General features: G+C 39.8%; 1 protein-coding gene across 1 annotated transcript; it reads right to left on the minus strand.

Moving 5' to 3' along the window:
• Window positions 1-28,095: 28,095 nt before the first annotated feature.
• LOC149161450 (uncharacterized) lies at window positions 28,096-28,878 on the minus strand. The gene has a single exon (XM_089434886.1). The coding sequence runs from the start codon at window positions 28,876-28,878 to the stop codon at window positions 28,096-28,098; it is 783 nt and encodes a 260-aa protein (XP_089291012.1).
• Window positions 28,879-72,089: the final 43,211 nt, after the last annotated feature.

The raw sequence follows: 72,089 nt of genomic DNA on the forward strand, positions 1-72,089 counted from the left end.
ACAATATGGTTATTGATGGAGCCATATTGACTGCAAATAGTCATGGTGACAAATTTTAGTTTAACAAAAGTAATGTTTCAGCATTCGACCATTCACTGGTCTTTGTTTTGTTTCTGTACTATTCAGGTTCTTCAGAAAGTAAGTATTGTTCCCTTGCAACGCATGGATGATAGATGGCCCTTTCCACAGGAAGTCAAACTTCTCATGTTTTCCTTTGTCTTCTCTCCTAGAATCCCACCTTAGAACTTTGCCTCCAACGTAGAAGTCTTATGCTTTGGTCCTTTTATCAAATATTTTCTTGAGTTTTTCTTGTAACACTTGGGATCTTTGGTGTACTTCTTCTCTGGTCTGCTGCAAATGGATGGTCTGATTTATTTTCCTTTGGATTTCATTGGGTTTCACCTGGGCTTCTTGCAGCAATTTCGTCACAGGAACTCCTAAAGAGGAAGGAAACACAGCTTCCATGCCATAAACTAACTCATAAGGGCTAGTTCCAATAGATCTCTTTGTAGTAAGTCTGTCTGCCCATAGTGCATTTGTAAGCTTCTTGTGCCAGTTTTTCTTGTTCTCTTTCAATAGTTTCTTAATAATATTGATCAGGCTTTTATTGGAAGACTCAACTAGACCATTACCTTGAGGGTAATAGGCTGTGGAATGGCTTAAAGTGATATGGTATTTGCTGCAAAAATTTATCAGTTTCTTGGATTTGAAGGTAGCGGCATTGTCAGTTATGATCTTTTCAGGACAGCCAAACCTGGACAAGGTATTGGTCTCTAAGAATCCTATGATCACGGTATCATTGGCTTGTCTAGAAGGAATGGCTTCTATCCATTTGGTGAAATAGTCTGTGGCAATAAGAATCCATTTGTGTTGGCTAGAAGAGGGAGGATGGATTTCTCCAATGAAGTCCAAACTCCATTCCTGAAAAGGCTTTTAAGTGGAAATTTGTCTCAAAGGTAAGGGTAACAGTTTCCTTTTGCCTTCAACAAATTTGGCATTTGTGGCAAGTAGTGACAAACTTCTTTACATCAACAAATAAGGTTGGCCAATAAAATCCAGTCCTTAGGATTTTGTCTGCAGTTGATTTCCAGTAAAGGTGTCCACCGCAATCCCCTGCATGAAATTCTTTGAGGACTTTGTTAGCTTCTTCTTTTATTAAACAATTCAATAAAATACATTCATGATTTTTCCAAAAAAGGGAACCATCTAAAATGCAGAATTTTGAAGCTTTCATATTTAAAAACCTTTTCTTTGTTCTGGATAACCCTGTAGGAGCCTGCAGGTTTAATAATACATGAATTATATCAACATACCAAGGTGATTCTAAGAAGGCCTGGCTGATTTGTGGAGTCACCATCTCCTGTTTATTATCTAGTTCGTTGATATCCAAGGCTTGAAAATTTGTTTCAGTCATGAGTTTAGCCAAACCCTGTCCTTTTATCAGCTTTATAGGTTTTATTTCAATGGTATACTCCAATATTTTAGCTATCCATTTATCTTGTTTGCCTTCAATTCCATCTTGAGTCAGGATATCTTTGACAACAGCATTTGGTACATAAGCTATTACGTGGGAGTACAGTATATAGACTCTGAATTCTTGAATGGCTTTCACAAGTGCATAAGCCTGTTTTTCCATGATTTGTATTTCAGAGGTGCATCTCTAAGTGCTTTACTGAAAAAGGCTATGGGTTTTTCACTTCCTTGATGATCTTTTTGCAGTAAGACAGCTGCTATAGTGTGTTCTGATGCAAATGAGAAAATTATGAAGTCTCTATCGAACCTTGGGCTTGTGAGGACTGGTGTTCTGGTTAAAGCCATTTTAATTTCTTCAAATGCTTGTTTGGCTTCTTCTGTCCATTTAACCTTTGAATCCTTTCTTAACATGTTGTTCAACAATCTAATTAATTCAGCCAACTTGGGTATGAACCTTCTCAAAAAATTAATCTTCCCTAGGAAAGCTTGAAGTTCTTTGACATTTCTGGGGTGGGGTATTTTCAGAATAGCTTCTATTTTAGCAGGATCAATTCTGATGCCATATTTGGAGATGATATGGCCTAAGAGTTTGCCTTCTTCCAGAACAAACAAAGACTTTTTAGGATTTAGTGAAATACCATATTCTCTGCATTTTAGGAACACTTATCTCAAATGATCTAAATGTTGCTGATCTGATTTAGAAAACACAGTGAGGTCATCTAGATATACAACCAGAAAATCGTGAATCTCTTTTGCAAAAGCTATGTCCATTGCCCGTTGAAAGGTTTCCCCTGCATTCTTAAGTCTGAACGACATTTTCACATATTTGAATGTACCCCATGGTGTTGTGAACGCAGTCTTGTCTTGGTCATGAGGATGAACTAGAATCTGATTAAAACTTGAAAATCCATCCAAAAGTGAAATCCTAGAAACACTTACTACCCTTTGTAAAATATGATCCATCTTAGGTAACGGGTAGTTGTCTTTCAAAGAAACCTTGTTTAAATTTCTTAAGTCAACACATAATCTGACTTCTCCTGTTTTCTTCCCAGTAGGCACTAAATTAGATACCCACTCTGAAAATCTGAATGGGGCGATTATCCCTACATCATGCATTCGTCTGATTTCTTTTTCAATTAAAGGAAGCAGTGCAGGGTTGATTCTTCTGAGCTTTTGTTTGAATGGTTTTTGATTTTCCTTGAGGGTTATTGTATGCTGGATTACAGAGGTGTCATAAGACATCAGGTCTTCATAGCTCCAGGCAAAAACATCTTGGAATTCTTTGATCAGTTCAATGTATTTAAGCTTTTGATTAGGGGGAAAAGATTTGGACAATTTTATCATTTTCGGATTTTCTTCAGTTCCTATGTTGTAGTCTTCAATGTCTACTTTTGGAGGTTCCATTTGAGGTTTTTTTTTGGAATATCGTTGAAATCAAAGAGATCTTCCAAAGGAGTTAATCCTTTGGGAAAATGATTGTCTTTTAAATTGATAATTTCAGATCCTTCTTCAATAATCTCATCAACATCTATTTTTTCAAGATCTTGGATTTCCTCTTTGGCAAATTTCGTTGGATGAAGTATTTGAGTCGTGTTTTCTGCTTAAATGTCTGTTTCTAACTGATTTGTTGGATCAAACTCACAGACTGTATCTCCATCAACGTTAGTGCTGGAAAATTCCTCTTCTAGTGCTAAGAAATTGTTGATCTGTTTATCACTTTCAAACACTTGCCAGTGCTTAACATTATCAGGTATGGCTGGCCTGTGTCGAATTTCTGCCGTGAATTGATGATTTGGTTCAAACGGCAATTTACAGGTGCTGGCAAACATTGCTAGGCTATGAGCTTGTAAGTTGCGTTTTCTCGGGATTTTGGCAAGCTGAGTTTCTAGAAATGTATTGAGGATCTCTATAGTTGTTCCTCTGTACTCTCTCAATCTAGGATCATTTGTTAAGAACTTCCCTTTTATCTGTTGAATGATTAAATCAAAATCTCCCAGGACTGACACTCTAGTTGCTCCCAATTTTTTGACCAGTTTAAGACCTAGCAACAGAGCTTCATATTCAGCCATATTATTAGTGCATCTAAAGTTTAACTTGTAGGCATGACCTTCAGCCTGATTGTTTTCAAGATTGTGCACCCAAACTCCTGCCCCTGCTCCTAATTTGTTCACCGAACCATCAAATTCTAAATACCACAGGATTTCATGTTCAAAATTAGTATGTGGAGTTTTAGGGATCTGTTCAATAGGGAGACCTGGTTTTTCAAAAAAAAATTCTGATTTCTCTGATGTTTCATGATTTTCAGCAATTTCTTGGATTCAGACACTAGACCTTTCACTTGCAATTTTTTCTGTCTCATCTGCAAGAACTTTTATTTCATATGGGGGATCAATTTCAGCATTGTAGAGGATAAAAGAATCCATGTCTGAATGTACTGAGTAGATAGGGAAATTTTGAGATTTCTCTTGACTACTTACTACATACTTCATTAAGGTTTCTTTGTATAGTCTCTTGGGTTGACCAAACACTGAAATAGTAGCATAAGACATGTCCAACTGTAGAGATCCTTGAAATTTTGCACCCCAAGATCTAGATAATAACATACCATACTTTGGTGGAATATCAGCTACTACTACGTCCATTAAGATGGTTTTGGCAGGATATTGGACTAGTGACACAAATAAATCTTTGATTAAACCCAAACATTTGACCTGACTTGAATCAAAAGAGAAAAGGTCTTTATATGGCCTGGTGATGTCAAGGTCAATTTTCTCCATCATAGATTTCGACATTAAGTTATGAGAAGCACTAGAATCAAACATGGTATTATGAAGTATTTTATCATGTATGTTTAAACCCACATAGAAAGGAGGAACTTCTCCCTCTGTTGTTTTTCCATTTACTTCAGGGTCAAATATCAGTTTCGGCTAGTCATCAAAAACGTTTACTGAATCTTCGTTCACAGAAATTTTGAGTGATGTGCTGATTTGACTTTTGTAGACATCATGTTTAGCTAACTCTGATAAGGAAACAACTATCTTTAGTTTGCCTAATTCTGTCTCAAGATTAAAAGATTTTTCGATCTGAGTTTTTGTATTCTAGACAGCTGAATTTTCTGCGTTTTTCTCTTCTTCAGGAGTGGGATTATGGGTTGAAGTTTTGTCCAAATCAAGTTCTAGAGGCTCTCCTACTTTTCCTTTAGCATGAGTAGCAGTGGAAGGTTGTCTGTTAGGTGGCTGATTGTATGACACATCTTCAACAATTGGATTATCAGGGATGGGATCTGTTTTAGAAAAAATATGTGCAAGGGGATTATTGTCCTTACCTTTGTTAGGCTGCTTGGTATTTTTCTGTTTATTGGCTTCAGGGACATCTATTCTTCTGCTCCTCAGATTGTATTGTTTGTGGATTTCATAAATGGCTGTATCATATCCCTCCCTAAAGTCAAATGATTCACCTGACTGAGTTTGGAATTGTTTAAGGATGTGAGCTTCTTGATCCTCTTGGGTCAAGAAAACTTGTTGTTCATTTTTGAGTCCCATCATATTAATTTGAGTGTTTTCGAGAGGTTCATCAGAAGTTGAGGCTTTAGCATAATTTTCTTGAAATGGGGGTCTAATATTTTGGTCAGGCGCTGTCTTTCGAGTATTAAGATTTTGGTTCTTCCTGAAATTTGGATTTCTCCCAGCATTGCTTGGTTGACCATCCCAAGGGGACTTTCTCTCGATTGTTTCTACTCTACCTCCAAGTTTGTCCATTCCTTTTATGATAGCATCTAATTATGTTCAAAGGCAGAAGGTTCTTCTTTGAAAGGTGTCCTCCTTTCAGCTCTGGCCCGAGACCGTTTAGATATCAGATTGGCGTCCACACTAACAACTATACTCTGCATCTCTTCTAAGTTTTGGGGAGCTCTTTCCCTAAGTTGGTATGCCATGTCAGAATCAAATGCATCAGGGAATTTGATCAAGGCCAAATATGGAGGAGGTCTGAGATTATGAGGAATAACATTGTAAATATTATTGAATTTGGTACAATAATCTTGGACAGTTTCTTGTGTGCCTCTTCTTAGGTTCTCATATTCTGATAGAATGTGCAAAGGATCTATCTTCTTTTCCCATCTGTTCAAGAAGGTCTGACAAAGAGCTTGCGGATCATTGATACTGTTTGCGGGGAGGGCCCTAAACCAGGTCCTAACATCTCCAGTTAAGCTTTGAACAAATACTTTCATTCTAACATCATCATCATCAATCTCATAGTTTTCAAAATAGTGGATCATTTTCTTGGTATGTTGTTGAGCTGTGTAAGTGCCAGTACCATCAAAATAGGTGATTTTACTTTAATAGTCCTGAGGCGTAGACCCTGGATTCGCAAGTAAGTTTAGGGGAGTATATCGGTTTGCCATTATTGCAGAGATAAATGTGACAGTTGGAAGAGCAAGGATAACAGTGGGAATGTGTGCTGTAGATGGAGGAGTGGAAAAGGTAGTTTGAGTTGCTGATGGTGAACTTGGAGAAGCTACAGTAATCACAGAAAGGTTTGGTGTTCTTCCAGAGGTAAGCTCATATTGAATGGAGTTCTGCAAATGTTTGTCAAGGTGTGAACTAGCAAAATTTTCTTGGCTCTCTTGTCTTCTAAGGATCCTAGGAATCAGATTAGGATTTTCAAACACCGGCGAGGGATTAGGGTCAGGATTTGATCTGGTGTAACGAGTCTTTTTTGAAGCCAGTTTCTAAGTATGTATTTGTTTTTTGTTTTTTTTTCTTGGAATAGTTTTGATGATACAACTTTAACAGTGTCTTCTAGGAAGTTTTTAGATGTGGGAGTTTTGAACTATCATGAAGATTTATTTTGAAAAAGGAACTGATCAAGTGTTTGAAAACAATTGTTCAATACATAAACTAGACCGAAGATAGACTGAAGTAACATTTATTTACTCCTGTAATTGCAAAGAAAAGGCAGTTTTAAAGGCTTCCTGGATAACTTCAGGCTCCATCTGTAGTTTATAGAGAAAACAGTAGTAACAAACAATTATTGAGGTCCCCAGCGGAGTCGCCAATGATGTTATAACTCAGGTTGTTCCAAAAAGTTGTAAGAAAGGGAATACGGCCGAGGTAACTACAAACCAATCTTTTAGATACAGATTCTAGCCAATCTGCATCCAGAGAGGGCTCTCTCTTTATGATTTAGCTTTGTTTTTAAAGGTATTAGGCTAGTTATGAAGTTCAAGGGTTTTGTTTTGATCTTAGGTGGTGAGATTCAATAGAACAATGAGATAAGACTGAAGAGTTCAGTCCATTGGGCATGATGGAGTCACAGAAACAGGCTTTCTAGTTTTGGTTTCTTAACAGAGGATGGCATCACAGAGCAAGGTAGTCAAACAGGGAACAAATAAAGGCTGGAATCAGATGGAATGGACTCAAATGGGTGAAGGGCAGTTAAGAATCCTTCAACATATTGAAAGAGAGAAAATGGATGATTACTGATAAGGAGCAGTTAAGAATTCTTTAACAAATACTCAATATGATAGAATCAGGAAACAAGAGAAATTAAGAATTCACTGTTTATGCTAATTCTGAAGAAAACACAGAGAATAATAAAGATTGAAAACATAGTGCAATCAAGCAAATTCTGAATTATTCTTTTTCTTTATCATTCAGATCATGAAACACAGATGATATAGTAAACAAAAAAACTGTAAAACACAAGATATAGGGGACTTATTGATCCGGAGGTTGATTCAAGAATTCTGTGACAAGTCCTCTGCTTCAATTCTTCATCTAGTAGGCCAGACAAAAGATGGTTCCAACAACTCTTTATTCCAAAGTTCAATATTACAATAGAGTCTAAGAAATCCATACACACCCAACCTCTTCAAAACTCTGATGAAGGGGGTATTTATACAACAAAATATGTACAACAGGTATCTCATCAAAGCTGTGAGATAATATCTGGATTTTAACCTAAAGTAATTTACAAGCAAAGTAGAAACAGCTAACTTATGTTGTGCTGGAGGCAGGCCTTTAGGGTTCGGCTTGCAGCTGTCCTGTAGTAGCTCTACGCATCTGCCTGTCTTAACTGCGCTCTTAAATTCTGATCTGCTTCTCTTTGTCAGCTCTGATACTCTTTAATTCTGACTTGATTTGCCTTTAATTCTGCACTGATACTCTTTAATGTTGATCTGATACACTTTAATGCTCAAACTGATACTCTTTGACTTGTTGCGTACCCTATTTTCTTTGTTCATATATGTCCGGTGTTTAGCCCAAAATATCTCTGTATATGTCGGTTTCTCTTTTCTGGAAGCTTTGGAAATCCCTTTGTTTGCTTTAAATTGTGTTAAACGAGGGAGAAAACTGCAAAATGGTGAGCCTGCAGAATCTGCGAGCTCGTTGCTGCATCCTTTCTCAGTCTGGAGGTGGTTGAATAACTGGAACTACGAATTTGGATGATTTTATTGTGCAAGAGAGTGTGGGGCGCTGTATGTGGAAAACATAACAAAAAGAACCTTTTCCCTTTTATTTTGACAAAAACGAAATTTTTGCGGGACATTTTGGTTCGAATGACGGATGACGTCAGGATGGAGTCAGCGGGAGTGCGGGACAGACGACGTGGAGGTGACGTGGCATGTGACATGGTGGTGACGTCAGCAGAAGGTGATGTGGCACGATGACCTCAGCGGGGGGGGGGGGGGGGGGGGTAAATGGTTTTCCTGCACCGCTTTTGGGCTTGGGCGGTTTCAGGTGGAGGGGCAGCAAACAACGCGGGAGAGTGACGCGTGCCCACGGTACAGGAGCAATATAGCCAATTCCCTGGGAGTTAACGTGCGGCAGATGGGGGGGGGGGGGGGGGGGTCGCGAAATGAATAATCGCCGTTGGATGCGAGGGTGCCGATCAGACGATGGGCGCTCAGCGGAGATGGCGAGAGGTTAAATGCGCGGGTCGGTGAATTGAAATATGTTTTTTTAATGGTGTCGGGACTATTACTATTGGTTCGTGGGGAATGGTTATAATTAACCCTGGTGGTTAATTATCCCACGATTTGCACACAGAGGTTATTAAAAGGTTTCAGATAAACCTTTAATCCCTGGCAAACATATTTATGGTTATAATTAACCGGGGGTGGGAATATTTAAAATATGGGGCTTTTTATTATATACATATAATACGGGATAAGGGTAATATTTACATGGGAGTTTATATAATAAAAGTTAAAAAAATTAATGTGATTTATGAAATGGGAAGCGCTAAGTGATAAACTTAGGCTAAAAGGGGCAAAACGTGTTTATACAAGAAATATGGCTAATCCCTAAGTAAAACAAATTCTTACTTAGGCAATGATTTTGAAATGGAATGAGTGGTTCTTGGATATTAAGCAGATCTTAATATCATTGGGGAAGTTAGTAAATGTTTTGGGGAAAAAACATGAAGGGGAGTTAGTCATGCCTCGCTTGAGCTGCTCCAAAATATCTGTCTTGGCACTTGTGATAGAAGTGTAAGTTAACACATTTTTAAGAGACAAAACCTATCACAAGTCTCATTCTGTAACATCATCTACCTACCCAGCCTACTTTGCCTAACATTTTTTCTTCTCTTTACTTGGGTGCATTTAGACTGGAAAACCCTTATCAACTTTTCTTTTTCTTTACATGGTAAGCCTACCTAAATCTGCACTTATTATATCCAAGGGCTCAGATTAAACTGTTGAGCTCCTTTACTTCTCTACCTATCTACTTATCTGCCAAGATTAAACATTTTGGACAGATTTTTATTCTCTATCTGTAAAACAGAAAATTCAAAACATGAACTAGCCAAGATTAAGCTGTTTGGCCATTCATCAATTGTGGCATAAAGTTCAACAAGCTGCACACAATGCATATTTACAGAAAATGAAATAGTAGTGGCATTTCGGCTTGCACACTTTCCTGGTCTTTCTTTGTTTGGGGTTCATTTCTTTTCATTTTTTCTTTTGATCATCTATTTTTTCACCTTTTGATTTTTCTTTTAGTGTATACCCTATTTACATTTTTTATTTTTATTTTTTTTTGATAATATGGAAACCTTTACAACAAGGAAAGGATGAACATATTACAGAGCTCAACCAGTCAATCATGAAATATGACACCTATTACTATAGGAGTATAACACCTTCAATGTCCACTGTCGTTCCCAAGAGCTATATCCTTCATGTTTTGTCTGTCATAGATTCCATCCTTCATGATTCCATGCTGATGTCACGAACTTTTGTTTCTAATGCTTCCATGATGCCACGATGCATCTTATCATCATTGTCATATCTTATAATAGAAGCTTATGATAGGACCGTTTTGTGAGGGATACTATCCAAATCATAGTTGAGATCTATTACTCCCTCCTTCCTTGGCCCTTTTCTTCAGCTTCCTCCATCTATTCGGTGACATGAGATTCCATAATTTTTAGCTATACCTATTCTGCTTAGTTTGAGGACTGTTGAAGCCTCGAAAATCGCTGCAACAACATAGGGGAAACCACCCGGTCCGGACCTTAGTACAACTCCTTTTCCGTTTGGAATAGTGGCTCCGACTGGGGATAATGGGACCAGTTTCCCAAAAATAGATAAAATGGGATGGATGAGCGACTTATAGATTATGCTAGTGATAAGCGAATAACTACAACTATCAGCAGGAATATAATAACTATAATCTACCCCGGGGTTTCATCGATTTCTAAAGTGTAGCGTTTGATGATCTGGGCTTTTAGACAAACATATAGATGGCTCTGTCTTCAAACATAGATATTAAATTGTTAAAGATTGCTGTGCATAAATAGTTATACAAAGCGATAACAGCGAAATTACTACACTTTATCATTTATATCATTGTTACATACATGATTAAAGGAAAATGCAAATCGCAAAACATCCAATAGTGGGCTGAGATAGAGATTTGCTGTTACAGCGCATGCATGTATTCAACAATAGCAAGAATATATAGCATAACAATTCATACAAAAAGAATGACTTCAGACGTAGATAAAAGTACCATATGAGCTGCAGCACATTCCCAAATATCAATCGCTATTAGCAGTTCTTCCTTCAACACAGAAATCGTCCTCAACAAAGGCAATAGTGCGCAATTGCATTAAAAATTTAATGTCGAATTCAGAACAACTGGTCCAATTTCATAAAAGAATAGTGACTGAAGCACAGTAGTGCAAACTTCAGCCTATTAAGTCTGTTACAAAATTTTACGACCCTTTCCAAAACAATGAAAGGGTCTATAAATACTAATCTAATTTAAATATCTACTAAACAGAAATCCTACTAAACTGGTATCAATAACTCTTGATCCTGTTTTGGCTGGTGATCTGGCAAGCGGGAGGGTGACTCATTAAGTCGGTTGCTTTCCTTTGAATCTGAGCTGATTAATTGCAAGCATTGGCTCAACTTCCGGAGGTTTGTTGAGGCGCGAACTGAGCTGTGCAGCGTAGGTGGCATCTTGGATATCGGGAATTATACACCCGATTGCGTCTGTAAGGCACTTTAGGGCAGATCTCTGTGTATGTGGCTTGATTAAAAAGAGCCAATATGCATCAAGGATAAGCTTTTAACTCCAGCGATTAATCTTCTTTTTTCTTCTAATTCAGGGTAGCATGTTTGCTCTAATGTATTTGGAGTTGTTATCTTTCCCGGTGTACATTGAGAAATCATATTGGCCAGGTAAAGAGTGTTATTGACTAGATCCACTAGATTGTTGGCGGTTGATTTACATCTTGAAGCCGCCCTTTCTGCTTTCATCACTTGAGTGTGCCATTCTGTGAAAAGTATATCTTTCTGTGTTTCATTAATCCTGGGCAATTTTGCTGCTTTTCCCAAATCAGTATCTTGCCAGTCAAGATATGCAGTAATGGCTTCGTCCGCTTGATCTAGTTCAGTTCTGGCCTTTTCTACCTGCTGATTTACTGTTGTAGTTAGCTCACATAGGGACTCAGCTTGAGCGATTTGTTGACATAAGAGTCTGACCTGAGATATCAATGCACTGTTTATCAATAATGCCTCTGATTTAAACTCTTTTACCTGCGATGCACCCTTCATCTTTTCCAGCTGCGATGACATTTGAGCAATTTGCTCATCTTTGGTCTTTATCATTTGCTCATTCGCCACTCTCAAATTTTCCAACGCCTCCGACAATTCTTTTTGTTTCTGGATCGCACCCTGATCGATCCTTTGCCTTTCTGCTTGCAATTGCTGAGTCAACTGATTGTTCTCTTGCTGTTGCGCCAGCAACTGTTCTTCGGCTTGTGCTGCCCTTTGCCTTGTTTCAACCAATTCTGCCTGTAACGCAAAGATTTCTTGGTCCTTATTCTTCAATAGAAGGCTCACCTCCGATGCTTTGTCAATTGTTGCCGCCGAATAAGCGCCTGCATACTGTGATAGCTTTGTTAAGTCATCGGAGGGATCCAATTCCTCCTTCCATACTACATTACCCGTGACCGTTTGTTCGGGGAAGATAGAAGGTTGATCAATCCTTCGTCTCTTCCTCGAACGCTTTACAACTGCCCTGTGTCTTGGGCTGTAGAAAACATCCAATGGCGGGATATCTTCTATCTGTAGAATAATCTGGTCAGAGGGGTCTTTTGGAATAACTTCAACTTCTTTAGAACTTGGTGGGCCGCTGGTTCCACTTGGAACCTGAGGAGAGGTAACATCCTGAGTATCATTTGTCTTAGAAGTATCCCCATCTTTTGAACATTCCAATCCACTGATAATGGAATGAAATTGCTGCCATTCTTGTAATAATTTGGGGTCTATGGTAGTGTCTACATTGACATCAGTGGTTTGCTTCTGCTGCTCTTTCTCCTGCTCTTTCCTCTGCTGCTCCTCTTTTTCTTCCTGTTCCTTCTTTTGCTGTTCTTCTTGCTCCCTTTTTTGCCTATCTGCCAGTTCTTTCTTCTTTCTTTCTTCTTGTTCCATTTGTGTTCTCTGCTGTTTCTCGGCTTGTTCTTTCTTTAGCCTTTCCGCCTGTTCTTTTCTCTGTCTTTCTGCCTGTTGCTTCTTCTGCTGCTCCTCCTGTTGCTTCTTCTGCTGCTCCTCCTGTTCTTGAACAGGTCGGCTTGATGATGTTGCTGGGGTTGTTGCCAGTAAATCCAGAGGCAGAGTTTGCAACCTCTGTTCTCTGAGTTTATTGAACTCAGTTAATCCCTCATCATTATATCGCATCCTAGCGAGTTCTTTAACATGACCTATTGTTTCGGAGGCAACGAACAGGTCATCAAACATATCCTTCTGATGCTCAAACCTTGTTAATTTGGCCTGTTCTAATGCATTGTAAGCAGTCTTTTTTGGGTCGTATGGTCTGTTTGGGATCGTGGCCAGCGTTAAAGACTGAAGCTTCGTGGCTTCCTTTTCTGCATGTTTAAGATCATGCAGAGTATAAACGCCACATCTGAAGGGAAAAGATGGCCATCCTTTCTTCTTTTCTATTTTGAGAGTCTGTGTAGTACTCTCAGCCATGATCTGATATGCAATCTCCCTTGCTAGCAGCTTATCTGGAACATATAGAGGAAGAACATGTGGGTCGGCTTTACTGCCGAAAACTCTGATATAGGTGAAATTTTCTTCTCCAAACCAACTTGCTACTGCTGGTAAATCAAAGGAAGCTTGATAGGAAATTTTTGAAATGGGTTTATCAAAAATGGAATAGTAAATGGGCACCATGAAACCATTACAGATTTGATACAGGTGGTCTTTATAAGAAGACTTCCACAATTTTTGATGATATATATGAATGGGTGAAGGGTCCTGTGCAGTCCACCTCCACCCGAGAACAGGAAATTCGGAATTGAAACAAAGAGTGTCTAAGATATATGCACTATAGTAGGACGGGGGCATTTTCCTTTCTGAAACAACAGTCTGAGATCTAAAATCACGAACAGCTACTGCTAATTTATCCAAAAGAATAGTAGCCCAATCCATAATCCAACTGTTTACTGCTGCCTCCATTAAAGGAACCATTTCAATGGTAAAATTGGCAGAATCATGCAATCCCCACAGCCTACACATCATAATCCCCGCATAACAATAAGGAGAAGCCAAAGAATCGACCGAGTACTTACCGGAGGATTCGTGCTTGTGTTTGTTGGGATTTTGCCTCCAATCCTTGATAGGTTCAGATTCGATCTCGTTCTCGCTTGCGAACTTCTCCAAGAAGGCTTTGTTATATATTTTCTCTGGCTCAGGCAAATGATACATTTGCATTAGGTCATCTGGCTTGAATGATCCGAAAACCCTTCCATTTCTGGTATTAAAAGTTCTGTCCAATATGGGGATTTCTTCAATCGCCCATCGCACAACGTCTGTATAGGGAAGAATCTGTTCTCTGGCCGCTATCCTGTGAAGGAAAGAGTCGGCCAAATCTTTGAGAGTTGCATCAGACTTCTTGAGTAAGTCCACACTAGCTTCTGACACTATCTTTTCTGGTTGCTCAGCTTCAATTAGGTTATAAGTGCCCTGCCAAGTCACTCTGGTGAGCCCCGTGCATGTGGTATCGGATATTAGTCCCTTCTTCTTATTTGCGGCCGCTTGTCCTGCAGTTGGTGTTGCGGAAGCACCTGCAGTCTTCTTGGACTTCTTTCCCATCTTCTCAGGCCTAGCTTCTGCGAATGAATTCTGCACAAAGAGGAAATTGGGCGTAATATAGAGATAGCGATGAAAAACTCTTAAGTGATACAGCACATATGGATAGATGCGTAACTGAAGGATTTAGCTTTTAAAATGGGCGCGGATACAATCCGTAAAAAGATTTTAGGACATGATCTTATTAATTAGCCGTTTTCAATCTGTCATTCCTTAAATGCCCATTATATCGTTATTTGGGTGAACGATTCACTTAAGCATGAAATGGACGTTTTGGCGGTTGAGCATAGATGAAGGATTGCGTGAGCGATCCAGCTTTTATTACAAATGAATTGCACCATCCCATCATTTAACGGCTCTTTGTCGAAAACCGCGCTTCATCGGATCGCAATCGAGGGTGTGATTAGTGCGCTTTAATGGTGTGTATTGGATATCACCGATCGCCGAACGCGATATCGCGTCGGCGAAAAGCTTTGAGCGCAATAAGACTTGAGTGAGATTACCGCCGATATCCGATTTCCGATTGCGCATCGCATCGGGACAAGTCTTTGGGAACATCACAACTGTCGTAGCGTGTCGCCGATCGCCGAATGCATATAGCGTTGGGACTATTGGCATGGGGCATTATAACATATTCATGGAATATCGCCGATCGCCAAATGCGACGAATGCGCATCGGCGGAAAACTTTTGGGGTGCTTAATTATAATTCATGTATCATTGCGATATGCGATCTTGCGATCGCTTTATCGCAATGATAAATCATTACATGATTTCTTTTAAGGGTTTGCCCAGAAAGTTTTATAAAGTGCATTTATTCATTTATTGGATTTTTTTGGATCATAATAGTATTGATACCAAATTAAATTTTAAAGGGACCCATTTCATACGTTAATATTTATAAGTAAAGATGATATGAAATGGGGGGTTGTTGTGGAGCACAACAATTGGCGATTCGCTGGAAGAACCAGTTATCTCTTTCAAAAAATAGAAACACTTAAGCTTTTTAAAAAAAAATAGAGTTTCAATCAATGGGGAAATTTCTAATATAACTAGATTTCAATATATTCTGAGAAAAATGAAACTATTTTGTTGACTTCCTCTTTTCTAAGAAAATAAAAACATTCTAAGCTTTGAAATAGGTCTTTATTGGTTTGTAATGATAAAATAGAATACCTTTCCAAATCAGCCTTTTATAGTAAACTCATCTGTCATAGGTAGAGCCTCTGCTGCCAGCAAACATCTATAGTCTCGACAGGGATACCTTTTAACCATGTGATTGTCCATTGTCTCATTCAATTAAGAGTGTGATTAACAGAATGAATTCAAAATATTTTTCATATTTTGTATTTCATTTCCTTTTTCATCTTTGTCATTGATAAGATAAAAAGCCATTGTCCTGGTTTGGCGGCCAGCTGTTGACAATGCCACTCACTGATAGTAGTTTAACTGAACAAGCTGGCTCGTGATGAGACCCCTTGTCTTGTAATTTCAAGCCATTACCCTATTTTGGTTTGCAGTATTGGTAATGTCAGATAAACTGTTTCTCTATGAACGTGGTAAGCAGGCTTGTAATAAGACCTCTTATCTTAAATATCTTATATTTTAGAATTACACTCTGAATAATCATAAACTTAGTGAATGGGGTGAACAATCTTCTTCTTAAGAGTAATGGATGACAGAGTAAGAGTTGAAGATGCTGAAATTGGATTGATTCCTACCTTAGTATGGATAACCTTTAGAGACCAATTTAAAAACAGAAAATGGTTTACAATTTTCCTATGCTTTGAGAGAAGTTGACAAAAATTTGAATTGTGATTTCAGAATACAAAGACATCTAATTTCCTAGAAATTATCCTTTTTGGTTAAAAAATTCTATCATTTTAAAAGCAAATGTTCATATTCATTCTATGGGACAACTTTTTTAAATACAGCAAAAGGTCAATGGGAGACATCTCACAACCTTATTTCCTAAAATCCTACAAACTATTAAAATCCTACTGAAATGAAAGGAGAAGGGGTTACCTCCTCAGTGAAAGAATTTCTTCAAGACAAGGCCATTAACAGGGAGAGAATCTCTCAAACCTGATAAATCTTGCAATATAAAGGTTGAATGGCCTATCTTCTCACAGATCTAAAATGGTCCAAGCCACAACTTCTGGAACTTGGAGTGTTTACCCTTGTCTTCATGGGCTTTGTCCCATTTCAGAACTAAATCATCGACTTGGAATTGTTTTGAACCGGATGAGACTGAATCAAAAGCTGCTTTGATGACTTGCTGATGTTTGGCATGGGTAACCTTGGCTTTTTCTCTTTCCTCTTCTAATTTTAGGATCTGGTCATGTCTAAACTGAATAGAAGAGGAAGGAGTTTCCTCAATGAACTGCACTAAGGCTAAAGAAGGAAGAATAAGATTTGTGGGTAAGATTGCTTCTTTTCCATATACAAGATTAAATGGAGAAGTTCCAATAGAAGCTTTCTGTGTTATCCTATCAGCCCATAATGCGAATACCAAGGATTTGTGCCAATTCCTCTGATTTTGCTCAATAGTTCGCTTAATGATTTTAATCAAATTCTTATTAGTAGATTCTGCTAAACCATTTCCTTGGGGATAATAATTAGCAAAATATTTTAACTTAAATCCTCTTTTAATAGTGAAATCAAACATAGCATTGCATGAAAAGTAAGATGCATTATCGAAAACAAGAGCATTTGGGACACCAAACCTGGTAATGATGAATTGGTCTATGAATTCAATGATTGCTTCAGAATTTGCTATCTTTAAAGGGATTGCCTCAACCCACTTTGTAAAGTAATCGGTAGCAGTAAGGATATACTTATGCTGTTTGGAAGATGCTGGAGCAATCTCCCCAATGATATCTAATCCCCATTGCTCAAATGGCTGCTCAATGTTGATTGGTTGCAGGGGGAAAGCTGATTTACGTTGTCTTCCGCTAGCAGTTTGACAATTTAGACATTTCCTTACGTACTCGTGAGCATCTTTAAACAAAGTAGGCCAATAGTAACCAGCATGAATAATTTTGTGAGCTGTTGTGTCAGCTCCGAAATGTCCCTTGCTAGTCCGTCGTGTAGCTCCTGCAAAACCTTTTGGGCTTCAAGTTTTTCAAGGCATCTTAACAAGATAGAATCGTAATTCTGTCTAAAAAGCACGTTATTAATGATTGTAAAATTCTTCGCTTTTAATCTAATGGCCCTTTTGTTTTTGTAAGACAAATTCGGAGGTGCATAACCATTCTTTAGATAAAAAATTAAATCTGTATGTTGAGATCCAGAATCAGTAACACTTATCTGATTAATTTCTTGAGTTTGATCTGTATCGCTTGATTCTGGAATGTTGGATGTTCCTGCCAATATCCTGCAAAAACCTTGGCCCCTAACAATCTTTGCTGGCTTATTTTCTAGGTCATACTCTTGAAGCGTTGTGACCCAAATTACCCTTTTTTCACCCAGCTCTTTCTGGATTAATAGTTGCCTAACTGCCGGGAAAGGAACTATTATTTTTGTATGGGTTTTTAAAAGAAAGGGTCTATAATGTTTGACCGCTTTAAATACAGCAAAGGCTTGTTTTTCTACATCGGAGTAATTTAATTCGGCACCCTGAAGATTTGAACTGAAGAATGATATGGGTGCCTCTAAATTGTGAGCATTTGGCTGCGTGAGAACTGCAGCATAAGACACATCGGACGCAATGGTATACAATGTAAAATGATTAGAAAAATTTGGAGTATTCAAGGCTGGGGCATTGATTATTGATTGCTTGATAACATCAAAAGCTTGCTTTTCTTCTGATCCCCACTTGAAAACTGAATTCTTCTTGATCATTGTCTGAAGTGGTAATACAATTTGAGAAAAATTTGGAACAAATCGCTTAACAAAGTTAATCTGGCCTAAAAATGACTGCATCGACTTTTTATTGTGTGGGAGAGGGATTTCAGAAATTTCCTTGATCCGATCAGGATCAATATAAATGCCATCTTTGGATACAATAAAGCCTAAGAGTTTTCCTTGATCAAGAGCAAAGAAATACTTTTTTGGGTTCAGAGAAATACCATATCTCTTGCATCGCTGAAAGATTTGATTTAAGTCATGTAAATGATTATATCTCTTCTTAGAATATACAGTAATATCGTCTAAATAGACGACTACTGTTCGATTAATCAACCCTTTAAAGGCTATATCCATAGCTCTCTGGAATGTCGCTCCTGCATTTATGAGTCCAAAAGGCATTTTCTGATATGCATATGTTCCCCATTTTGTTCTGAATGTGGTTTTAAGTTGGTCATCAGGATGAACCGGAACTTGGTTATATCCTGAGAATCCATCAAGAAAGGACATCAATTCAGAGCCTGCTACTGATTGGAGGATTTGCTCCATAGTAGGTAATGGGAAGTTGTCTTTTAAGCTCGCTTTGTTCAGGTTCCTGAAATCAATACAGATTCGAATGTCGCCATTTTTCTTCCTGACTGGCACCATATTAGAGACCCAGTTTGAGTGTCGGACCGGAAAAATAATCTTGGCTTTTAAGAGCTTGTTAAGCTCCGACTTTATCTGGCTCTCCAAATTTGGATGTATTTTTCTTAACTTTTGCTGAATCGGTTTTTGATTAGGAAGCATGGGAATGGTATGCTTGATAATAGATGTATCATACGTCTTCAAATCATCATACTTCCAAGCAAAGACCTGTTTATTTTTTCTTAACAATTTAATAAATGCTTCCTTTTCTTCCTGGGAAAGTCCTAATCCTAAATTGATGTTTTGAGGAGCATGGTCAGTACCTAGATTTATCAATTCAAACCTAAGGGTAGAACTTTGAAGCTTTGCATTAATTACAGGTTTAAACCTGTCTTTGATATCATAAAGATCTTCGAGCTTTACCACTGGTTTAGGAATTGAATTTTCTTGAGGTGTTTCTTTCATCTGTAGATCATGGTCATTTTCCTCAATAACTTGATTGTCATAGGACTTTTCAGAAGTTAGAAACTGCAATATATCTTCATCATGGTTAAATACTCTCCAATTAGTGACATTGTCGGGAATTGAAGGCCTAAAAAGTAATTCTACAGAAAATCTATCAAGGCTATAGTCTTCAGAAGGTAGAAGCTTAGAAGCTACATTGGCTAGTAGGTCAGCTGCCGAGTTTTGTGACCTAGGAATGGAAGAAATGTTAAATGCTGAAAAGTGTGAGGTAAGATCTTGTACTAGCGATTGATAATGATTGAGGTGACTTGAAAGACAATGAATTGCATTCCTCACCTGTTTGACAATGATTTCCGAATCGCCGAATACCTTTAAATATTGCACTTCGAGGCCGATTGCTTTATATAATCCCTGGACTAAAGCTTCATATTCGGCTGTGTTGTTAGTGCAGTCAAATTCTAACCTACAGGACAACATTGTCTTTTCCCCTTGTGGACTAACCAAAATGCAACCTGCTCCTGAGCCTTCGCTGGACTTAGAGCCATCAAAATATAAAGACCAAAATAAAGGAGTATTAACAAAAATATTTACATTTTCCTCAGCATCATTAAAACATCTGGACTTATCAGTTTGTGAAAAATTTTCAATCTGAGATGTAAAATGATTGACTGAAAAAGGAGATGGTTGGGCAACAAAGTTGCCAAAGAATGACTCTGATGAATAGTTCCCCAAAATGTTGTTGTTGAACGCCACAGGTTGGTTTTCTTGCTCAAATTCAGTAACTGTGTGGGTCATATGCTTCTCTCGATCGATCCTTATTTGATTTGGCTTTCCCTTGTAGGGAAGCCACATATGTGACCAATCTGTGGAAATATACCCATGCAGTTTTTCGGACCAATCTCTGCTCAAAATTAGACCGTAGAATTCAGGTATGTCAGCAATTAAGATATCTATCCTCTGTACAATCCTGGGATCGGCAGACAATCTGATGGTTACGGAATTAATTTCTCCCACAACCTGCACTTTAGTCCTGTCTAACTGTACAATATGAATAGCAGACTTCTGGGGTTCAATGTTCAGTTTAGAGCAAACTGAAGCTGGCATTATATTAGATGATGCCCCTGAATCAATTAAACAGTTGTGCAGGTTTCTGTTATAAATCTCATAGGTAAGCAGGAAGGGTGGAGTATGAGAATTCGATCTATCTCCATTTAGAACTGAATCGGTAGCTTCAACCATACCTGCAGGAGGCTGGCCTGAATCGTTGGCAGCTCTTGCACTGGGAAGGGGAGTAGAGGGAACAGCATTCAATTCTTTAAAAAGTAATTTTTGTTGATGCTTTAATTTACTAAGTTCAAACATAGTTATATTTGCCTTAGTTTTCTTCATGTCATCAACAATGTTATATTCCATTGAATCAGATACCACTAATGTCTTGGATGTTGAAGGAGAATTAGAAGTTGAAGGCTGGTTTTGGGGAACTACTACAGGCGACTTCTTTGGGGGAACTTTTTCCTTTGTTGTGGCAGCACCTGCGCTCCTTTTCTTTGAAGTTGCCTGAGCAGGTTCAGAAGTACTTTTACTTCTTGTAGTAACTGGAAAGGCTTCTTCTTCATTCTCGGTATCAGAGTTTGGGAGTATAAAATCCCACATTCCGTGGCATTCAGCTACTTCTTCTTCATCATCGGTTTGTGAGGTTGTTCCCTCTTCCTCTTCTTCTTGCTCTGAATCTGCGTTAGATATAACATTGGGCGGCTTTGTTTCAGTTTTCTTAAAAGTCCTAAATGGTCTTTTGTTTGAGGTTTCGGCCACCTACTTCTTTATTTCGACCATTTCGTTAGACAACGTTTTAAGGACCTTTTGTAAACCTTCCATGTCATACAGGTCCTTTGGGGTTTTCTTCTTGGAATCCTCTTTAAATGAGACTTTTTTAGCTTTTCTATCTTCCAAAGCAGCTTTCTTTTCTAGAGCGTTGATGCGCTTTTCAACAGCAAGTGCTTCTCTCATGTTTTCAGCTAAGGTAGGTTTCCCAGCCCTGTCTACAAAAATAGCTATGTTGGCAGGTAGGGCGGTAATATACCATTCGCTTCGAATTTGTTCACTTGGTTTAGAAGCGGTAGGGATTTTATTCAGGAGTTTATTAAATCTGGCATTAAACTCCTTTATTGGTTCCCTATGCTCTATTCTCAGATTGGAGAGGTCATTTATTAAAGTAGCTAAGGACCTATCATCTCCATATTTGGTAAGAAACTGCTCTTGGCATGTGTTCCAACTGGTAATTGAACCAGAGGGTAAGGAAAAATACCAGGATCCTGCTGATCCTTGTAAGGTGTAGGGGAAGAGTCTTACAACGACATCTTGCTCTGTCACTCCTTTTAAGTTAACTGCTAACATAAAATTATTGATGTGTTCTTCAGCCTGGGTCCCGTCATCTGGGTTAAATTTAGGCAGCCATTTTTCAGGAGCATCTGGTAGATCATGCAATGGTGCAGGCATGTTGACTGCGCCTGGCCTAGTCCATGGGTCTGCCATTGTGATAGCGACAGTGGTTGACACTACTGTTGGGATTCCAGATGTATGGGAAGGGATCAAAGATGAGGAGTGAACAGGTTGGGATATTGAGGCTTCTAATCCCTGGTGAACGACAATTTGTAATGGGGGAGTGGATGGTTGACCTCGCAGAGGGGAAGATGCAATGGAGGACGTGGATGAAAGCTCTTCACTATCAGATCCTTCAGTAATTTTCTTCGCCTTTTTCCTTTTGGGTAAAGGGAACTCAGTGGGTTCAATACCAAGTTTTTCGCTTTGAAGTCTGGTGAGAGGATGAGTTAGATTGAACTGCGAAGTCGCACTGCTTTCTGATACCTCAGATTTCTGTGGTGAAATCGAGAAGCTCTGAAGTTTATGGATTAGAGACTGGACTTCAGGTGATTCAAGACTTAATTGTTCTGTGGTATGATGGGTTTGAGCAGTGGTAGTTGATTCCCCTTCTCCTTGTTTGGATACCGGCGAACCAGTGTGCAAATGGGAAGGTCGAGGGGATTCGGAGGGAGAATTTCTCTTAGAATGGCTTATAGGTTTGGACTTATGTGCCATTCACAGTTGAGGCCCTCCTTCTAGCGCCAATTATGTTGAAGCCTCGAAAATCGCTGCAACAACATAGGGGAAACCACCCGGTCCAGACCTTAGTACAGCTCCTTTTCCGTTTGGAATAGTGGCTCCGACTGGGGATAATGGGACCAGTTTCCCAAAAATAGATAAAATGGGATGGATGAGCGACTTATAGATTATGCTAGTGATAAGCGAATAACTACAACTATCGGCAGGAATATAATAACTATAATCTACCCCGGGGTTTCATCGATTTCTAAAGTGTAGCGTTTGATGATCTGGGCTTTTAGACAAACATATAGATGGCTCTGTCTTCAAACATAGATATTAAATTGTTAAAGATTGCTGTGCATAAATAGTTATACAAAGCGATAACAGCGAAATTACTACACTTTATCATTTATATCATTGTTACATACATGATTAAAGGAAAATGCAAATCGCAAAACATCCAATAGTGGGCTGAGATAGAGATTTGTTGTTACAGCGCATGCATGTATTCAACAATAGCAAGAATATATAGCATAACAATTCATACAAAAAGAATGACTTCAGACGTAGATAAAAGTACCATATGAGCTACAGCACATTCCCAAATATCAATCGCTATTAGCAGTTCTTCCTTCAACACAGAAATCGTCCTCAACAAAGGCAATAGTGCGCAATTGCATTAAAAATTTAATGTCGAATTCAGAGCAACTGGTCCAATTTCATAAAAGAATAGTGACTGAAGCACAGTAGTGCAAACTTCAGCCTATTAAGTCTGTTACAAAATTTTACGACCCTTTCCAAAATAATGAAAGGGTCTATAAATACTAATCTAATTTAAATATCTACTAAACAGAAATCCTACTAAACTGGTATCAATAACTCTTGATCCTGTTTTGGCTGGCGATCTGGCAAGCGGGAGGGTGACTCATTAAGTCGGCTGCTTTCCTTTGAATCTGAGCTGATTAATTGCAAGCATTGGCTCAACTTCCGGAGGTTTGTTGAGGCGCGAACTGAGCTGTGCAGCGTAGGTGGCATCTTGGATATCGGGAATTATACACCCGATTGCGTCTGTAAGGCACTTTAGGGCAGATCTCTGTGTATGTGGCTTGATTAAAAAGAGCCAATATGCATCTAAGGATAAGCTTTTAACTCCAGCGATTAATCTTCCTTTTTCTTCTAATTCAGGGTAGCATGTTTGCTCTAATGTATTTGGAGTTGTTATCTTTCCCGGTGTACATTGAGAAATCATATTGGCCAGGTAAAGAGTGTTATTGACTAGATCCACTAGATTGTTGGCGGTTGATTTACATCTTGAAGCCGCCCTTTCTGCTTTCATCACTTGAGTGTGCCATTCTGTGAAAAGTATATCTTTCTGTGTTTCATTAATCCTGGGCAATTTTGCTGCTTTTCCCAAATCAGTATCTTGCCAGTCAAGATATGCAGTAATGGCTTCGTCTGCTTGATCTAGTTCAGTTATGGCCTTTTCTACCTGCTGATTTACTGTTGTAGTTAGCTCACATAGGGACTCAGCTTGAGCGATTTGTTGACATAAGAGTCTGACCTGAGATATCAATGCACTGTTTATCAATAATGCCTCTGATTTAAACTCTTTTACCTGCGATGCACCCTTCATCTTTTCAAGTTGCGATGACATTTGAGCAATTTGCTCATCTTTGGTCTTTATCATTTGCTCATTCGCCACTCTCAAATTTTCCAACGCCTCCGACAATTCTTTTTGTTTCTGGATCGCACCCTGATCGATCCTTTGCCTTTCTGCTTGCAATTGCTGAGTCAACTGATTGTTCTCTTGTTGTTGCGCCAGCAACTGTTCTTCGGCTTGTGCTGCCCTTTGCCTTGTTTCAACCAATTCTGCCTGTAACGCAAAGATTTCTTGGTCCTTATTCTTCAATAGAAGGCTCACCTCCGATGCTTTGTCAATTGTTGCTGCCGAATAAGCGCCTGCATACTGTGATAGCTTTGTTAAGTCATCGGATGGATCCAATTCCTCCTTCCATACTACATTACCCGTGACCGTTTGTTCGGGGAAGATAGAAGGTTGATCAATCCTTCGTCTCTTCCTCGAACGCTTTACAACTGCCCTGTGTCTTGGGCTGTAGAAAACATCCAATGGCGGGATATCTTCTATCTGTAGAATAATCTGGTCAGAGGGGTCTTTTGGAATAACTTCAACTTCTTTAGAACTTGGTGGGCCGCTGGTTCCACTTGGAACCTGAGGAGAGGTAACATCCTGAGTATCATTTGTCTTAGAAGTATCCCCATCTTTTGAACATTCCAATCCACTGATAATGGAATGGAATTGCTGCCATTCTTGTAATAATTTGGGGTCTATGGTAGTGTCTACATTGACGTCAGTGGTTTGCTTCTGCTGCTCTTTCTCCTGCTCTTTCCTCTGCTGCTCCTCTTTTTCTTCCTGTTCCTTCTTTTGCTGTTCTTCTTGCTCCCTTTTCTGCCTATCTGCCAGTTCTTTCTTCTTTCTTTCTTCTTGTTCCATTTGTGTTCTCTGCTGTTTCTCGGCTTGTTCTTTCTTTAGCCTTTCCGACTGTTCTTTTCTCTGTCTTTCTGCCTGTTGCTTCTTCTGCTGCTCCTCCTGTTCTTGAACAGGTCGGCTTGATGATGTTGCTGGGGTTGTTGCCAGTAAATCCAGAGGCAGAGTTTGCAACCTCTGTTCTCTGAGTTTATTGAACTCAGTTAATCCCTCATCATTATATCGCATCCTAGTGAGTTCTTTAACATGACCTATTGTTTCGGAGGCAACGAACAGGTCATCAAACATATCCTTTTGATGCTCAAACCTTGTTAATTTGGCATGTTCTAATGCATTGTAAGCAGTCTTTTTTGGTTCGTATGGTCTGTTTGGGATCGTGGCCAGCGTTAAAGACTGAAGCTTCGTGGCTTCCTTTTCTGCATGTTTAAGATCATGCAGAGTATAAACGCCACATCTGAAGGGAAAAGATGGCCATCCTTTCTTCTTTTCTATTTTGAGAGTCTGTGTAGTACTCTCAGCCATGATCTGATATGCAATCTCCCTTGCTAGCAGCTTATCTGGAACATATAGAGGAAGAACATGTGGGTCGGCTTTACTGTCGAAAACTCTGATATAGGTGAAATTTTCTTCTCCAAACCAACTTGCTACTGCTGGTAAATCAAAGGAAGCTTGATAGGAAATTTTTGAAATGGGTTTATCAAAAATGGAATAGTAAATGGGCACCATGAAACCATTACAGATTTGATACAGGTGGTCTTTATAAGAAGACTTCCACAATTTTTGATGATATATATGAATGGGTGAAGGGTCCTGTGCAGTCCACCTCCACCCGAGAACAGGAAATTCGGAATTGAAACAAAGAGTGTCTAAGATATATGCACTATAGTAGAACGGGGGCATTTTCCTTTCTGAAACAACAGTCTGAGATCTAAAATCACGAACAACTACTGCTAATTTATCCGAAAGAATAGTAGCCCAATCCATAATCCAACTGTTTACTGCTGCCTCCATTAAAGTAACCATTTCAATGGTAAAATTGGCAGAATCATGCAATCCCCACAGCCTACACATCATAATCCCCGCATAACAATAAGGAGAAGCCAAAGAATCGACCGAGTACTTACTGGAGGATTCGTGCTTGTGTTTGTTGGGATTTTGCCTCCAATCCTTGATAGGTTCAGATTCGATCTCGTTCTCGCTTGAGAACTTCTCCAAGAAGGCTTTGTTATATATTTTCTCTGCTCAGGCAAATGATACATTTGCCTTAGGTCATCTGGCTTGAATGATCCGAAAATCCTTCCATCTCTGGTATTAAAAGTTCTGTCCAATATGGGGATTTCTTCAATCGCCCATCGCACAACGTCTGTATAGGGAAGAATCTGTTCTCTGGCCGCTATCCTGTGAAGGAAAGAGTCAGCCAAATCTTTGAGAGTTGCATCAGACTTCTTGAGTAAGTCCACACTAGCTTCTGACACTATCTTTTCTGGTTGCTCAGCTTCAATTAGGTTATAAGTGCCCTGCCAAGTCACTCTGGTGAGCCCCGTGCATGTGGTATCGGATATTAGTCCCTTCTTCTTATTTGCGGCCGCTTGTCCTGCAGTTGGTGTTGCGGAAGCACCTGCAGTCTTCTTAGACTTCTTTCCCGTCTTCTCAGGCCTAGCTTCTGCGAATGAATTCTGCACAAAGAGGAAATTGGGCGTAATACAAAGATAGTGATGAAAAACTCTTAAGTGATACAGCACATATGGATAGATGCGTAACTGAAGGATTTAGCTTTTAAAATGGGCGCGGATACAATCCGTAAAAAGATTTTAGGACATGATCTTATTAATTAGCCGTTTTCAATCTGTCATTCCTTAAATGCCCATTATATCGTTATTTGGGTGAACGATTCACTTAAGCCTTAAATGGACGTTTTGGCGGTTGAGCATAGATGAAGGATTGTGTGAGCGATCCAGCTTTTATTACAAATGAATTGCACCATCCAATCATTTAACGGCTCTTTGTCGAAAACCGCACTTCATCGGATCGCAATCGGGGGTGTGATTAGTGCGCTTTAATGGTGTGTATTGGATATCACCGATCGCCGAACGCGATATCGCGTCGGCGAAAAGCTTTGAGCGCGATAAGACTTGAGTGAGATTACCGCCGATATCCGATTGCGCATCGCATCGAGACAAGTCTTTGGGAACATCACTACTGTCGTAGCGTGTCGCCGATCGCCGAATGCGCCGAATGCATATAGCGTCGGGAATATTGGCATGGGGCATTATAACATATTCATGGAATATCGCCGATCGTCGAATGCGACGAATGCGCATCGGCGGAAAACTTTTGGGGTGCTTAATTATAATTCATGTATCATTGCGATATGCGATCTTGCGATCACTTTATCGCAATGATAAATCATTACATGATTTCTTTTAAGGGTTTGCCCAGAAAGTTTTATAAAGTGCATTTATTCATTTATTGGATTTTTTTGGATCATAATAGTATTGATACCAAATTAAATTTTAAAGGGACCCATTTCATACGTTAATATTTATAAGTAAAGATGATATGAAATGGGGGGTTGTTGTGGAGCACAACAAGGACCAAGCTTCCCTTTCCTTCCTGCACATGGTTTAGTCCTTTACCCTTTAATACGCTTACCATCAAATTGTCTTTCTTTATTTAGCATAGAGACCATAAGTTGTCAAATGTGGTAACCTTCTTATCCCATGGATATTTGTTACCTTGATTATCTGTTTGTGCATTATAGATCAATGATGGTTATCTTCCTTCCTAGATCTTGTAGATGATACCTTGTGAAGATATCCTACATCCTTTGATACCCTTTACTTTTATGTAGATCAGATTTCATGTGATCTTCTACATTGCACCTTTAGAGACAAAGTTTATCATACATATTTGTGATGTCTCCTTTCTTGCTACAAAGGGATGAGAGAACCTTAAGAGTTTTCTCCCATGAATTTAAAGGAGACCTCTTTCCTTGGTATGTTTACTAGACTTCTCTTATCTGTGAGGATTATGACAATCCTCCTTGTTCCATGCAAGGATCTTTGATGACGCATCCAACCTATAGATCTCCTTGCAATCATGAAGTCATTTAACCAAACTTGATTATGAACTCTTCCACTTGATTACTTTGATGATGGTTGAAGCAGATGCATTGATCCTTCCTCCAGATGAGATCCTTGATATAATGGTATGAGGCTTGCCTTCTTTTTTTCTTTTTTTTTACAAAAATGGTTATCGGACTTCATTATCTGAGTGGGAAAGAGCCACAAATTCGGTTACAAAGGAAGAGGTAGAGTTCTACGTGACTTTTCAGCCAGAGAAAAATTTACACCTACTCTTAGCAGGCTCCTCTTTTTACATTTAATATAGTGCACTTCTGCTGCTAATTTCCCAAGCTGAAAAATACAAACAAACTGATACAGAAGAAAGAAAAAGAACATGGCACTTTAAGGGATTGGATCCCAAAGGATTACATTATCTCTGAGACAAGAACCGACATCTAAGTGGACTGCCTTGTTTGCCTCCTTATCTGCTTCTTTGTTATTTGTTCTCAAAACATGGAAGTATTTCAGATTCAGGGATTTTGCCATGTCTTTGATCCTTGAGATTATCCTTGCAAGCTGTAGGTCCACTGGATTGGAGTTGGTTGCCACTGCTTGAATGATCACATGGGAGTTTTTAAAGACATTTGCTTCCTTGTAGCCTAGCTCTTTAAGGAATTTGATTCCTTGGAAAAGGGCCGTCGCTTCAGCTTGAATACTTGAGGAGTGGCCTAATCCCCAAGCAAAATTGTGTACATCTGTTTCATCTGGATTTATGATGAGACCTCCAGCTCTAGCAGTACCTGGATTCCCTTTGGAAGCCCCATCGAAGAAGAGGGATGGAAGAGTTTGGTTAGACATCCAGATTTTAAAATCAACTTTATTTTCCCTGACTTGCCATTCTTTGCAAGGAGGAGAAGAGTTGTTCGCTTTTGGAAATTTGAAATTGAGAGCAGTTCCCAGCTCTATGTCTTGCTGGCTTAAATTTGTGTCGTCTCCTTTGTCTTCCAGCCACTCAACTAGCTGATATTTTGTTGCATTGGCCACTATTCTGAAGTCCTGTTCCTTATTTCGAAAAATCCTTCGGTTCCTTTCCAGCCAGACTTGCCAGCTGATGAATTTAGGCAGAGCACTCCATGCTGACCTGATTGTTTTATTTTTTGGAGCCGAGCCTGGGTATCTGGCCATCCATCCTGCAAATAGTTTCGAGACTGTGGAGGGGAAGTGAATTTAAAATTCCAGGATACAAGCAACTCTTGCCATATGGAGGCTGCGAACTTGCACTCAATCATGAGGTGGAAGGCGGATTCTAAGTTTTCCTTACAAAGGGAGCATCTAGAAGGCCCGTAGAAGCCCCTTTTCTGAAGCCTGTCTTCAGTTAGAATTTTCTAGTGGCAGAGAAGCCAGCAGAAATGATCTACCTTAGGAATTGAAGGAATTTTCCAGATGCCAACCCAGGGAGCAGGATTGGGAGGCACGTGGGGCCTCTCAAGGCATTTGACATATCCCTGGGCTACAGAATAGCCTGCTCGATTTGTTCCCCAGCCTCTCACGTCCTTCTTGCTAACTTGAATTGGAGCCAATCCATGTAACTGCGTGATTAGCATTTCCAGATCAGGGTGTAAGTCGGGTGGGACTAGGAGCTGTTTCCAACCCGACCACTCATCGTCTTTCCAAATTGAGAGATCCCACAGTGAGTTTATGCCGGCCTTAGACATCCAACGTTGTAACTCAGGCATGCCTTTCGATTCTGCCAGCGGAGGTCTGTTTAGCATGCTGTCGTTCCAGAGATGAAGGTGTTTTCCATTGCCTGGAATCCAATAGGAATTATTCCTTATCAACGGACTAGTTCTGCTGATGAACCTGCTGAAAGGAGAGTTGAAGTGATTCTTGGGCTAATCCAGACATCTGAGTCTCGGTCCTCTAAAGTACTTCCTCCACAACGCAACTTGCACCCAACCAGGATTTGGAGCTATGATTTTCCAAATCAATTTGGCTCCCATGGCTAAGTTTTGAGCACTGAGATCTTTGAAGTTCAGGCCTCCCTCCTGAGTTGGTCTGGTGACTGTTTCTAAATTCATTAGGGAAATTTTCTTCTCGTTTTGCTTACCTCCTTTCCAAAAAAACATTCTGATTAGTTCCTTTTTGATGATTCCCACAGGTTCCAATAGAACCGAAAATTTGAATAGAGGAAGGTTGCTGAGTACTCCTTTAATGAGGACCGATTTTCCAGCTATATTGAGCCAGGAGGACCCCCAGGCCTGCATTTTTGTCTTAAATTTGTCTAACTGTGGGTACCAATCTTTACTCAAGGCCCTTTTATGGAAGATGGGCAGTCCCAAATATTTAATGGAGGACCAAGAAGTTGAGACTACAAAACCGAGGCATCTAGCAATGGAGCTTGCAGTTGAGGCAAGAGTATTCCAACAGTAGATATGGCATTTGGCGTTGTTTAGAACACAGCCTGAGACTTTACAATAATCTTCTAGAGCTTCTTTGAATTTGATTGCTGAAAGAGGAGTTGCAGCCCCCAGCAGAAGAGTATCATCCGCGAAAAGGGCATGATTGATGCTTTTAACCCCTCTAGCTATGCACAGGCCAGAGATGTCTTGTTCTTGCTGCTTTCTTTGAAGATAGAAGTTGAGAACAGAGGCCTGAAGAACGAATAGGAGTGGAGAAAGGGGGCACCCCTGCCTCAGCCCTCTAGAGGCTTTGAAGAAGTCAGCTGCCCTTCCGTTCACCAAGGGGGCAATCCAAGGTTCCGAGATACAGGCTCTAATCCACTTGATGAAGTTTTGACCGAACCCCATTTTTTGCAGCACCTCAAACAAAAAACTATGTCTAACACGGTCAAAAGCATTTGCAAGATCTAATTTAATAACCATACCTTTTTCCTTTCGGTGCAGGCTGGAATGAATCGCCTCTTGAACTAGTACAAAATTGTCCACCAGTTGCCTGCCATGGATAAATCCACCTTGATTGTCCGAGATGATTTTGGGAAGAATTCTTTTCAACCTATTAGCTATCACTTTGGTTATGACTTTGTACCCAATATTGCATAAGGAAATTGGGCGAAATCTGTTAAAAGTGTTTGCTCCTTTCTCTTTGGGAATGAGAGAAAGAAAGGCTGAATTTGTATAGCCTCCAATCTTCTAGCAGTCTTGGGATTTCTGTATCATTTTGTAGAACTCCTTCTCTACAATCTGCCAACAGGTCTAGAGGAATCTGGGCATGAAACCGTCCGGTCCTAGAGTTTTATCGGGGTCCATTGCGAAGAGAGCCTCCTTGGCTTCCTTTTGCGTGATTTTTCCTTCAAGAACCTGGTTCATTGTGGAGGTGATCATGTTAGGGATAACGTCCAACAAGGCAGTGTTTAGATCAGGTCCTGAAACTTCTTTATATAACTGCTCAAAGTACTCTGAGGCTGCCTTTTTTATGTTGGTAAAATCCTTCAGAACGCAGTTGTCTTCTTTTATTTCAGTGATGGAGTTGTGGCCTTTCCTGGCTCGGGCTTGTTTATGGAAAAAGGAGGAATTCATGTATCTGGATTTGAGCTAGAGGCTCCTGGACTTGAGCCTCTAGTATTCTTCTTCTGCTAGACAGGCCTTGTGGAAGCTTTGTTGAAGTTTAGCCTCCTTTTCCAACTCATCTTTAGTGATATCAGTTGCTCCAAGATGGAGATGCTGTCTTTCTAGAGCACTTTGTATTTTTTTCCTTTCAGCAGCAGGATTAGGCAGGGTCTCAGCCCAATTTTTCAGCATGCCTTTAACTCTTCTTAGTTTTTCATCCCACACAAAAAAAGTGGATCCCTTAACTGGCTCTTTCCAATAGTCTCTGATCTTTTCCATAAAGTCTTTCTCTTTGATCCAAAGGGAGCTGAATCTGAAAGGTATAGGCCCCAAATCCTTGGGGGTCAATAGCTCAAGGCTGATGGGCTTGTGGTCTGAAATGCTGCTTTGGAGAATTCGCATTCTAGCTTCTAATCCAAGAAGGAGGAAGGAACTTTGCACCAAAAATCTGTCTAGTCTTGCCACTATGTATCCCGACCAACTCTCTTGTTTTCCTAGTGAAGTTACCCGTGGTCGGCTTAATTTCTATCAAATCCCAATTTTGCATGAGGTCTTCCACTAATTCTCTTGCCGGATCCCTGACGATGCTGCCTCCTCTTTTTTCTGACGAGAGGAGGGTGAGGTTGAGGTCTCCGGCTATGATTGTGTTCTCCAAGTTTTCTAGATCTGCAAAGTTTTTGATAGATTCCCAACATAGTTTTTTCTCACCTGCATTGTTAGGAGCATAAACATTGAACAGGCAAATAATTTCCTTAGATTCTAAGTGCTGCATTTTTAAAAAAATCCAATGGGTGTTCAGGGACTCAGAGATTAATGAGAACTTATTGGAATTCCAGAGCGATCCAAGTCCTCCCGAGGCTCCACGGGTGGAGGTTGCATGCGCTCCTTCTTTCTTCCAAAAATTTTTGCTTGCCTGGAGGAAGGCTGAATCCTCCAGTTTAGTCTCCTAGATGAGAAGGATGTCCGGGGCTTCTAGTCTTATTAAACTTTTCATTGCTTCTTCCTTGGCTTCGGAGCCCATTCCCCTATAGTTCTGGGAGACTATTTTCATTATTTACTTTTGCTGTGGTGAGCTCCCTTGGAGCTCTAGGTTTGGATCTTCTTCATGTTCGGGGTTTTTGCTAGGAGTTTCTCTAGAGTTGGCTGGCTGCCCTGAAGCTTGTCCTTATAGGTTTCTTGTTCTCTTTTTTCCTTTACTGACATGCGTCCTCTTGTAGATCTTCTGGGGGAAGACTGAGATTCACCTATTTCCCCTTCTTCCTCCGATTCCTCGGACTCTTGGGATTCCTCTTCTTCCTCTGATAACCTCTCCTTGGATCTCTCTAGTATGCTTTTGGAGGGGGAGGCTTTGGAAGGGGCCTCCTTAGGGCTTTCTGTCTCCTGCGTGATCCCTATTTCAGATCCAAGTATCTCAAATTTATTTCCTTGGCGTTCCATGGATGGCTTCTGAACTGGGCCTGCTTGGGAAGCTTTCGAGTTTGCATTTACATTATTCTTGTGTGAAGTTTTGGGACGCTTTGCTTGATTCCACCCATCTTCTTTCCCTTTTTCTTCCACCCCTTTGGATAGGCAGTCTCTGGCAAAATATTCGTAGACATGACACTTCCGGCATTTAAATTGCAGCTGTTCATAGTCTAGCTTCTGAACATGGGTCCAAGGACCTACAACTATTTTGACAGCTTCTGGTAGTCCGACCTCTAGATGTACCTCCACGCAGATCCTGGCACAGTCATACTGATCTTTGCTGTTGGCCTTGTCAATGAATTTCCCGAGAGAGTTTCTTATATGCTTCAGAGAGTCCCAGTTCCAGCAGTGAACGGGTAGATTGGGGAGTCTTACCCATACCGGGACCGTTGTAGGCACATCCACCGCCGGATCGAAGTATGGCGTCCATTTGTTTAAATACAGACCTTGGGGGCCCATGAAGTAGGGCCATTCTTGAAAATGAGATCTTTGTCTTATTTGGCAGAGAATTCAAATAAAAAATATCCTCTTCCGAGGAAGTAAGAGGTTACCTTATTTTTTATCAGCGGAGCCTAATTCCTTGCAACCCAGTTCTCAGTTGATTTCAGAGAGGGCCATAATCCTATGAACTGACCGACCAGGGCATGATCTTCCAGGGACAAGGCAACTTGAATCGGACCTTCAGGCGGAAGGGCAATCTCAGGGATATCTTCCAGTCTTTTCACAAACTTCGCAGCTTCCACTGATTTCTTCTTTGGCAGAGAGGCTAGCAAGGTTCTGAAGGCCTCAGCGGCGGAAGACGAAGGAGGGGAGGAAGACCCCTGAGGAGGAGTCAACTCCTCCATGGAGGGCAGCAGCTCCAGCCAGCCCGACCGCAGCTTTGAAGCAAAGCTCCCGGCGGACATGTCCGCAGGGATCGGGACTCATAGAGAGCGGGCACTCGTGCAGGTTTAGAACGAGCGAAAAGCGGATCTCGCAGGTTGTAGAGCGGGAGCCAAAGCGATCCTGTATGAGGCTTGCCTTCTTACCTTCAAGTTACTTCGACTTATACATCTGATTCTTGTGATTAACAAACTCTTGATGAACTTGAGATGGCATTGTCTTGTTAACACATAAGTGGATCATGAAACCTTGTAGTATGTAGCATTGTGTAGAACCATAGAGTCTTGATGTTGCTTGCCACGATGTCATCTTGAGACCCATCAACAGACACCTTCATTCTATATTGATATTATTGTGGTATGACATATACTAAGACTATGAAAACTGTTACCATGAACCTTCATTCTTTGACTGAGTTATGAGTACTTGTGATCTAACATCGAAACTTCATTCTTTGATTGAGTTCTGAGTACTTGTGATCTAACATCAAAATTTCATTCTTTGACTGAGATTACTTAATCCTATTGTGGCACCAAGATCTCAATAGCATAGCACCGAGACTGTGGGTGGTATAGAGTGTTGAAGGTTGTCTCCTTGATTATATAGACAAAAGCCTTTGTTGTTGTAGACTAATCCTTTAATCTTGACAAAGATATTGCTTTGATTCTTGAAGATTGATCCTTGTATGTATCTTTTGCTGCCCTTCCTTTGACTTTAACACCTTAGCTCCGATACCATGTTGAAGAATCTAGGGCAGGTAGGATTAATGTGATCCTTCATAGTTTGATAACTATTTGTGAGTTGTTTTAACTTTTCTTCTTAACATAGTCTTCACTTATTATTATTAGAGTGTATCTTTGTTAGTTCATCAAATAGCTACCAAAACAAAGAAGCAAGAACACATGATGTTGGCTTTCTGCTAAGGCCAAAACCTCTCCTTCTTGGAGAGGAAAACCCACACAAAACTCTTTTTATAAAGATTCCAATTGACGAATACCAAGACCATGACCCTTAACCTATGAAGTCACTCTAAGCCCAAGACACCAATCGTCCTCTTTATCACTGCTGAGATCATCATCATTGTTTCACCATTGAGGTAATCATTTACTGCATCACTATTGCATCATTGCTATTTATTCACCTAGATCATTGCTTCACTATTCACTGACACCATCATCGTGCTTTCATCAATGCACTGAGATTTCCCTCATGACCTTGACTTCATCAAGATCAATGTGTCAAGGTCATGTGTAGTATGTTGAGATTGCATTATTGTAGTATCACAATTATGTTGAGACAATGATCAGTGTATCATCTTCACCTTCTTCATAACAAACATGCTGAGATAGTGATTAGCACTGAGGTCTTCATCATCACATCTATAAAGACATTGTGATAGTGTTCTTTCCTTGCATCCTAGATTGTCACCACCGAGGAGAAGATTGTGATCTGCTTACTGAACTTTGTTGAAAACAGCAAGAAGAAATGATAAAAATAGAATCCAGAATATCCCAATTTTAATTTGTCGTTGAATTAAAATTGTGAATTAAAATCGAATTTAGTCTCACCAGCTGCATGGAAATAATTAATTAATTCATTATGGATTAATTAGTTGGAGAAATTCAAGTTAGAAGTCTTTTTGAAGTCATGTAACAGTTGTCCCTTAAATTAAGGAGATTATCCCTTAATTAAGGAGATAAGATTGAGTTATATTAGAGTTATAATTAGTTAGTTCAGTTTACTGAGTTAAGTCCAGTTAAATTAGTTCCAAACTGTTTGAGGAACTAATAGAGAGTTAACAGTTAGTTGATGCATGCATGCACTCAACTACTGTACTTCAGTTAACTGAAGATTCCCTCATCATAAACTCATGCATGTCTATTCAGAGAAAAACCCAGTTGAGATTAAATTCAAGGACAATGTACTATCAGTTGCATGTGTTTTCCTATAAACAAAATGCATGTCGTCAAGGTAAGGTTCCTTGAGGATTGCGTAGTTTTGACAATGTGTTAGAGCAGTGTTTCACTTGGTGAGGTGAGAATCATCCACTAGGAAAACCGCAAGGAAATAGGAGCTTGGAGCTCAGAGAGGAAGGCTTGTGAGAAGCCAGGTTTGCCTGTGAGCATCCAGGAGGATAGTACTGAGAGCTCGCTAGCTGTGAGAGCTAAGGCTTTGTATAATTCTTGATGTATTTCCACCTTGTATGATAATAACGATAGTGGGGTTTTTTAGCTCAAGCTTTCCCCAAAGTATTTTCACGTGTCTCGGGTGATTGATTCTTCTTCTTTTGGTTATATTTGTTCAACTCGATCTTGCTCAATCTTTAACCTTATGCAAATTGATAGTAGAAGTAGATTATAGTATTTTTCTTTGATTTATATTGCATTATCGGGTTAATCTAGAGTCAGATTTTCTGCATGGTCTTAGAGCGAGATTTGTAGAGAATTTGCAGAATTTCTACATGTTATCGGAGCCAAGTTTATCGGAGCTATGAACAATATACGAAGGAGAGAATTCGAAGTTTGAAGTTCAGGGTTGCAAGTGCAAATCGAATTCTTATCATACTTCAAGGTTGGCCAAAGGCGTTCTATGGCTTGAGACTCGAGTATGCCTTGGAAGGTAACTTGAATTACATATCATGGAAAGATGGAATGGAGGTTGTATTAGAAGACAATGGCTTGAAGGATTTCATTGATCAAGAAATCCAAAAGCCAGCTTCAACTAATGCACAAGAGTTGGCTGAGTGGAAGAAGTGTGTGGCGAAGGCGAGACGAATCATCCTCGAGGGAGTTCGAGACCATATTGTCTCGAGTCTCCATAGGAAGGATACTCCATATTCAATGTCGAAGACATTGAAGGACCTCTACCAGAACTGTAGTGACCAGAGGAAATTGTTGCTCAAGGATAAGCTTCGAAGAATCAAGATGGAGAATGGCGATACTATTTCAACATATCTGAACAAGCTCACCACCTGCAGAGATGAGCTTAGCAGTGTGGGAATAACTACTGTCAATGATGATATGGCGAGCCTCGCTCTCCTTCGCCTTCCAAAGAGTTGGAATAACTACCAGGACTTTGTGAATGGAAGGGATAAACTGTCAGATTGGGAATGAGTGTGGTCGGATCTGATGCAGGAGGTGATTAGGGGGAGCACACAAGATGCTTCTTCATCTAAGGATGATGATGAAGAAAATCTGGCCTTACAAACTAAGGCAAGGAAAGGGAAGGAGAAGGCTTCCCATTCCAAAACAAATTCTTCTCATGGAGGGAAGAAGGGTGACAAGTCTAAAGTGAGATGCTTTAATTGTCACGAGATGGGACATTATGTGACTAATTGCCCATCGAAGAAGTCCAAGAAAGGATCCTTGGAAGGATCGGAAGGTCAGGCATTAGCCTCTCAGTTTGAAATGGACTTTACCCTCATCACATGCATGGTGTCATCGATGATGGGTTGTGTTTGGTATCTTGACAGTGGAGCCTCATTCCACATGACCGACGATAAAAGTTTATTCAGTGCCTTGGAGGAGAAAGACCTCAAGATGCTGATAGAGATGGGTGATGACGAAAGGTATAATGTTTCAGGAGTGGGCACGGTTGCTTTTCAGAGGGAGCATGGACCTCCTATCACCTTGACAGATGTGAAGTATGTGCCTGGACTCAAGAAGAACTTGGTGTCGGTCGCGATGTTGGAGGACAAAGGCTATGATGTTGTCTTCTGTAAGGGAAAGGTTTTCATTAGACACATCACCACAAGACAGGTGAAACAGATCGGTTCACGAGTTAAGAACCTGTATGCTCTTGAGGTTCAAGATGCATGCAAAGCCTTGAGGAGGAAGGAAAATGTTAGAGACTTGATGGTTGAGAGGGAGAGTAAAATACCTCTCAACATGCAGCCCTAGAAGAAGTCTTAGATAATTGAGGAGGAGCCACAATTGGAGAAGCATAGAGAAGACCGAGTGAAGAGATCCACTCATGCAAATACCTCCAATTCTAATTTGTCCTTGAATTAAAATTGTGAATTAAAATCGAATTTAGTCTGACCAACTGCTTGGAAATAATTAATTAATTCATTATGGATTAATTAGTTGGAGAAATTCAAGTTAGAAGTCTTTCTGAAGTCATGCAACATTTATCCCTTAAATTAAGGAGATTATCCCTTAATTAAGGAGATTATCCCTTAATTAAGGAGATAAGATTGAGTTATATTTGAGTTGTAATTAGTTAGTTCAGTTTACTGAGTTAATTCGAATTAAATTAGTTCCAAACTATTTGAGGAACTAATAGAGAGTTAACAGTCAGTTGATGCATGCATGCACTCAACTAGTGTACTTCAGTTAACTCAAGATTCCCTCATCAGAAGCCTATGCATGTCTATTCAGAGAAAGACCCAGTTGAGATTAAAGTCAAGGACAATGTACTATCAGTTGCATGTGTTATCCTATAAAGGAAACTCATGCATGCAGTCAAGGTAAGGTTCCTTGAGGATTGCGCAGTTCTAATAGTGTGTTAGAGGAGTGTTCCACTTGGTGAGGTGAGAATCATCCACTAGGAACAACGCAAGGAAATAGGAGCTTAGAGGGCAGAGAGGAAGGCTTGTGAAAAGCCAGGTTTGCCTGTGAGCATCCAGGAGGATTGTATTGAGAGCTGGCTAGCTGTGAGAGCTAAGGCTTTGTATAATTCTTGATGTATTTCCACCTTGTATGATAATACAGATAGTGGGGCTTTTTAACTCAGGCTTTCCCCAAAGTATTTTCATGTGTCTTCGATGATTGATTCTTCTTCTTTTGGTTATATTTGTTCAACTCGGTCTTGCTCAATCTTTAAGCTTCCACAAATTGGTAGTAGAAGTAGATTATAGTATTTTGCTTTGATTTATATTGCATTATCAGGATAATCTACAGTCAGATTTTCTACATGGTCTTAGAGCGAGATTTGTAGAATTTCTACATGGTATCAGAGCCAAGTTTATCAGAGCTGTGAACAGTATATGGAGGAAAGAATTCGAAGTTTGAAGTTTGGGGTTGCAAGTGAAAATTGAATTATTATCATACTTCAAGGTTGGCCAATGGCGTTCTATGTCTTGGGACTCGACTATGCCTTGGAAGGTAGCTCGAATTACATAGCATGGAAAGATGGAATGGAGGTTGTATTAAAAGACAATGGCTTGAAGGATTTCATTGATCAAGAAATCCAAAAGCCAACTTCAACTAATGCACAAGAGTTGGTTGAGTGGAAGAAGTGTGTGGTGAAGGTGAGACGGATCATCCTTGAGAGAGTTCGAGACCATATTGTCTCGAGCCTCCATGGGAAGGATACTCCATATTCAATGTGGAAGACATTGAAGGACCTCTACCAGAACAATAGCAACCAGAGGAAATCGTTGCTCAAGGATAAGCTTCGAAGAATCAAGATGGAGAATGACGATACTATTTCAACATATCTGAACAAGCTCACCGCCTACAGAGATGAGCTTAGCAGTGTGGGAATATCTTCTGCCTATGATGATATGGTGAGCCTTGCTCTACTTGGCTTTCCAAAGAGTTGGAATAGTTACCAGGACTCTGTGAATGGAAGGGATAAACTGCCAGATTGGGAACGACTATGGTCGAATCTGATGCAGGAGGAGATCAGGAGGAGCACACGATATGGTTCTTCATCTAAGGATGATGATGAAAAAAATATGGCCTTATAAAGTAAGGCAAGGAAAGGGAAGGAGAAGGCTTCCCATTCCAAAACGAATTCTTCTCATGGAGGGAAGAAGGGTTACAAGTCTAAAGTGAGATGCTTTAATTTTCACGAGATGGGACATTATGTGAATAATTTCCCATCGAAGAAGTACAAGAAGGGATCCTTGGAAGGATCGGAAGGTGAGGCATTAGCCTCTCAGTTCAAAATGGACTTTACCCTCATCACATGTATGGTGTCATCGATAATGGGTTGTGTTTGGTATCTTGACAGTGGAGCCTCATTCCACATGACTGGAGATAAAAGTTTATTCAGTGCCTTGGAGAATAAAGACCTCAAGATGTGCATAGAGATGGGTGACGACGAAAGGTATAGTGTTTCAGGAGTGGGCACAGTTACTTTTCAATGGGAGCATGGAACTCCTATCACCTTGATAGATGTGAAGTATGTGCTTGGACTGAAGAAGAACTTTGTATCGGCTGTGATGTTGGAGGACAAAGCCTATCATATTGTCTTTTGTAAGGGAAACGTTTTCCTTAGACACATCACCACAAGATAGGTCAAACAGATCGGTTCACGAGTTAAGAACCTATATGCTCTTGAGGTTCAAGATGCATGCAAAACCTTGAGGAGTAAGGTAAATGTTAGAGACTTGGTGGTTGAGAGGGAGAGTAAATTACCTCTCAACATGCAGCCCCAGAAGAAGTCTAAGATGATTGTGGAGGAGACACAATTGGAGAAGTAGAGAGGAGACCAAGTGAAGAGATCCACTCATGCAGATAGCACCAATAGGGGGGAATTTTGATCCAAGTGGGCAAAGGGTTCACATGCAGCCATACCTCCAGGTGTGAGGTGGGGCGATGTGAAGTGATAGTTCCAAGAAGGCTGAAATTGGGCAGGGTTCATTGAGAGGTTTTATCTCATGGATCGTACCTTGCTATGGGAGCCCAAAGTAAATAGTAGCGGGAGGAATGAGTGGTATTAATGTAGTCAGAGATCAAAGTGACAGAGGCTAGAGCAGTCAGATACTGAAGAGCACAGAGAAGGATTGACAACAGTGCAGAAAGGCAGAGTCAGCAGAAGCGCAAAGTTTTCAGTTGACAGAGGCAATAGCAGTCAGAGACTTTGATGACAGATGCATCATGCTGATTCAGGTTGGATGTTTTTTTTTTTTGTTTTTACAGTTGCTGGAGCAATAACACTAGAGAGAAGTGTTGCATGCAAAACATTCCAAAGGTTCACGATCGAGATCGAGTTGAATTCCTTTCTTGTTGAGAGGGAGTGTTGAAAATAGCAACAAGAAATGATAAAAATAGAATCTAGAATATTCCAATTTTAATTTGTCCTTGAATTAAAATTGTGAATTAAAATCGAATTTAGTCTCACCAGCTGCTTGGAATTAATTAATTATGGATTAATTAGTTGGAGAAATTCAAGTTAGAAGTCTTTCTGAATTCATGCAACAGTTATCCATTAAATTAAGGAGATTGTCCCTTAATTAAGGAGATAAGATTGAGTTATATTTGAGTTGTAATTAGTTAGTTCAATTTACTGAGTTAAGTCGAGTTAAATTAGTTCCAAACTGTTTGAGGAACTAATAAAGAGTTAACAGTCAGTTGATGCATGCATGCACTCAACTAGTGTACTGCAGTTAACTGAAGATTCCCTCATCAGAAACTCATGAATGTCTATTCAGAGAAAGACCCAATTGAGATTAAAGTCAAGGACAATGTACTATCAGTTGCATGTGTTTTCCTATAAAGGAAACTCATGCATGCAGTCAAGGTAAGGTTCCTTGAGGATTACGCAGTTCTGATAGTGTGTTAGAGCAGTGTTCCACTTGGGGAGGTGAGAATCATCCATTAGGAACAATGCAAGGAAATAGGAGATTGGAGGGTAGAGAGGAAGGCTTGTGAGAAGCCAAGTTTGCCTGTGAGCATCCAGGAGGATTGTACTGAGAGTTGGCTAGATGTGAGAGCTAAGGCTTTGTATAATTCTTGATGTATTTCCACCTTGTATGATAACACAGATAGTGGGATTTTTTAGCTCATGCTTTCTCCAAAGTATTTTCACGTGTCTCGAATGATTGATTCTTCTTCTTTTGGTTATATGTGTTCAACTCGATCTTGCTCAATCTTTAAGCTTCCGCAAATTGATAGTAGAAGTAGACTATAGTATTTTGCTTTGATTTATATTGCATTATCAGGTTAATGTACAGTTAGATTTTCTACATGGTCTTAGAGCAAGATTTGTAGAGAATTTGTAGAATTTCTACATGGTATCGGAGCTGTGAACAGTATATGGAGGAGAGAATTTGAAGTTTGAAGTTCGGGGTTGCAAGTGCAAATTGAATTCTTATCATACGTCAAGGTTGGCCAATGGCATTCTATGGCTTGAGACTCGAGTATGCCTTGGAAGGTAGCTCGAATTACATAGCATGGAAAGATGGAATGGAGGTTGTATTAGAAGACAATCGCTTGAAGGATTTCATTGATCAAGAAATCCAAAAGCCAACTTCAACCAATGCACAAGAGTTGGCTGAGTGGAAGAAGTGTGTGGCGAAGGCGAGACGGGTCATCCTTTAGGGAGTTTGAGACCATATTGTCTCGAGTCTCCATGGGAAGGATACTCCATATTCAATGTGGAAGACATTGAAGGACCTCTACCAAAACAATAATGACTAGAGGAAATTGTTGCTCAAGGATAAGCTTCGAAGAATCAAGATGGAGAACGACAATACTATTTCAACATATTTGAACAAGCTCAAAACCTGCAGAGATGAGCTTAGCAGTCTGGGAATAACTACTGCCGTTGATGATATGGTGAGCCTCGCTCTCCTTGGCCTTCCAAAGAGATGAAAGAGCTACCAGGACTTTGTGAATGGAAGGGATAAACTGCCAGATGGGGAATGACTGTGGCCGGATCTGATGCAGGAGGAGATCGGGAGGAGCACACGAGATTGTTCTTCATCTAAGGATGATGATGAAGAAAATATGGCCTTACAAATTAAGGCAAGGAAAGGGAAGGAGAAGGCTTCCCATTCCGAAATGAATTCTTATCATGGAGGGAAGAAGGTTGACAAGTATAAAGTGAGATGCTTTAATTTTCATGAGATGGGACATTATGTGACTATTTCCCATTGAAGAAGTCGAAGAAGGGATCCTCGGAAGGATCAGAAAGTGAGGCATTAGCCTCTCAGTTCGAAATGGACTTTACCCTCATCACATGCATGGTCTCATCAATGATGGGTTGTGTTTGGTATCTTGACAGTGGAGTCTCATTCCATATGACTGGCGATAAAAGTTTATTTAGTGCCTTGGAGGAGAAAGACCTCAAGATGCGCATAGAGATGTGTGACGACGAAAGGTATAGTGTTTCAGGAGTGGGCACAGTTGCTTTTCAGAGGGAGCATGGACCTCCTATCACCTTGACAGATGTGAAGTATGTGCCTAGACTAAAGAAAAACCTGGTATCGGTCGCGATGTTCGAGGACAAAGGCTATGATGTTGTCTTATGTAAGGGAAAGGTTTTCCTTAAACACATCACCACAAGACAGGTGAAACAAATCTATTCACGAGTTAAGAACCTGTATTCTCTTGAGGTTCAAGATGCATGCAAAGCCTTGAGGAGCAAGGCAAATGTTAGAGACTTGGTGGTTGAGAGGAAGAGTAAATTACCTCTCAACATGCAGCCCCAAAAGAAGTCTCAAACAATTGTGGAGGAGCGACAATTAGAGAAGCAGAGAGGAGACCGAGTGAAGAGATCCACTCATGTAGATACCTCCATTAGGGGGGGAATTTCGATCCAATTGGGCAGAGGGATCACATGCAGCCATACCTCTGTGTGTGAAGTGGGGAAATGTGAAGTGATAGTCCCAAGAAAGCTAAAACTGGGCAGGGTCCATTGAGAGGTTTTATCTCATGGACCATACCTTGCTATGGGAGCCCAAAGTACATAGTAGCGGGAGGAACGAGTGGTATTGATGTAGTCAGAGATCAAAGTGATAGAGGCTAGAGCAGTCAGATACTGAAGAGCGCAGAAAAGGATTGACAACAATTCAGAAAGGCAGAGTCAGCAGAAGCGCAAAGTTTTTGGTTGACAGAGGCAATAACAGTCAGAGACTTTGATGATGGATGCATCATGCTGATTCAGGTTGGATGTTTTTTTTGTTTCTATAGTTGCTGGAGCAACAACACTAGAGAGAAGTGTTGTATGGATAACATTCCAAAGGTTCAGGATCGAGATCGAGTTGAATTCCTTTCTTGTTGAGAGGGAGTGTTGAAAATAGCAACAAGAAATGATAAAAATAGAATCCAGAATATTCCAATTTTAATTTGTCCTTGAATTAAAATTGTGAATTAAAATCGAATTTAGTCTGACTAGCTGCTTGGAAATAATTAATTAATTCATTATGGATTGATTATTTGGAGAAATTCAAGTTAGAAGTCTTTCTGAAGTCATGCAACAGTTATCCCTTAAATTAAGGGGATTATCCCTTATTTAAGGAGATAAGATTGAGTTATATTTGAGTTGTAATTAGTTAGTTCAATTTATTGAGTTAAATCCTATTGAATTATTTCCAAACTGTTTGAGGAACTAATAGAGAGTTAACAGTCAGTTAATGCATGCATGCACTCAACTAGTGTACTTTAGTTAACTGAAGATTCCCTCATCAGAAACTCATGCATGTCTATTCAGGGAAAGACCCAGTGGAGATTAAAGTCAAGGACAATGTATTATCAGTTGCATGTGTTTTCCAATAAAGGAAACTCATGCATGCAGTTAAGGTAAGGTTCCTTGAGGATTGCACAGTTCTGACAGTGTGTTAGAGCAGTGTTCCACTTGGTGAGGTGAGAATCATCCACTAGGAACAACGTAAGGAAATAGGAGCTTGGAAGGCATAGAGGAAGGCTTGTGAGAAGCCAGGTTTGCCTGTGAGCATCCAGGAGACTTGTACTGAGAGCTGGCTAGTTGTGAGAGCTAAGGCTTTGTATAATTCTTGATGTATTTCCACCTTGTATGATAATACAGATAGTGGGGTTTTTCAGCTCAGGCTTTCCCCAAAGTATTTTCACGTGTCTTATATGATTGATTCTTCTTCTTCAGGTTATATGTGTTCAACTCGATCTTGCTCGATCTTTAAGCTTCCGCAAATTGATAGTAAAATCATATTATAGTATTTTGTTTTGATTTATATTGCACTATCAGGTTAATCTATAGTCAGATTTTCCACATGGTCTTAGAGCGAGATTTGTAGAGAATTTGCAGAATTTCTACATGGCATCGGAGACAAGTTTGTCAGAGCTGTGAATAGTATATAGAGGAAAGAATTTGAAGTTTGAAGTTTGGGGTTGCAAGTGCAAATCGAATTCTTATCATACTTCAAGGTTGGGCAATGGCGTTATATGGTTTGGGACTCGAGTATGCCTTGGAAGGTAGCTCGAATTACATAGCATGGAAAGATGGAATGGAGGTTGTGTTAGAAGACAATGGCTTGAAGGATTTCATTGATCAAGAAATCCAAAATCCAGCTTCAACTAATGCACAAGAGTTGGCTGAGAGGAAGCAGTGTGTGGCAAAGGCGAGATGGATCATCCTTGAGGGAGTTCGAGACCATATTGTCTCGAGTCTCCATGGGAAGGATACTCCATATTCAATGTGGAAGACATTGAAGGACCTCTACGAGAACAGTAGCGACCAGAGGAAATTGTTGCTCAAGGATAAGCTTCGAAGAATCAAGATGGAGAACGTTGATACTATTTCAACATATCTGAACAAGCTCACAATATGCAAAGATGAGCTTAGCAGTGTGGGAATAACTACTGTCGATGATGATATGGTGAGCCTCGCTCTCCTTGGCCTTCCGAAGAGTTGGAATAGTTACCAAGACTCTGTGAATGCAAGGGATAAATTGCAAAATTGGGAATGACTGTGGTCGGATCTGATGCAGGAGGAGCACACAAGATGCTTCTTCATCTAAGGATGATGATGAAGAAAATCTGGCCTTAGAAAGTAAGGCAAGGAAATGGAAGGAGAAGGCTTCGCATCCCAAAATGAATTCTTCCCATGGAGGGAAGAAGGGTGACAAGTCTAAAGTGAGATGCTCTAATTGTCACGAGATGGGACATTATGCGACTAATTGCCCATCAGAGAAGTCCAAGAAGGAATCCATTAAAGGATCGGAAGTTGAGGCATTAGCCTCTTAGTTCGAAATGGAATTTACCCTCATCACATGCATGGTGTCATCGATGATGGGTTGTGTTTGGTATCTTGACAGTGGAGCCTCATTCCACATGACCGACGTTAAAAGTTTATTCAGTGCCTTGGAGGAGAAAGACCTCAAGATGTGCATAGAGATGGGTGACGACGAAAGGTATAGTTTTTTAGGAGTGGGCACGGTTGCTTTTCAGAGGGAGCATGGACCTCCTATCACCTTGACAGATGTGAAGTATGTGCCTAGACTGAAGAAAAACTTGGTATCAACCGCGATGTTCGAGGACAAAGACTATGATGTTGTCTTCTGTAAGGGAAAGGTTTTCCTTAAACACATCACCACAAGGCAGGTGAAACAAATCTATTCACGAGTTAAGAACCTGTATTCTCTTGAGGTTCAAGATGCATGCAAAGCCTTGAGGAGCAAGGCAAATGTTAGAGACTTGGTGGTTGAGAGGGAGAGTAAATTACCTCTCAACATGCAACCCCAAAAGAAGTCTCAGACAATTATGGAGGAGCCACAATTGGAGAAGCAGAGAGGAGACCGAGTGAAGAGATTCACTCATGCAAATACCTCCATCGATCCAAGTGGGTAGAAGGATCACATGTAGCCATACCTCCAGGTGTGAGGTGGGGCGATGTGAAGTGATAGTCCCAAGAAGGCTGAAATTGGGCAGGGTCCATTGAGAGGTTTTATCTCATGGATCGTACGTTGCTACGGGAGCCCGAAGTACATAGTAGTGGGAGGAATTAGTGGTATTGATGTAGTCAGAGATCAAAGTGACAGAGGCTAGAGTAGTCAGATACTGAAGACCACAAAGAAGGATTGACAACAGTGCAGAAAGGCAGAGTCAATAGAAGCGCAAAGTTTTGAGTTGACAGAGGCAATAGCAGTCAGAGACTTTGATAACAGATGCATCATGTTGATTCAGGTTAGATGATTTTTTTTGTTTCTACAGTTGTTGGAGCAACAACACTAGAGAGAAGTGTTGCATGCATAACATTCCAAAGGTTCACGATCAGGGTCGAGTTAAATTCCTTTCTTGTTGAGAGGGAGTGTTGAAAATAGCAACAAGAAATGATAAAAATAGAATCGAGAATATTCTAATTTTAATTTGTCTTTGAATTAAAATTGTGAATCAAAATCGAATTTAGTCTCACCAACTGCTTGGAAATAATTAATTAATTCATTATGGATTAATTAGTTGGAGAAATTCAAGTTAGAAGTATTTTTGAAGTCATGCAACATTTATCCCTTAAATTAAGGAGATTATCCCTTAATTAAGGAGATAAGATTGAGTTATATTTGAGTTGTAATTAGTTAGTTCAGTTTACTGAGTTAAGTCCAGTTAAATTAGTTCCAAACTGTTTGAGGAACTAATAGAGAGTTAACAGTCAGTTGATGCATGCATGCACTCAACTAGTGTACTTCAGTTAAATGAAGATTCCCTCATCAAAAACTCACGCATGTCTATTCAGAGAAAGACCTAGTTGAGATTAAAGTCAAGGACAATGTACTATGAGTTGCATGTGTTTTCCTATACAGGAAAGTCATGCATGTAGTCAAGGTAAGGTTCCTTGAGGATTGTGCAGTTCCGACAGTGTGTTAGAGCAGTGTTCCACTTGGTGAGGTGAGAATCATCCACTAGGAACAACTCAAGGAAATAGGATCTTGGAGGGTAGAGAGGAAGGTTTGTGAGAAGCCAGGTTTGCCTGTGAGCGTCCAGGAGGATTGTACTGAGAGCTGGCTAGCATTGAGAACTAAGGCTTTGTGTAATTCTTGATGTATTTCCACCTTGTATGATAATATAGATAGTGGGGTTTTTTAGCTCAGGCTTTCCCCAAAGTATTTTCGCATGTCTTGGATGATTGATTCTTCTTCTTCTGGTTATATGTGTTCCACTTGATCTTGCTCAATATTTAAGCTTCCACAAATTGATAGTAGAAGTAGATTATAGTATTTTTCTTTTATTTATATTGCATTATCGGATTAATCTATAGTTAGATTTTATACATGGTCTTAGAGCAAGATTTGTAGATAATTTACAGAATTTATACATGGTAGCGGGGTCAAGTTTATCAGAGCTGTGAACTAAATATGAAGGAGAGAATTCGAACTTTGAATTTCAAGGTTGCAAATGCAAATCAAATTCTTATCATACTTCAAGGTTGGCCAATGGTGTTCTATGACTTGAGACTTGAGTATGCCTTGGAAGGTAGCTCAAATTACATAGCATGGAAAGATCGAATGGAGGTTGTATTAGAAGACAATGGCTTGAAGGATTTCATTGATCAAGAAATCCAAAAGCCAACTTTAACTAATGCACAAGAGTTGGCTGAGTGGAAGAAGTGTGTGGTGAAGGCGAGATGGATCATCCTTGAGGGAGTTGGAGACCATATTGTCTCGAGCCTCCATGGGAAGGATACTCCATATTTAATGTGGAAGACATTGAAGGACCTCTACCAGAACAATAGCGACCAGAGGAAATTGTTGCTCAAGGATAAGCTTCGAAGAATCAAGATGGAGAATGGTGATACTATTTCAACATATCTGAACAAGCTCACCACCTGTAGAGATGAGCTTAGCAGTGTGGGAATAACTACTGCTAATGATGATATGGTTAGCCTCACTCTCCTTGGCCTTCCAAAGAGTTGGAATAGCTACCAGGACTCTGTGAATGGAAGGGATAAACTGCCAGATTGGGAATGACTGCGGTTGGATCCGATGCAGGAGGAGATCAAGAGGAGCACACGAGATGGTTCTTCATTTAAGGATGATGATGAAGAAAATCTGGCCTTAGAAAGTAAGGCAAGGAAAGGGAAGGAGAAGGCTTCCCATTCCAAAACGAATTCTTCTCATGGAGGGAAGAGGGGTGACAAGTCTAAAGTGAGATTCTCTAATTTTCACGAGATGGGACATTATGCGACTAATTGCCCATCGAAAAAGTCCAAGAAGGGATCCTCGAAAGGATCGGAAGGTGAGGCATTAGCCTCTCAGTTCGAAATGGACTTTACCCTCATCGCATGCATGGTGTCATCGATGATGGGTTTTGTTTGGTATTTTGACAGTGGAGCCTCATTCCACATGACCGGCGATAAAAGTTTATTCAGTGCCTTGGTGTAGAAAGACCTCAAGATGCGCATAGAGATTGGTGACGACAAAAGGTATAGTGTTTCAGGAGTGGGCGCGGTTGCTTTTTAGAGGGATCATGGACTTCCTATCACCTTGAAAGATGTGAAGTATGTGCCTGGACTGAAGAAGAACTTGGTATCGGCCGCGATGTTGGAGGACAAAGGCTATGATGTTGTCTTTTATAAGGGAAAGGTTTTCCTTAGACACATCACCACAAGACAAGTGAAACAGTTCGGTTCACGAATTAAGAACCTGTATGCTCTTGAGGTTCAAGATGCATGCAAAGCCTTGAGGAGCAAGGCAAATGTTAGAGACTTGGTGATTGAGAGGGAGAGTAAATTACCTCTCAACATGCAGCCCCAAAAGAAGTCTCAGACAATTGTGGAGGAGCCACAATTGGAGAAGCAAAGAGGAGACCGAGTGAAGAGATCCACTCATGCAGATACCTCCATTGGGGGGGAATTTTGATCCAAGTGGGCAGAGGGATCACATGCAGCCATACCTCTAGGTGTGAGGTGGGGCGAAGTGAAGTGAGAGTCCCAAGAAGTTTAAAATTGGGCAGGGTCCATTGAGAGGTTTTATCTCATGGATCATACCTTGCTACGGGAGCCTAAAGTACATAGTAGAGGGAGGAATCAGTGGTATTGATGCAGTCAAAGATCAAAGTGACAAAGGCTAGAGCAGTCAGATACTGAAAAGCGCAAAGAAGGATTGACAACAATGCAGAAAGGCAAAGTCAACAAGAGTGCAAAGTTTTCAGTTGACAGAGGCAATAATAGTCAGAGACTTTGATGGCAGATGCATCATGCTGATTCAGGTTGGATTTATTTATTTATTTATTTATTTTTTTTTTATTTTTTTTAATTTAATTTAATTATATATATATATATATATATTATTTATTTATCTATTTATTTTTTGTTTATTTTTTATTTTTTATTTTATACAGTTGCTAGAGCAACAACACTAGAGAGAAGTGTTGCATGCATAACATTCCAAAGGTTCACGATCAGGATCGAGTTGAATTCCTTTCTTGTTGAGAGGGAGTGTTGAAAATAGCAACAAGAAATGATAAAAATAGAATCCAGAATATTACAATTTTAATTTGTCCTTGAATTAAAATTGTGAATTAAAATCGAATTTAGTCTCACTTGCTGCTTGGAAATAATTAATTAATTCATTATGGATTAATTAGTTGGAAAAATTCAAGTTAGAAGTCTTTTTGAAGTCATGCAACAGTTATCCCTTAAATTAAGGAGATAAGATTGAGTTATATTTGAGTTGTAATTAGTTAGCTCAGTTTACTGAGTTAAGTCCAGTTAAATTAGTTCCAAACTATTTGAGGAACTAATAGAGAGTTAACAGTCAGTTGATGCATGCATTCACTCAACTAGTGTACTTCAGTTAACTGAAGATTCCCTCATCAGAAACTCATGCATGTCTATTCAGAGAAAGACCCAATTGAGATTAAAGTCAAGGACAGTGTACTATAAGTTGCATGTGTTTTCCTATAAAGGAAAGCCATGCATGAAGTCAAGGTAAGGTTCCTTGAGGATTGCACAGTTCTGATAGTGTGTTAGACCAGTGTTCCACTTGGTGAGGTGAGAATCATCCATTAGGAACAACGCAAGGAAATAGGAACTTGGAGGGTAGAGAGGAAGGGTTGTGAGAAGCCAAGTTTGCCTGTGAGCATCCAGGAGGATTGTACTAAGAGCTGGCTAGCTGTGAGAGCTAAGGCTTTGTATAATTCTTGATGTATTTCCACCTTGTATGATAATACAGATAGTGGGGTTTTTTAGCTCAGGCTTTCCCCAAAGTATTTTCGTGTGTCTTGGATGATTGATTCTTCTTCTTCTGGTTATATGTGTTCAACTCGATCTTGCTCAATCTTTAAGCTTCCGTAAATTGATAGTAGAAGTAGATTATATTATTTTGCTTTGATTTATATTGCATTATTGGGTTAATCTACAGTCAGATTTTCTACATGGTCTTAGAGCGAGATTTGTAAAGAATTTGTAGAATTTCTACAAACTTGTACATGAAATCGCAGGGGTATTCGAGATGTGTCCTCCTGTAATGCAGAGTTCAAATTCTTGTACCCATCCAAGAGGATCTAAGGTCCTATACTTACGTGAAGTTTCAGAGACCCGAGACACTATTCTACTTCCTTGACCCAAGATTCCTATACCTCCTGCACCCATCCGAAGTTCAAAGAAGAATCTGAAATCTGTGTTTTTCTATGGTGGTCCCAACTAGATATTTATATTAGTTATACCTCCATAAATAAGCCGACATGTCACCATGAATAGTTATGTCTCCACATATGAGTCGACTTGTCATTTAAATATATTTTGAGGCTGACATTACTGCCTTCTTCATTGCTTAGCTGGCAGACTTATTTCTTGTGAATGTCTTGGAGGATTGTGCTTGTCTTGGAGGGCGGTTTAGACTTATAGACTCGTACACATGGAATTGACTCTTTGACATATTAAGGCTCTCAATGGGAGCCACTAAATAAATAACCTCCTGCTCATGAAACCCATGCAGCAAGGAATAATAAATCCATTTTACAAAAATCATAATTACATTGTCATGAAGACCGAACCTAATTACACTTTCTTAAACAACTATTGCCCCCCTGTGACCCCCTCACGTGTGGGGCTAGTCTTGGAAAGAATATAACACACACCCAACATAAATAGGCTACATCAGAGAAGAATACCATGGGCAAAACCATGGGTTGTGAAAACCTGAAGCCCAAAACCCTACATCCATAAATTTACTATTTTATCTCAATTTCATTTTAATGTTAATTTTTTTAATGTAATTTGACCATTAGAGAAGTATACCATGGGTTGTCAAAACCTCGAGGCCAAAAGCTTCCTATAAATTTACTATTTTATCTCAATTTTATTTTAATTATTATTTTTCATTCTTTTTTTTTTTTTTTTTTTAATGTAGTTTGACCAAGCGAAAATGTTTACATAGTATAACATGACATATGTTACTCATGAGCTCGACATTTAAAAAATATTCACATATTTAACTTCTAAACATCAAACATCTAACACCTACACTTCTAACAACTACATGTCTAACATTTGACGCCTACACATCTACCTAATATTGAGCTATAGAGTGCCTCTCGACGCGGCGAGATTCGATAAAATTTACATTTTTTATGAAATATATTTTTATTATTGAGATTATGTGAAACTCAGTAAAAGATACAATTTTATAAAATAAGATACTCTTCACAGTTTCTGTTAGCTCTACTACAAATTCAGTGCTTGAGGGTCAAGATCAGGTTGGAAAATACTGGTTCTGGTTGCTAAAGAGCTCACGGCATCGCATTTTCCCCTTCTCCTTTTTATTTCTCCCTACTCTCCCTAAACCCCGTTGATGGTCATTTTGCTCTATTACCCTTATAAACCCATTATAATTCTATTTCCCGGCCTTCTTTGATTAAAACCCTTAAAACCCCGAAAACCCTGTATAAACCATTTTTGTTTTACCCTGCGCACATAATAAAACCCATAACCCTAAGTCGTAATAAAGATCGGGCCCGCGTATGTCATTTCATCCCTAAGCACGTGTTATAATCTGTCAGTCGCCCGATCGTCCGGCTTCATCATCCGACGATCAGCGCTTTCCCCGCTCCGTCAATTCATTCGTCCTTTAACCCGCGGGGAAGCGGTTTCTCGCCTACCACGTGTCTTCATTTTATTGTATCGCGCTTCCCCTGTACGTATACCGCCGCAACATAAAAGTGGTGCGGGAAAACCGCTTCCCGCCCTCGTACCATTTCCCCGCCCATTAACCATCGCCCTCCTCTGCCACCCGATCATCGTCGGATCTACCTGACCGCAATCCGATGGCCCTCATTCATCCCGTTCATCCGCCTCCTGATAGTTCGTTCTGACATGATCTTGGCCATCCATTTCTCTAATCTAATGGCTTGTATTCAAATGGTGCCCGCGTGCCTTCCCATTGCCCTCCGTCAGCATATCTCGATCATCCATGCAATCCATTCGACGATCAGTGTTCCTCCTCGGCCCTTCGTCCATTTTTTTATGTATAATACTGTGTCTTTGGCCAATTTTGGGTGCGCGGAGAAGCAAGTTATGAGCCAGCTACCTGCATTTAATCATCAACTACCACAGTTAAGGAACAGCACAGTTAAGGACAGAAAGGACACCCTCGAGCGATTCAACTATGCAACACTTATGGAAGTTTATTCAGTCAACATTCCACCTGTTCGAGGAGCACATCAAAGTACCGTAGAATGTCAAATTTGTTAATTAAAATAGTCAAAATGTATCAGAGCCCGCAACATTTTGTAAATGTGGTTGGTGATTAATTAAGACACATCCACGCATACCCTAGCAGGGATTTTTGTAAAAAGATTCTATATATATACCCAGAACAACAATGCAATGAGTTGGATGAATGTTAGATGAGTGTTAGTGCGTTGTAAGCTTCAACTTCTAGAGACTCTAACTACTATGTAACCTGTAGCTTCTGGTCTTCATTTCCAACTAATACAAGCTTCTTTTGCTGTCAATTGCTCATTTTCCACTTCTTCTTCTTGTTCCAGGCTGTGCCTATTTTGTAGTTGTTCATGTGCTGTTGATTTTTAGCAGTAGAGGGGCTGTCATCCCACCTCTATGTTAGAATTTAGCTATTTCATTGAATTTGCTTGCAGGTTTCTGTTGTTTTAATGCATAGAGAGCTGTCATCCTGTCTGTGTATTAAATAATAGATTTGCAGACCTTGTTGGTTGTAGCCAGCCATCACAGGGTCCTGTGCATCTACTGGTGTGGTCAGTCTTCTCCATTATCACCTTATTCTCAAACTGTGAGTAATTGGTGGTTAAAAGCCTTGTAGTCTGGGGGTGTTCACCCATGTCTGGGGTCAATCATAGTAGGAGTGGTTATCTGGCTTGAATATGCAGCATTTCTTTCATTCATCCACCATTTATCCAACATTTTGTTGAGTTTGTAATGTTCCCGAGCATCACTGATATACAACCTAGGTGAGTTTCTTGGGGTGATAACATTAATTGGCGCCGTTGCTGGGGAGAGGAGAATTGAAGCTCAGCTTCCCTAGGAGAACGACACAGCTTCAAGCCTTGATGACAGATAAGGTTTGAACACAATATTTTGGTTGTAATCATCTGTTTGGCGACTCCATTGGTGGAAGACCATCTTTTGGCGACTCCACATTGAAGTTTTGGCTCAGTTTATGAGACACACTCGAAGAAATCCTCAGAAATCTCCAGCTGAACCATTGCCTGAACCTGAGAAGATTGTTAAATTGAAGAAATCTTCACAGAAAGGAGCATTAGGATCACGTAAGCCTTCGAATTTTTATGTATCTCTGCTAGCGTAGAAATACCTTCAGAGATTCATTTTCAGCTCCTTAGTCATTTATTTCCCTTTCGGACCTCACTAGGAAAAAGCATCCATGCTGTCCATCATATTCCTCTGTTTCTATTATTCTTTTCATTGATTCATACCACTCAGTCCTCCAGGATCCTTTTACCTTACCTCAGTCATGGCAGGCTAGCAAGCCCTCACAAAGATAGAACGAATAGTTGCTGCTAGGTATGGACCTTTAGTCTTGCCTACCCATTTGAATGCCATGCCTACAGGAGATTATCAAGAATTCATGCCCATGTTTACTGGTTCTGAAGAAATATCAGCTGAGGAGAACCTTGAGGCATTTTATAGTTATGATGATAGCCTGGACATCAATGAAGAGGATGTCTGGATGAGGGTTGTTGTTCAAAACCTACAAGGGGAAGCTAGAAAATGGTTCAGAAATTTACCCCCTAGGTCTATTGCAGACATTGAGGCCCTAGATGATGTATTTTTAAAGCACTGGGGAAATAATATAGATCCGCTCTTTTATCATGATGAATTTGGGAACTTGCAGAGAGAAGATGGTGAGTTGCTATCTGAATTTAAAATCATATTTAATTATATGTACAACAGAATGCCAGTAGAAATTAAACCTACCCCTGCTTCTGCTATGCTTACATATGCCAATGCCTTCGATTCTCAGTTCTGCCTGCTGCTAAGAGAAAGAAGATGCGCTTCTTTCGCTGATATGCAAGCTGCAGCCTTTGAAGTAGAAGAAAACATCATTGCTGCAGAGAGACATGAAGATGATGTCGAGTGCAGACGTCAAGGAGGTGAATCCTCATCATCCTATGATTCTGAAATCGATGAATTGGATAGGATGATAGAGCTATTGACCTTTGAAGTTTCGAAGCTAAAGGCTGAGCAGCATTTTGAAGAAGCAGGAGCTCCGTGTTCCATTTCTTTTCCAACTCTAAGTCCATATAGACGAACTCATAAGCATTTGCAGATTCTGCAAAGAAATAAAGTTACAAATGAAGATAAAGGGGTCAAAACCCTCTTGTAGAATTCAGTCATGGAAGAAGAGCTGTTTGAAGAAGAGGAGGAGGTCCATGGTTTGGAAGGTGCTCCTTTCCTAACAAGGGCTGCTTATGAGAAAGCAATATCCAAGGGCACTGCTCAGCAGTTTGTTGTAGCTGCAGAACAACAAGTTGACCAGCAATGGCAGCCAGCAACAGATCTCTTCCTGCAAGGATTCGAGCCTAAAGCTAGCACATCTTATAATGGCTATGCAAATCTGCGGGTTGAACAACCTGCTAGCATCCCTAGTCCAGTGATTAAAAAGGGAGAGGAAAGCTCCCCATCATCTTTTGTCCCTCTGTCTGCTCAAAAGACAATCCCTCAGAGTTGCCCCTTGAACACTGAGGCAGAACAAATTTCACAGCCCAAGGTTGAGACTGATCACCTCAATCTTGATATTCTAATGCCTGCCCAGGAGGTCTCTGTAAAGATTGAAATGGCAGCCTATCAAATGACAGAAGAAGAGGATGCACGGTTTTGGGACTCCTCCTTGGATGAGGACTGTTCAAACAAAGATTCAAGAGTAGAAACTGTCTCTGTGTCCCCTGCACAAGAAATTGATGGTTTATCAATCATATTAGTAATGCAGACTGCAGATGACACAGATAAATACACAGCATTCATGAGTATTCAGCAGCTGTACAAAGGCTCCTCTAAAGAACATCCAAGGAGGAAAATACATAGAAGGGAAATGAAATTTGATCCATATCTGCCTGTGAAGCTCAAAAGTCCTAAACTATTTGAGGTGGAGGATCAAATAAATCCTGTCTTGCTGATCTATGATGAACCGGATGACAGGCAGCATTTTGATGGCCCAACAAATGGGCAATTTTTGAAGTTTTAAGTTTTCAGGCCTTAGTTTCAAATTCTTGTTCTTTTACAGTTTTCTACTATATGCTTAGTTTGACTCCATGCCCAATGGATACTAGGCAAATGTTTTTGAAGCTAATTTTGCATGAAGGCATTGGTCTGCAGGTTCTTGAGACCTCACAGGGAGGATCTCATCCCCAGAAGGAGCCAGTGTTAGATCCGCTACAGATTCAGTGCTTGAGGGTCAAGATTAGGTTGGAAAATACTGGTTTTGGTTGCTAAAGAGCTCATGGCAGTGCATTTTCCCCTTCTCCTTTTTATTCCTCCTGTTAGTGTCAGTCTTTCCAGCCTTCCTACAGTGATCAAATATGCTCTTACAAAGTGGTCTTAGAGTGTCAAGGTCAAATTTTGTCATTTCAGTGAGTCTTCAAGCAAAATTTGGTCACTAGGCATTAGGCCTAGGGTTTGCCCAAATGTCAGTCTATGTCATCATTCAGCTGAGTGTATCATCATTCAGAGGGTTGTCATCATCATGTCAGTATCTAATGGGTCATTTTACATCTTGTTCATGCTTCAGTTGTGCCTAGGCAAGCTCATTTCCCTCTCCTAGGGTTTTGAAAGCTAATTTTTCTTGGATGGTCAAATCACCGGCAAAACTTGTTTCCTGATGTTCATACACCTTCCCATATCCTTAAAGTACCTTATCAAATGCTTCCCATCACTCAGATCCCCCAAATTCCTCATTTTTGCACAAACCCTAGTTTCTAGCTACAACCTGGCAATTTTCTAGGTTGGGCCTATGTTTTGCCCTTTTGGACCCCTTCCCCTCACTCAATCTCTGATATTCCACTTTCCCCTGCTTCCTAACATCCCTCCCTACTTCCAAAAATTTCCCCAAGAATTTAGAAACCCCCTATCCCCTTCATTTCGCTCCATTTCGACAAAATTCCTTGTTTCACACATCGGGACAAGTTGCTCTCAAATGATGTTTCAGAGCAATAAAAGATGAATTTTGGAAAACTGAGAGAGGTTTTTTTCCATAACATGCCAAAGAAGAAAAACCTCCTTCACTTTTTACACAGGTGTCATGGTTTGAGAGAAATGTCAAAAATACCGGCGAGAAAGAAGGTGCTCCAAGGACGGTTGGCCAAAGCACAAAAACGAAGGAAAACGCCCGATCCACTCCAAACTTTGGCCAAAGCCTTTTTTACTGAGCATGGTACTTGATTGGGGACTCCCAGCCCAAATTTCAAGAAATTTGGAGAAAATTTTGTCATTTGTGAATTTTTTGTGCAATTTACAGGTTTTGGCTTCTCAAGGGGTCTCACCCCCAGTGAGACCCTTTGTCCTCGTAGCTCCGTTTTGCGAAAACTCAACATTGATGGATTTTTCATGCAAAGTTACACATGCCTATGGATTAGCTTGAGTTTTCATGGTGTTTTGGGTCTCCAAAAAGTCAAAATACAGCCAAATTTTGACTTTGTGCCCCTTTTTTGAGCTGCAGAAGTAGTCTTGGGAGAATTGACTTTTGACTGGGCAAATGACCTCCAACTCCAAAAATTCTGGTTGGGTCGGAAAGTAGACTCAGAGACCTTTCCAACGAGCTATCCTGCACCTCATTCTGACACCGGGAAGGCCTCCAAACAGGGCTTCAAAGTGCGCGACCCCTTCAGCTGGATGTGCGCGACCCCTTGAGGAATTTGTGCCAGATTTTGCCAGTTCGGCCAGAAAATCATTGTTTTCACCTAGTTTGACTTTTTGGGGTTCTAGATGATGGATTTTTATGTAATTATCATGACTCAAAGACACTTTTACTCTTCTTTAGCACTTCTAGAAGTTTCTTGAATGTAAATGGTAAATATTTAATGCATGGATGGGTTCCCTAGCTTATAGAGGCAAGTTGTTTTGACTGCCTATTATCTAGTGCTCAGTTTAGAAGTAGTTGAAACAGCTCCTAGGAAGGGGAGCTCGACCCCTAGAGGTGGGGAGAGAGGTTAGATCATCTATATTATGCACTCTTTTGCTCATTTTCATGGTTGGACTCTTGAGGGAGGAACTATCATTGTATTATTGACTTGTATCTCTGCAATTTTTGGCTAAGGAAGACCAGGGTTTTGCAGTCATCATTGGGATTCTTGTGGACTCATTGTGTTGATGGTGTGTCTCTTCATGTTATTGTAAGCTTTGTTATGTGATTCATTTCCTTTCTATACTGCTGCATATTAAACAAATGAAGTGATAAAGTTAGAATTCATGCTTGCCATGCTCTGCTTTCAAATTTGTTTAATTTCTATGTTTTCTACTGTCTAAAGAGAATTCAAATCCATTGTTTGCTCTCTTTAGCCTTCTTATCTCTCTTCCTGATCATCCATTTCAGCTAAAGACATCTACACAAGCTCCTACCTTGCCCCAAAGACCCCCCTGCAGAAACTGTGTCCAATCCCCGCACCCTAAATTGCAGTTCCTCAATTTGCCACCAAAAACCCCCAAATCAACCTTCAAATCAGTTTACTAGCCTAATATCAGTGTTACCTTGATTGGTCATCTCTTCCCATTGAAAATTTACCGAGATTGACCGGAGAGAGCCTTCTGCTGCCCTGTAGGGCTAGCTACGAGGCTGAATGGTTTGATGTAGCTTTGAGATTTGCCTTTTCAGCCTGAGGTGAGATTTCAAACGCTAACACCTCCCTACTCTCCCTAAACCCCGTTGATGGTCATTTTGCTCTATTACCCTTATAAACCCATTATAATTCTATTTCCTAGCCTTCTTTTATTAAAACCCTTTAAACCCCGAAAACCCTGTATAAACCATTTTTGTTTTACCCCGCACACATAATAAAACCCATAAACCTAAGTCGTAATAAATACCGGGCCCGTGTATGTCATTTCATCCCTAAGCACGTGTTATAATTCGTCAGTCGCCCGATCGTCCGGCTTCATCATCCGACGATCAACGCTTTCCCCGCTCCGTCAATCCGTTCGTCCTTTAACCCACGGGGAAGCGGTTTCCCTCCTGCCACGCGTCTTCATTTTATTGTATCGCGCTTCCCCTGTACGTATACCGCCGTAGCATAAAAGTTGTGTGGGAAAACCGCTTCCTGCCATCATACCGTTTCCCCGCCCGTTAACCATCGCCCTCCTCTGCCACCCGATCACCGTCGGATCTACCTGACCGCGATCCGATGGCCCTCATTCACCCCGTTCATCTGCCTCCCGATAGTTCGTTCTGACATGATCTTGGCCGTCCATTTCTCTAATCTAACGGCTTGTATTCAAATGGTGCCCGAGTTCCTTCCCATTGCCCTCCGTCAGCATATCTCGATCATCCATGCAATCCATCCGACAGTCAGTGTTCCTCCTCGGCCCTTTGTCCATTTTTGATGTATAATACTATGTCTTTGGCCAATTTTGGGTGCACAGGGAAGCAAGTTATGAGCCAGCTACCTGCATTAATCATCAACTACCATAGTTAAGGAACAGCACAGTCAAGGACAGAAAGGACACCCTCGAGTAATTCAACTATGTAGCAGTTATGGAAGTTTATTTAGTCAACATTCCACCTGTTCGAGGAGTACATCAAAGTACCGTAGAATGTCAAATTTGTTAATTAAAACAGTCAGAATTTATCAGAGCCCGCAACATTTTGTAAATGTGGTTGGTGATTAATTAAGACACCTCCACGCATACCCTAGCAGGGATTTTTGTAAACAGACTCTATATATATACCCAGAACAACAATGTAATGAGTTGGATGAATGTTAGATGAGTGTTAGTGTGTTGTAAGCTTCAACTTCTGGAGACTGTAACTACTATGTAACCTGCAGCTTCTGGTCTTCATTTCCAACTAATACAAGCTTCTTTTGCTGTTAATTGCTCATTTTCCACTTCTTCTTCTTGTTCCAGGTTGTGCCTGTTTTGCAGTTGTTCATGTGCTGTTGATTTTCAGCAGTAGAGGGGTTGTCATCCCACCTCTGTGTTAGAATTTAGTTGTTTCATTGAATTTGCTTGCAGGTTTCTGTTGTTTTAATGCATAGAGAGTTGTCATCTTGTCTGTGTATTAAATAATAGATTTACAGACCTCCTTGCTGGTTGCAGCCAGCCATCACAGGGTCCTATACATCTGTTGGTGTCGTCAGTCTTCTCTATTATCACCTTATTCGAGTAATTGGTGGTTAAAAGCCTTGTAGTATGGGGGTGTTCACCCATGTCTGGGGTCAATCATAGTAGGAGTGGTTATCTGGCTTGAATATGCAACATTTCTTTCATTCATCCACCATTTATCCAACATTTTGTTGAGTTTGTAATGTTCCCGAGCATCTCTGATATACAACCTAGGTGAGTTTCTTGGGGTGATAACAGTTGCTTTTCATCTTCAATTTCTCTTTATAAATTTTGAATCCATCCAAAGATTGAACTCCACACCTAATTATTTGAATCCACAAGAACCTACTAATTACTTTATAAATTATAAATGACCTCATAATTAAACTCTATTTTAGTTTTTTTTTTTTGGTCTTACCCACGAGGAATCGAAATTTGAATCTCATGGTTTACACAATACTTCATTAAAACAATATATATATATATATATATAGAGAGAGAGAGAGAGAGAGAGAGAGAGTTGTGTATTTTTGTCTTGTTGCTTCGAGAGGCGCTTTATAGCCTAGTTTGGGGGCGATGTTGTAGTGGTGTATATGTTTATAAATATTTACATGTCCACTTAATTAAAAAATAATAAGAAGTTAAAACCAATATAAATATTGGTATGATGGAGATGTTGTAATGTTCGTAAATGAGTGTAAACATTTAAATATTGGCTCAATTAAATTGTGAGATTCTTCCAGACATAGATGTACTTTTTGATTTATAATAGAAGGGTTTCTTAAGTAATCAAAATTTGAGATTATCATGTCCTATTTAATGAAACATTGAGTTTGTAAAGAAAGAGAGGACAAACATGTTTCTTTGAAATCATCATATTCATCTTACAAACTTTCAAGTTCAGATTCTTCAATATTGACATATTGTTTTCTTTCTTGAAACCCTAAATCAAAGTTTTCAACATGTTCATTCAAATTGTGAAAATCTTCACTAAACGATTTAGAGGGATACATACTTATATAATGTTCATGAAAGATAGAGATGGTAGGAGGGGGAGGGATATTAATAAAACCCGGAGGAATTATAGTAAAAAAATGCTCTTGAAGTCTCGGGCAAAAGTCCAACAACCAAGCCGAAATGTATGGGTTCTTCCTAGGTCTCTCTCTTGCATGAGATTGTGGCATCGAAGATATAATCATTCTAGGAGACTCCTTCTTGATAATTCATCATTTTCAAACCAACTCTCCCCCCCAGAGACAACGCCCTCAATCTCTTATTTCATCGAATAAATCAAATTCTCCCCTCATTCTATAATTATTCCTTTTTTCATATTCTTCGAAATCTTAACTCCAAGGTTGATTCTCAAGTCAACAGAGCATGCCTCATGCCAGAGGAGAAAACAAAAATTAATGGTGTGACTGGAAAGGTTTTAATTCCTTAATGTTTCCTATGGTAAAAATCCTTAGGACTCCACCTTTTGTACCCTTCCCCTTTATGCCCATGGATCTCTACACCCATTTCGCTCCCCTATAGTTCGGATTGTTCATATAATGGGATTTTGGATAATTCCGTTGGCCCTGCAATGATGATCCCGAATCATACTTGCATGGCTCTCCCTGACAGACCGCTCCATGCAAGCGTGTTAAATTTTATTTCATGTATGCCGAGTAGTCCCCTAAGTTGCCTTGATTATTGAAACAATTATGGTTTCCCTTCCTTGGATCACTTCACAATGATTTCTCTAGCCAGGCGTACACTGAGCAATTATCTTGAGATGATGGTTTGGTTGCAGATTCAATGGGGCAAGGATGATAAATCTAACTATGATAGCGCGGTTCAATTGCATATTCTGAGTGGAGTTCGCATAGTTTTGAGAATTATTGATGGAATTTGGTGTGGTTCTTCCCTGTCATCAAGGTGTGTTTTAAAATGTAACTAGATTCAGTCTTCATAATGACAATATCTTTGTAAATAATGAAACAAAAGAAATAAAATTATTTTGGTATGCCTTGCTTCATGGGTTTCATGAGCAAGAGGTTTATTTGTCAATGACTCCCATTGAGAGTCTTAGGATTTATTATTGAGTCAAAGAGTCAATGTCGTGTATGAAGAAGCTCTTCATGAGCATGAGCCTATGTATATGTCTATAAATATGTCTAGTTAGCCCTCCAACGACAAGCACTTGCCATCCTCTTCAAAGTCAGCCTCCAAATTGTGTGGAAAGCTCATGTCGGCTTACATTAATAGACACATCCATTCATATTGTCATGTCGGCTTAATATGTGGGACGAATTACTATATATACCCAGCTAGGATCTTCACATAAGTCAAGTGCAGAACTCATATCCTTCTGAAGTTTCAGATGGTTGTCACAGAAAAGGGTTTCAGATGCCACAGTGAGGTATTTTTGGAAGTATGTCCATGGTGCAGTATGCGGATAACTTTGCAAATATTGGTGGGTGATCATAATATTTTGTATCTTTGAGATTTCAGTGAACCAAGACATCAGAAGATCTCAGATCATACATATTTAGGTAAATACTACAGTCAAAGGTTACAAGATCACAATTTCATGGAGAAGGAAATTCAAATCCCTCTTGAATGTAGACAGTTGATCAATGAAGCATCTCTATGATTTGGATATGAGTGTAGAGCTAAGACTATAAGATAGAGCAAGAAATTGGGTGTCTAAAGGAAGAAGTCAGATCTCTATACGATTCATGGTTCAATAGAAACAAAGAGGATGAGACAGTTCATAGAAAGACATGATAGTGAGAAGATCTTGATGGAAGGATCTTGATAAGACAATGATGTGGAGACACAAAGAAGGTCAAAGCGAAGGAAGATTCACGAAGAAGAAAAGACATTCAAAGGAAGCAATGGCTTGGTCTTGGAGTGGCTAATAGGGTAAGGGTATTTGTCTTGGTATTCGTCAATTGGAATATCTATAAGAAGAATGTGTGCGGAGTTTCCTCTCAAAGAGTGAGAGGTTTTAGCCCTCGCAAAAAGCCAACACCTTGTGTTCTTGTCTCTTTTGTTTTGTTAACTATTTGATGAAGTAAGAAAACATACTCTAATAATAACAAGACAAGATTGTGCTAATAAGAAAAAGCAAAAAGTACCACACAAATAGTTATCATTGTTAGAACAATCTTATTAACCTAATTGCCCTAGATTCTTCAACATGGTATCAGAGCTAAGGTGTTGAAGTTAAAGGAAGGGCATAAAAGAGACATTCAAGGATCAAGTTTCAAGAAGGGCTTCTAACTTATGGTTACAGTGACACTCAAGGATTGGTTTACAGTCATGAATGGAGATAAAATCACCTATATATACCCTCGGCATATATCATAGTTCGATGGTACACAGTCTCAAATAAAGAACTATCTTGAATAGGCTTACAGGAAGAATCTCGGACCTAGACTACAGTACCTCAACTCAGATTAAGGCTACAGGACTGTAATTTCGGTTGGGTATTACAGCAAGACAATTTAGGATAAATACTACAGTGAGACTGATCCATATCTGAAGTTCTCGGATTTCCATAGCTTGATGATACATATTCGATGGCATATAGAAGCAAATCATCTACAACATAGTGCTCAAAAATAGGTCTCACTATACCCCAGTCATAGTTTGTATGGACAGTACTCGATGTAGAATGAAGGTGTCCATTGATACATCCATATCAATATTAAATGACGGTTCTTAGTACTATAAGATGATAATCATGGCAAGTGACCTCAATGCTCTATGGTTCTACACGATGCTGCAACTTCAATAGAATGCTACAAGGTTCCATAGTCCACTTGTGTGATAGCAATATAGTGCCATCTCAAGTATATCAACAATTTATTAATCATAAGGATCAAATGTATAAGTCGAAGTATCTTGAAGGAAAGAAGGCAAGCTTCCTATCATTACAACAAGGATCTCATTTGGAGGAAGCATCAATGCATCTGCTTCAACCACTTTCAACATGATCAAGGTGAAGATTTCATCTTCACATGACAAGTAAGTATTTTTCATTCTTTAATCAATTTTGGTTAAATGACTTCATTTTGCAAGGAAATCGATAAGTTGGTTGGGTGACCGAAGGTCCTTGCATGAAATAAGGAGGACTGTCATAGTCCTCGTAGATAAGTGAAGTCATGAAACATATCAATTAAAAAGGTCTCGTTTGAATTAATGGGAGGGAACTCTTAAAGTCCTCTTGCATAAACAATATTGGAGACATCAAATATGCTGGAAGAAGAATTAAGAACATTACAAGAAAAGAAATTTCATATCATTGAAAGGATAGGAGGAGTTGAGGAAAATAATTCCACGGTAAGAGGGAGTAAGAAATCATTAAGATAGTCTTCCTCACTGGCTCCTAGTTCATGCATAGGTTATGTTTACAATAATATGCGGCATGACATCTTAGAAGCATTAGAAATCAAGACTCGTGACATCATCACGAGGGTAACAAAATTCATGGGATAAGTTCAACTTGTGATTTCTATGAAAGATAGAAAGGATAAGTTGAGGACAAAAGTGTTGAGGACTCAAACATTTGTTGAAAGGAAAGGAAGTTTTGGTATTTAGAAAAGGGAAAAAGAGTATAGTTGAAATTCAATGCTATGGAAGGTTATGTACTTTACAGGAAATATTTTCCTTAGCTTAAGAAGGACAATAACAAGAAGAATAGAGAAGAAGCCCATTTCACCAAAGAAATGGAGGAAATTGAAAGAAGAAATAACAAGGAAGGAGAAGCATTAGAAGCAAGAGCTCATGACATCACCATAGGGAAATATGAAGGACTGCTGGAACAAAATCTATGGTAGTCAATATAGCTCTTGGTGACCTCATTGAAAGATCAAAGGAAAAAGTCATCCAGGACAAGTCTCATCATACATCAATCAAAAGGGAAACATCTGTTGAATAAGAATATGCAAGATCCTCAAGATTCTCTGATGGAATCCTCATCAGAGGATTCACAGATCTAGAGTGGAAGCAAGTGTTTCATCAAGAACTCCAACTTATGGAATTCATGGGATGATGGTATGATGACATGAGAAATGAAGCAGATCAAGAGGTTGAAGATCTTTTCAATCAAGAAAGCTGCTGGAAAAATCTTAGATGACCTAAAAGTAAAATGAGGTATCTATGCTTGTATCTAATATTATAAAGTCATGTCGCATGGTTGCAGGTAACATGAATCACTACTTCTATCTTGAGAAGCATGATCAAGGGAAAATTATCTCCTCTGAAAGGATGTTGTAAGGCATAAGTCACACTAGATGAAATCAACATAATATGTCCTCATATGAAGTAGGAGGTGGTTGAATATAGTTAAGGAACTCTGATTGGAAGCTCATGGGAATGGAACGTGTAAGAAGAAGAGATCGTGAGATATGCAACCATGATAAAGGCGATCAACATCCAAAAGACCAAGAAGATTTGACTAGGAAATCTCTCGAGAAGATATGAAGACTCTAATGAGAGTCTGAAAAAGATGGAGACCCTTGACAATGGATATATTTGGGAGATGTGTCAACATGTATGCATGATGTTGATACCTACAGGAAGATGTCATGATGAAGAGCCATCTTGTAAGGTACTATTTGATTTAATGTTATGTTTTGATTTCTTGAATAATATCTGGATGAGTTCACGCAGGGCTACTAGAACAAGAGTTGTAAATGCAAGTATAACTAGCATTCATGTGGTGGATGAAAATTCCTGAAAAAAGCATGATCAGAAAGAAGTAGCCATATGACGAAGGATCCAGATATGTACCAAGAAATCCACTTTCCTTGAAGAAAGGAATGACATGACGAACCAAGGAGGAAAGTGATCGATGGCTAATGCCCTACAAGAAAGAAGCTCGATTGAATTTCATGACATCAAGAAAAGAAATTGATCAAGTAGCTGAAGGACCCATGAAGAATAAGTTGTTGATGAAAAGGAGAGTCCTTAGTTAAGAGGGAGCTCTGACAAGTAACTAATTAAGAGGGAGCTTGGGCAAGTTCCTGGTCAGAAGGAGCTTGGGTACATTCCTTTACAGGAATGGGCATATCTTCCCTAGTTGAGAAGGAGAGATATACACAACATTATTGTCTTCACTTGGGAAGAAAGAATGGAGGATTGACTAGTCGTGTGACATCTGATGCTATTTAAGAATGTGTAGGGAATCTAAGATAAGAGTAGGAAAGATGATCGATATTCTTTGAGGGCAGGGAACCCAAGATAAGAAAAGTCCTAGAAGGTCATACTCAGTGAACACCCAGGTGGGTATGTACCTTGAGACACAATGATGAAGGTGTCTATAGTCATTGGTCCAACATTGTGCTCTGATCTGATGAAAGATACGCTATCAGTCAAGGCCTTGTTGTGGAAACAATGTTGGTTACTATGATGCTATACAAATGGATTACCAATCCGATTCTTCTTATGAGAAATTCTTTAGATTGAGAATGACCAAGCACCATTACGAATACCCCCCTAGTTAAGAGGGAGTGTTGTAAAATGTAACTAGGTTCGATCTTCATGATGACACGATCTTTGTAAATAATGAAACAAGAGAAATACAATTATTTTTGTATGCCTTGCTTCATGGGTTTCATGAGCAAGAGGTTTATTCGTTAGTGGCTCCCATTGAGAGCCTTAGAATTTATTATTGAATCAAAGAGTTAATGTCATGTATGAATAATCTTTTCTTGAGCATGAGTCAATGTATATAAGTCTATAAATATGTCTAGTTAGCCCTCCAACGACAAGCACTTGTCATCTTCTTCAAAGTCGACCTCTGAATTATGTGGAAAGCTCACGACGGCTTAATATGTGGGATGAATTACTATATATACTAATCTAAGATCTTCGCATATGTCAACTGCAGAACTTGTATCCTTCTGATGTTTTGGATGCCTGTCACAGAAAAGGGTTTCAGATGCCACAATGAGGTATTTTCGGAAGTCTGTCCATGGTGCAGTATGTGGATACCTCTGCAATCTCGGTGGGTGATCACAGTATTTTGCATCTCTGAGATTTCAGTGAACTAGGACATCAGAAGATCTCAGATCATACATATTTCGGTAAGGACTACATTCAAAGGTTACAAGATCACAGTTTCATGGAGAAGGGAATTCAGATCCCTCTTGAATGTAGACAACTGATCAATAAAGCATCTCTATGATTTGGATATGGGTTTAGAGTTAGGACTATCAGATAGAAGAAGAATTTGGGTGTCTAAAGGAAGAAGTCAGATCTCTATACAATTCATGGTTCAGTAGCAACAAAGAGGATGAGACCGTTCATAGAGAGACATGACAGTGAGAAGAAGATCTTGATGGAAGGATCTTGATAAGACAATGATGTTGATATGCAAAGAAGGTCAAAGCGAAGGAAGAATCACAAAGAAGAAAAGACATTCAAAGGAAGAAATGGTTTGGTCTTGGAGTGGCTAATAGGTCAAGGGTCATGGTATTGGTCTTGGTATTCCTCAATTGGAATCTTTATAAGAAGAATTTATGTGGGTTTGTCAACATCTTGTGTCCTTGTCTCTTTTAGTTTGGTAACTATTTGATGAAGTAAGAAAACATACTCTAATAATAACAAGAGAAAATTGTGCTAATAAGAAAAAATAAAACGTACCTCACAAATAGTTATCATCGTGAGAAGAATCTTATTAACCTAATTGCCCTACATTTTTCAACAGGGTGGCAACTGGTTGTTGGCACCTTTTGAATCTTTGCAATAAGCTTCATGCCTGGTTGAAGGCTCTCCTCTATCGGGCAATCTTAGTGCGAGCACAACATCCTTGCAAGTAGATTCTATGGTGCTTTAGCCTCTCGAGGTTGAAGGTAAGTCTACTAAATTTCTACCCATTGAGGTTAATCTCTAGCGTGAGGAAATTCAGGACCTTCAGTAACCTGCCTTAGTCATGGTAGTGAGTTGCATCGCCTTCTTGTGTCCTGTGACTACAAGTGATATTTCCCGCATTAGTCACCTCAAGGTAGTGCCATGTCGAGCCTCCCTTGGTAAAATGCACTTCTTTAATAGATCTGTGTAGGTTTTCCTCTACAATTTAACCTTGGTAGCTCATTTTGTTTGGTACATTACTAATTTTGACTCTGTCATGGAATCTGACTCCTCAAAATATCTCTCTTCGGCCTCTACTATTTGTGACCATTGCTGGAAGGAGCATGAAGCAATTAAGGTGGAAATTTATGATTTGAACGTGAATATGTACCAACAACAGGTGGTTGAGTGTGACCAGAATGATGCAATCATGACTCTACAACAAAAGGTAGTTCGTTTATAATATGATATCGATGCCCTCATAAGCATTATCATGGGCCTCCTACTATAGGCGACTCCTACAACCAATGTTTTTCTAGAGCCATACTGTGACATTGACCTCAATAGGCCCCCAAACAAGGAGTGTAACAACCCTTGGTTGATTTTCCATGTAAAAAATATAATATCAAGGTCATGGGACATGTATTCCAAACAAAATGTTGGGTAAAACATCCTAGTGGGTGTTCATTTTGGTTAGTTAATGGCTATGGAAATTGCAAAATGCATTGGGAAAGGCAGGGATACAATAATTGACATTTATTTAGAAAAATAAAGAAAAATAGGAGAAAATGAAGGTGAAAGGTCACAATTTTACATGAGAGGGAAATTGAATGAAAATGAAGAAAATAGAGGCCTCAATGATAATAAAAAAGGCTCATTAGAATTAGTTCACAACTTTTGTCAATTTAATCTTTTGTGAGTTCAGTTTTGGAGCTCTCTCATTTTATTATTTCACTCTGTCATAGTCTTGCACACTTCGAGTATTTTGGGAGCACTTTGTGTTGGTGGAAAAATAATAGATGGGTTTAGACCTTGGGTTCAGGCATAAAGGCCAACAAAAGCTCCATCATAGTCTAGCATTGTAGGTTTTAACCCCGTACAGAAATTACCTGCATACGAATTCTAAAACACAGAAAATAAACAATGCGAGATCATAACACATATACACAGAGATTTTCCGGGACTACCAGCTTGATTTTTCATTATGTTCCTTTCAGTGTTACAATACATATTTATACATGCTGAAGCATCCAATACCATGGACCGAAAACCATCGCGTCCAATGCCATGGACCGAAAACCATTGCGTCCAAAAAACATGTGCGAAAATAATGAACAAAACCATAGGTGGGTCTGCCCAACCAAACATAGGGTCCAAAACCAAAATTTTCCGGGGCGCTGCCCTGGACCCCACAAAGTGGGGTTACGGGTGCCCTTCAAACCCCTAGTTAACTACGTGGAAAGAATATGACACAACCCAACAAGCATAACACCGACATTTTCACCCTATTCAGGAAGAATAGGGTGTCTCACCCAAGGCCTGTTGCAATCTTACTTAGTTAAGGGGGTTGGAATCTGGTATTGGGAGAAACAACATGGAGACTTATAAGAAGAAATTTCGGCGTAAATCACATTCAGAAAATCATTGTCGACGTGTTTCGAACCAACCAGTGTGGTTCATCGTCAGGACAAGTTGAAAAATTAGATCTATCTTTCCCAATTAAATACTTTGAGCAGAGCCTCCAACGGCTAACTAGGACAACATCTAAAACCTAAGACATGGGAGAACCAAGTCTTCAGCGTTAGCAAAGCATGCGAAAAAGACCAAGCATCAGGTTTGTATAGAGGAGGCCAAGGTTATTGCCAAAGTTTCTCAGTTCCATCATCGTAAATTCAGGGAAGCTATTGAAATTGAAAGAAGGCCTAACAATCTCAATAGAGATGATGGCTGGAAGATCATTAGCTGTTGGATCCCTACCCTTTCTTCCCAGTCTTTCTTTTCCTTCCCCCCCTTTATCCTTTTCGAGCTTTCATTGTTCCCCGTGGTTTTCTAATGGTCCTTTTCCTCACCTTCTCCTTACCCAAGGCATGTTGCGATCTTACTTAGTTAAGGGGGTTGGAATCCAATATCGGGAGAAACAACATGGAGACTTATAAGAAGAAATTTCGGCGTAAATCACATTCAGAAAATCATTGTCGAAGCATTTCGAACCAACGAGTGTGGTTCATCATCAGGACTATCTTTGCCAATTAAATACTTTGAGCAGAGCTTCCAATGGCTAACTAGGACAACGTCTAAAACCTACGACATGGGACAACCAAGTCTTCAACGTTAGCAAAGCATGTGGAAAAGACAAGGCATCAGGTTTGTATAGAGGAGGCCAAGGTTATTGCCAAATTTGCTCAGTTCCATCATCGTAAATTCAGGGAAGCTATTGAAATTGAAAGAAGGCCTAACAATCTCAATAGAGATGATGGCTGGAAGATCAGTAGTTGTTGGATCCCTGCCCTTTCTTCCTAGTCTTTCTTTTCCTTCCCCCCCTTATCCTTTTCGAGCTTTCGTTGTTCCCCGTGGTTTTCTAATGGTCCTTTTCCTCACCTTCTCCTTCTTTTTAATTGGTGTCGCTCTTTCTTTTTATTTTTTCCTGATAGTTATTAATAAATAAAATCTTATCTAATATTCTTTATTTTATTAAATAAACCCCCGCCCCCTTATTTTATTTTATTTTATTTATTTATTTATTTTGTTGAATTTTGTAAGGTAGTTTATTCCTTTAGGTATTTTTATATATTTATTTCTTTTTACTATTATTATTATTATTTTTTTTTATTTTTTTTTTCACAGAAACGGTTATGAATTGTATTAATTGAATGGTCTAAATGCCAGACTTCAGATTACAATGAGAGGGAGCCAGACCCAAATAGAATCGACCACCTGAAGTACTATGGGGCTTGTATTCCACTTCCAGCTCTTTTTGGGTACAACTATGTAGTTGATTTTTGTGATTTGCCCAAGCTTGTAAATACAAACAAACTGATTTAGTAGCAAACAATAAAACATATCAGCTGACTGATTATGGAATTGGATCCCATGTTTCATCCCCGTCTCTTATCATTGCCTCGACAGAGAGAAGAGAAGCTTTATTAGCTTCGAGATCTGCTTCTTTGTTGTTGTCTCTCAGAACATGGAAGTATTTCAAGTTTTGGAACAGCTTCCCCAAGCTTCTGATTCTAGATATCAACCTTGCCAATCTTAAGTCCCAAGGGGTAGAGTTGGTCGCCATGATTTTTATAATCACTTGAGAATCCCCAAAAATGTTTGCCTCCTTGATTTCCAAATTCAAGAGCAACTTGAGACCTTGGAAGAGGGCCAATGCCCCAACTTGAATGCTGGAATTGATCCCCAGACCCCAAGCAAAGGTATGGGTCGATATGCCTTCAGTGTTTTTAATAGTTCCTCCTACCCCAGCCTTGCCAGGATTTCCTTTTGCTGCCCCGTTAAAGAAGAGAGAGTGCACCTTTTGATTGGAGATCTAGTCTTGAAAGTCTTCCTTATTTTTTCCCCTTATTTGCCATTCCTTGGGAGAGAAGATGTTTCCGACGGCTTGGTGAAATTGCAAATTTAAGGAGGCCCCCCAAACAATATCTAGTTGATTGAGTTTTGAGTCGTCTTTTTGATCTCCCAGGTATTCTTTTAACTCGAACTTTATCTTAGCCGCTACCACCTTGACATCGTGCTGAGTGCTTCTGAAAATTCTACTGTTTCGCTCTAGCCAGATCTGCTAGCAGCAAATTTTGAGGGGAGAAGACCAAACCGCTTTAATCACTTTGTTTTTTTTTTTTGGGGGGGGGGGGATCGGATAACTGTTCTGCCAATTAGCGAATAGATCAGTTATGGAGACAGGGAGAACGAAATTGGGGTTCCAATGATCCATCAGCTCTCTCCAGACCTGCACAGCGAAGTTGCATTTTAAGATGAGATGCGTGGCACATTCCACATTCTCTCTGCACAGGGAACACCTGGACGGGCCATGGAATCCACGCCTCTGCAGATTGTCATCAGTAAGGATTTTTCTGTGGCATAGGAGCCAACAGAACATGTCGATTTTGGGCAGCGAGGAAATGCGCCAAACTGCCTTCCACAGAGCCAGATCAGGAGGGACATTCGGTTTCAAGGCGAGATTAACGTAGCCTTGGGCTACAGTGTAACCTGCAGTCAATGTACCCCAGCCACGCCTGTCTTTTCTGTGAATATGCG

This window comes from Pinus tabuliformis, chromosome 5_2, assembly GCF_031772625.1.
Source record: "Pinus tabuliformis cultivar Carrire ecotype Pingquan chromosome 5_2, CPIR1, whole genome shotgun sequence".
NCBI classification, from domain to species: Eukaryota; Viridiplantae; Streptophyta; class Pinopsida; order Pinales; family Pinaceae; genus Pinus; species Pinus tabuliformis.

Excerpts from the sequence above, each read along its gene's own strand:
- LOC149161450 (XM_089434886.1), bottom strand. The coding sequence starts at position 28,878 with ATGGCCAGATACCCAGGCTCGGCTCCAAAAAATAAAACAATCAGGTCA.